This window comes from Castanea sativa, chromosome 1 (assembly GCF_040712315.1).
Source record: "Castanea sativa cultivar Marrone di Chiusa Pesio chromosome 1, ASM4071231v1".
Lineage (NCBI taxonomy): Eukaryota > Viridiplantae > Streptophyta > Magnoliopsida > Fagales > Fagaceae > Castanea > Castanea sativa.
Window position 1 is genome coordinate 67372413 of NC_134013.1, and position 72089 is coordinate 67444501.

The 72089-nt window shown below is 34.2% G+C and overlaps 5 protein-coding genes, 2 non-coding genes and 2 pseudogenes across 8 annotated transcripts; 8 read left to right on the plus strand and 1 right to left on the minus strand.

Moving 5' to 3' along the window:
• Positions 1-5851: 5851 nt before the first annotated feature.
• LOC142622549 (MYB-like transcription factor EOBII) lies at positions 5852-9238 on the plus strand. Its single transcript, XM_075796040.1, has 3 exons — positions 5852-6011; positions 6135-6264; positions 8772-9238. Exons 1-3 carry the CDS (start codon positions 5870-5872, stop codon positions 9073-9075), a joined length of 576 nt encoding a protein of 191 aa, XP_075652155.1. The 5' UTR covers positions 5852-5869; the 3' UTR covers positions 9076-9238.
• Positions 9239-13637: 4399 nt separating this feature from the next.
• Positions 13638-17392, plus strand: LOC142632709 (protein FAR1-RELATED SEQUENCE 5-like; annotated as a pseudogene).
• A 10694-nt stretch (positions 17393-28086) lies between these two features.
• On the plus strand, positions 28087-33751 carry LOC142622681 (monodehydroascorbate reductase 4, peroxisomal). The gene is made up of 7 exons (XM_075796208.1): positions 28087-28516; positions 29933-29984; positions 31182-31262; positions 31414-31532; positions 31980-32199; positions 32390-32508; positions 32822-33751. Exons 1-7 carry the CDS (start codon positions 28397-28399, stop codon positions 33545-33547), a joined length of 1437 nt encoding a protein of 478 aa, XP_075652323.1. The 5' UTR covers positions 28087-28396; the 3' UTR covers positions 33548-33751.
• Positions 33752-35696: 1945 nt separating this feature from the next.
• TRNAH-GUG (transfer RNA histidin (anticodon GUG)) lies at positions 35697-35768 on the plus strand. Its single transcript has one exon. It is a non-coding gene; the product is annotated as a tRNA-His (tRNA).
• A 100-nt stretch (positions 35769-35868) lies between these two features.
• Positions 35869-35940, plus strand: TRNAP-UGG (transfer RNA proline (anticodon UGG)). Its single transcript has one exon. It is a non-coding gene; the product is annotated as a tRNA-Pro (tRNA).
• A 94-nt stretch (positions 35941-36034) lies between these two features.
• Positions 36035-36859, plus strand: LOC142606385 (large ribosomal subunit protein bL12cz). Its single transcript, XM_075777748.1, has one exon. The coding sequence runs from the start codon at positions 36185-36187 to the stop codon at positions 36725-36727; it is 543 nt and encodes a 180-aa protein (XP_075633863.1). The 5' UTR covers positions 36035-36184; the 3' UTR covers positions 36728-36859.
• A 6674-nt stretch (positions 36860-43533) lies between these two features.
• Positions 43534-44075, plus strand: LOC142636076 (large ribosomal subunit protein bL12cz-like; annotated as a pseudogene).
• A 12736-nt stretch (positions 44076-56811) lies between these two features.
• On the plus strand, positions 56812-60758 carry LOC142606390 (PWWP domain-containing protein 6-like). Its single transcript, XM_075777753.1, has 2 exons — positions 56812-56989; positions 57339-60758. The coding sequence occupies exon 2, from the start codon at positions 57380-57382 to the stop codon at positions 60497-60499; it is 3120 nt and encodes a 1039-aa protein (XP_075633868.1). The 5' UTR covers positions 56812-56989; positions 57339-57379; the 3' UTR covers positions 60500-60758.
• Positions 60759-61846: 1088 nt separating this feature from the next.
• On the minus strand, positions 61847-64472 carry LOC142622202 (universal stress protein A-like protein). 2 transcript variants are annotated; one of them, XM_075795642.1, is made up of 4 exons: positions 64115-64472; positions 62590-62711; positions 62340-62458; positions 61847-62089 (listed from the first exon to the last, which is right to left on the minus strand). In XM_075795642.1, the coding sequence occupies exons 1-4, from the start codon at positions 64299-64301 to the stop codon at positions 61981-61983; spliced, it is 537 nt and encodes a 178-aa protein (XP_075651757.1). In that variant the 5' UTR covers positions 64302-64472; the 3' UTR covers positions 61847-61980. The 2 variants fall into 2 exon arrangements, with proteins under 2 accessions (XP_075651757.1, XP_075651758.1); XM_075795643.1 differs by having other exon boundaries at positions 62536-62711; positions 64115-64415.
• Positions 64473-72089: the final 7617 nt, after the last annotated feature.

Genomic DNA, 72089 nt, shown 5'->3' on the forward strand with positions numbered 1-72089 from the left:
GGTGAAAGCAATAAAAAAAAAAATGGTAAATTACAAATTACATCCCTAAAGGTTAGGGATGTTTGGATTTTATACCCTAAAATTTCAGAATTTGAATTTTACCACCTAAAATTTGGGAGTGTTTGAATTTTACACCCTAATATTTCAGAATGTAAATTTTACAATCCTAAATTTTAGGAGATTTTGGATTTTACTCCCTAAAATTTAGGGATGTTTAGATTATACATCCTAAAGTTTCAAAATTTAAGGGTGTAAAATCCAAACACTCTCAAATTTAAGGGGTAAAATCCAAATTCTAAAATATTAAGGTGTAAAATCCAAACACTACCAGCTTCAGGGGTAAATTCCAAAATTTGAAACTTCAAAGTGTAACATTCAAACACCCCAAACTTTAAGGGTGTAATTTGCAATACACCCATAAAATAATGATCATTTTACATTCTATTCAAATAATTTTGAACTAAAATTTAATATCCAAATTCTTTATTATCCATAAATACCTTTATGCAAACAAACCATTAAAAATCTGGTAAGTGGTTAAATCATGTATTTACAGTAAATTAGTATGCATTTGGCTACCTTATTGCTTAATTAAAGGTCAGATAAACAGTAAATTTAATAAGTAGTTTTGTGCGTTTAGCTAGCTTATTTGCTTAAAATTGGGAATTTTTTTCTCACCTTCAAGAAAATAAGTTATTAGAAATTTGTATGTGTTTGCCAATTACTTATTTTCTATAAATAAAAAAAATTGTTTCAGTTTTTTTTTTAAAAAATATTTAAATTTTAATTAAAAAATAAACTATTTTTTAGCTTTTTGTTTCATATTTAACATAAAAATTATCAAAAATTATATCTTTTGATAAATACTAAACAACTAAGTTACTAAAAAGAAACAATCCCTAAATTTCTTTTTGATTTTAAGAAATTGTTCACTCAGTACTTTTTGATTTTAAGAAATTGTTCACACAGTACATATAACTCTAGTCCATCCATATATGTTTTGGGAATAAATGAGGTTTACACATTTAAGTGCCAATAAACGACTAAGTACTAAGCTAGTCGGCCCTCGCAACACATTGTGAAAAATAATTGATGGAAAATGATCGATCATTTGTACTGGTTTCCTCTATTCTTTCTGTACTGCCTGCATTATAGTACTTATATGTCACAATAGACCTCTCTCTCTCTCTTCAAAAAGTGTGATAATATAAACAGTATTGGGCAATTATTTTATTTTATGTTTTGTTAAACAAAAAAATAGGGGTTAGCTAGGTTAAGCCTACTCCCGGGCAAAGCGCTTGGATTAAAGCTCATCTTTTTTAGATGCAATCAATCCTTATGGATGTCCACTAATGAACTCCTGTTAGCAGCAAGACTTAAATCTAAGTGGGTTAAACAAAGTGCTCGATTCTAACTAGCTAAGCCAAGCCTCCCATTGGCAATATTGGGCAATTATTGCTGCAACAAAAATTAAAGTGACTTTCTTTCATAATATCAACTCTGGTCCTCTTCAATCTACAAAGTTTTCTTGTTATCCCTTTTATTATAAAGTTTAGGGCAATTATCGTTGTCATGTTCAATGCTAGATTGCAAGTGTGTGAGCTTGATGATTGGTTTAGACATAAATCATCAACCCACCGGCCCCTGCAGTCTTATACCAAACTCCATGAGCTCAGCTAGATTGAGGATTAAAAATTTAAACTTATTAATTTTATTTTATTTCAAACATGAGTCGTGCTCAAGTTCATCACCAAATAAGATTACATATTTAAACTTTGTTCATTTTTTTGTCCAACAAGCTCGAGCTCGTTTACAAACTACTTAATTAACTTTTTTTTTCATATATAGGAAAATAATGACTAATTTTTTTACTCCTTCACAATTTATGAGTTTTTACTACAAATAAATTGTTTATATTATTAGTAAATTACAAATAATAATAATAATAATAATAGTCGAGCTTAAACTTGAGCTTGAGTTTGACTTGCTTACTAAACAAATGAACATAAATAAGCATTTTCCCGAATTCAGTTCGAGCATTCATAAACATCTTGGTTCATTTATAACCATAGTCGCCTCTTGGCATATTAGGATACAATAAAGTTTTTATACCAATTGACACCGAACAAAGAGTGTGAAAAGGTTAGATATCATTTTAGCTAGACACAAACCTTTAAATCCATAAAAAAGAAAAAAACTTCTTGAATCCATAAGGAAAAACTATAGAATTCACTGCAAAGAATAGAAAACATCTTTGAATATATTATTGATCAAATTATGAATTTAAATTTCATGTACATATTGTAGGCCAATCTAAAGGCTCTAGAAAACTTATTTTTCAAGAAAAATATTCTTATACATATCTTATAAATTGATACAATACTATAATATAACTCCGTTTTAACTAGTAAACCCCTTAAAACACCTAAAATTAAGGAAATAAAATCTCATCTCCTAAAATTACAAAATTGGACACAATCCGTGAATCCGACATAACATGAAATTAGCAGGTCATAAGTTGAAACTTAATGGATTTATGTCATATTTGGGTTGACACAACTAACCCATTTAATAAACGGGTTGATATAGTGTTCAACATATAGAACCCGTTTGACATGTTTAATTAAATGACATTTTACCAATACACAATATGGCAATTTGTGGTTTATTTTCTTTGACATATTGTGATTGATTATTTGTAATATTGAGATATACTTTAATTTTGAATGATTATTTATGGTATAGTTACTAGTTAGTTTTGAATTTTATATCAAAAATATTTATTTGCTTGTTTTTTTATAATTTTTTTTTCATTTTGATAAAATATGATAAATAGGTCAACATGATTGACCCGTTTAATAAATGAGTTGTGTTAGGATTAAGGAATCTTGACCCATTAGTAAACATGTCGGGTTAGTGTTGACCTATATAGTCAAAAACTCATGAGTTGCCACAATACAAACTCAACACGTGAATACAAATTGCCACCCCTACATTTTCAATTAGAAGAGCATCCTGTTGTTACAAAATTGAAGTTGCATGCCAAAAATTTTGACTTCTCAACAAAAGTGCATAGCCAAAGATGGTTGTGCTGTGCACGGTAGGGCAAAGGTATATAAAAAAAAATGTTGTGTTCACACTATTCAAAATATTTTAATATTTTCTTTCCTTTGTTCTCTGCCCCTCTGTGTCTCTCAATCTTCCTCTGCCATCTCATTTTTCCTCTTCCCTCTTCTTGTCAAAATTTTTTCTTCTTCTTCTCAAAATTTTTTTTTTCTTTTTCTTCTCAAATTTTTTTTTCTTTCTTCTCAAATTTTTCTCTGCTATGTGAGGGTCTCTTCTTTTGTGTTTGTGTTTATGTTTGTGTTGGTGGTGGTGGTGGTGTGAGTGCTTGAAGACAGTAAAGAACAGAGAAAAAATAATAAACAAATGAATTGTTTATTGTAGCAGATATAATATTTCATTGTGTTATTTATGTTATTTTATTGTGTTGAAACCTAAAATAAAACCACTAATATTGGATATTTTGTAAAATGAGAATGTAAAATAGATAAAGTAGTTTTTGATGAAGCCAAATAGTTAAAATTATGACTCTACCAATGTGGATACTCTTAGTAGCTCTTATGTATAGGTTAGTTAATACGTCAAACAACGTACTAATGGTACCACAATAGAACGTGCACATGCGACAATTTAAAGGTAACAGTGTAAATGCTTTAAAGATATAGATATTACCATAAAGTTTTAAACACTTTGAAGTTGATCAACTAAGAATTACGGATATGGGTATCAAAATGAACACAAGTTTGATATGGTAACATGAACAATTTCAAAAAAATTATAACATGAAATGGTTAACACGACACTAGTATAATACGAGTATAACACGAGCATAACACAGTTATGATACCTTAAATAAAGTGTCTATACTTCTTAGTTGATCAAATTATTGATAGTAGGTTACCTATAAATTAGATGGAAGAAATTGTATACACTGCCGAAAATATTTTATGTTTAGTGCTTTTTTCCCAATAATTTTTTTTTTCAGTGGCTTTCTCTTTCATGATGAATCTCTACACCTCACCATGCACGTGATTTTGTAATGCATCTGTTCTTTTTCCTACTTCCCCTTGGAAAAATATATGTGCACATTATGAGTACTACTGTACTACTACTAGTACCTGTTTTTCTTTTTCTTTTTCTTTTTTGTACACGGAGAGATTACCATACGAAGTTAAACGTGGCCATCCACGTACATAAAATTTAATAGATATTATTATATAAAAAAAAATAGATATTATGTTTTTGTTTTCTATTTTTTTTAAAAAGCTTTTATGTGGAATTAATATTAATTAGAAGTGTTATGTTTACAACATTGTCAATACAAATCTTAATTTTTAGGTTGTTACAAGTTTTTAATTTAAATTTACTACTAAAATTACTTTTTTACTCACCAGTAATAACCTACCATATAAAATTTATAGTGAAAATATTGTAAAAATATTGTAAAAATATTGTGTATATATCATTTATCTTAATTAATTGCTCAATTGCAGTCGCAAATTGTCTTTACAAGGTGCAGCCAGATGTAGACCAGGGAACCATGGCCGGATGGCCCCCAAAACTTTTTTAAAAATCTTTATTTCGCCTTATATCATTATGAGATTTACAATTAGCCCCTAGAAAAAAAATGCCATTTTCCCCCATCCACATATTTTAATATTTAAATTCTTGTTAGAATAAGCATATTTCTAGATAATACCTAAACAAATTAGTCATAATTCTCCCAAAATATAATTCATGTGACGATATATATATATATATATATGTTTCCAACTCAGGGGGTTGGCCAAGTTGGTTGGGATCTCGGTCTCAAGGTGCTTGTATTGGGCTCGACTGAGTGTGCTCCCTAGTTCGAGTCCTACTACCTGCACTTTGAAAAGAATTTTCGAGCTAGCGTTTTACCCCATCCGTGGGCCCAACCGGCACGAACAGTGATTAGTCTCTGATTGAAAATTTTGAAAAAACACCGTGGGAAACCAAAAAAGATATATATGTGTTTCCAAAAATTTAGCATTAATTAATTAATTTTTCATTGTGTGTAAACTGTAACACTATCTCTTCAATTGTTAATTTGTGATTGCTTTCTTATATTATATTATGTAATTTTTTGGCAAAATTGAGGTATAACTACTTAAGTGCAGTATGTTAGGCTCTCCAATTAAATTGAAAAAAAAATGTTACAACACAAAAAATATTATCTATCCCAAGGAAAACTAAATAAAATTTAATTATTTGTTTGAATTCATATGTGATAATGACGTTATAGGCTTACAAACAAACACCTAAATAAATCTATTTTTTCTACGTATAAATAATAATAATGCCATAGGTTTAAAATCCTACCGTATGTGTGTGTATATATATATATATATATATATATATTTTTTTTTTTTTGTAGCTGTCCTCCTTTTAAATATAGAGTGATTAGATATAATTTATAAAAGGGAAATGTTGACGAATATCTTTAAGTTATTAGTTAACAATCTATTAAAAAAAAGTTTTTATGAAAAAAGAAAGAAACAACAATTAATGTTTTAACAGTTTTTTTATTTTTCATAAAAGTGATGTCAAAAATTTCCTACAATGAATTATTAACCATTATCTTAAAGGCAATCATTAGCATGACTCTTTATAAAATATTATATAATTTATTATAAGATTACGGTTAATTGTGGACCCTCAAAGAGAATTTCTTGGTTCTGTGACTGGTCTTTGGGCTTTCTCTATAAAAACCCAAGCTACTCCCATATTATCTCATTAGCGTCCTCCACATCTCTCTCTACCCTCACACCCACCCCACAAAAAAATGGATAGGAATAAACTATGCAATTCATCGCAAGATGCTGAAGTGAGAAAAGGGCCATGGACCATGGAAGAAGATATGATTCTGATCAATTATATTGCAAACCATGGTGAAGGTGTATGGAATACCCTAGCCAAATCTGCCGGTAATATTCCCTTCAACTACCAATATCTTTGTAACAAACAAACAAAAATAAATCATTTTTATATAGTAGTAACCTTGGTGATGATTTATATAAACTTATTTTAACGTACAAGATTCTTGCTAGGTCTTAAACGAACCGGAAAGAGTTGCCGGCTCAGATGGCTGAACTATCTGCGACCTGACGTTCGAAGAGGTAATATTACAGCTGAGGAAGAGCTCTTGATCGTGGAATTGCATGCTAAGTGGGGAAACAGGTACAATAATTCATCACTTTAATTTATATTCTATAGGAATTATCAGTTTTATCTTAAAAGTTATATAACCTATATATACATCATCAAAATAGTAGTTTTGACTAAGAAAAAATACACTTCTGATAGAGAGAGAGAGAGAGAGAGAGAGAGAGAGTCATGATGACCAGCAAAAAGAATGCAACAAATATGGCCACCTTATCAAAGCCCTTCGCAAGATTGGTTCTTGAATTTCATGGCCTTCAAGCTGGTTTTGATCTCGTATATATGTTTATATCATCCACTATATAGATGTTTTCATCAATTAGAAGGATGATACTTTAAAAAGGTGCATGTTTTTTCTTTTTGGTTTCAGCAATTTTCCCTAATAGGTGTATATGATGGAGCTGGGGCACATGAAATCTTTTCCAGATCCTCCAAGCAGTACTAGTACAAATAGCATGTCCTTAGGTCCCTCATCTCGAGCTAGGCATCCAAAAACCTTTTGTTTTCTTCATTCTTTTGAATTTCCTTGAGTACTCCTTTTTATCAAGTTGATCATATTTCTAAATCCTTCATATCTAACCCAAGTCTGACCCTTCTATGAAATCTAAAAATGGTTTTGTAAAAGAGCAAGGCTTGTGCAGAATTATTTGATTTTTGTAGTGTGCCATAATCATTCGGTTGCGATAGTAACTGGGGGTAAGGAGCATAGAGGATGATCCATATCCCCACTCCATGGTACAAATTTAATTCGTACTTATTAATTATTTATAACTTCAAAAAGAAAATGTAAAACATAAAAGGGTTATAAAATAAATCTAAAATCCCTATATCATATGAGGGATATTCTTTACCAATAGGGTTTTTTTTTAAAATTCCAAATATCTTTTATGTGTAAATATATAGGGCACGTTGAGCAATACAATTTTCCATTTTAAGCTGAACTCATACCAATTGGTCACATGTAAACCCTACCTACCACTTAGGAGAAAGAGACATTTTCTGAAGTAGACAGAAAACACATAGCTTTGGCACTTCATAGATATGGCTTGGCCCCCATATAATTTAAGTCATGCATTCCTAAAAGGATGGCTGCGATGCTTTCATGAATCAGCATGTGGACAAAGAGTTATCATTATTTCATCGTTATTGCTAGGAAAATAATACAGTTTTGAAGCCTCTTTCTCAAATATTTTTCCTAACTTCCTTAAAACATTTTATGAAACAGTTCTATGAGATTATCTTTTTCTCTCACTATGTAGGATTCACATGTCTATGTTCATCAAAAAAATGATTCACATGTCTATGCGTCCCTCAAAATACAATTCTATGAGATTATCTTCTCATATTGTATAAAGCCCACATATCTCTACAAGTCTCGCATGCTATGTGAGAGTGGGTTTTTAGAACCATTCTATAAGATAATTTCTTTTCCCATCTCTAAAAAAAGAGAAGGTAAATAAGTATTATAAACTCTAACGTGTACTGTAGGATGGTTTAATTTAATTATAGGCCAACCAAATCAAATGAAAGCTACACACACACACACACAAAAAAAGAAGAAAAAAAAAAAGAAAGAAAACTTTTCCTCACTAAATACTAAAATAAAAAGAATAAGAGAAAGATATCTGAGGCATTCAGTACGTAACTTGATCAATGATTGATGAGCCCTACTTACCCTAAATAAATAAATAAATATTGATTAGCTCCAACCTCAAGCAAGGCATCCTCTCCATTCCAAAACCTTGATGATCTAACATCAAATTGTCCTTATATAAAGTCCAACATAAGGACGACTTCGATTTTGGACCATGGAACATGGCTTGGAGTAAGTCACTATAATGACCTAAATGTTATCTCTCTCTCTCTCTCTCTCTCTCTCTCTCTCGGCCCCACCATTTATTAGTTATGGTATATGGTAGGTTGCATTTTTAATTACGTTGCTATCTTTGACATTTAGTTCTAGAAAGTAGAAACAACATGCATTGGAAAGTAATTATATATATATATATATATATATATATATATATATATATATATCCTCTATATTATATTTAAAATTCTGTATATACTTATTTTGTCATTTACTACCGCCGTTGTCCAACAAAGAATGATGGTCTGTTAATAATGACAGCTCTGTATCTAGGCGGCTATATTGCTTTAATTTATAAATTTTGACTTATTTGTCAAATTAAAATGGAAAAAGTTACACAATGGACAATGTGAATAGCACTCATCTTATAAACTATCTTTATTGTTCAGCATATCCATCCACTACTTGTCTCATCAAATAGTCGACATCTTTTAAATGATACTTTGATCTTTGTTATACCTTTTGTTAGTTCAAGACTTAGCTGAGTTCTGGATAAAGCTCATGTTTTGTGAGAATTTGAAAAGAGAATTGCCAAGAGTCTGATATCTTTGGTGTTTCAAACGAAAATATCTAGAGTTTAAACCCTTCTATTATGTTATAATCGTCTAATTATCCAAAGAAATAATTTTCTTTTACAAATTATTTACAAAATCAGGTGGTCCAAAATTGCAAAGCATCTGCCTGGAAGAACTGACAATGAAATAAAGAATTACTGGAGGACTAGAATCCAAAAGCATATTAAGCAAGCAGAGAATTTACAGGGACAGACTTCTGAGGTCAATGACCAAGCAAGTTCAAGCCAAGCGTCTGGCATGGCTGAACCTATGGATGTCTACTCTCCACCATTATACCAAAGAACAATGGAGCCTATTCAAGTCCCTTTACCCACTCCTGAATCAAATGAAACCTATTGGAGCATGGAGGACATCTGGTCGATGCAACTATTTAATGGGGATTAAATACAAGGATATACATATAATATATGATGTCTAAAATTCTAAACGATATTATATATTAATTAATTAGGCTTGTCTATAGTTTGAACTTCAGTACTTAACGTATGCTAATATATAATTATGGCTTGTAATAGGATCTTATACTCCTCTCAATTTCTTACTACAGTAAAATGAGTAATTGGCTGGCTTATTATCTCTTTGATACAAGAATAGAACAAAATTGAAGGAACTCAAGCCAAGACTTGATTGTCAAATCTTGGTAGATATGATCAAATGTGATGTCCCTTTCTCAATCTTTAGTACCCTCGAAAGTCATTCATATGATATCTTTTCTGTTATTATCTATCAGTTGATGCTAACCCCTAAATCCTAATTATTAGTTTGCTTAGCTGACCTAGAATTTATGCGATTGCTTATTAATGGACTGAAATTGATTTATCAGCCTTGATAAGGCTCAATTGATAGGAAGGCTCTTTAAGAATAGAGACATGTAGTTTATGTAGTTCATCATTCTATTATAATATTATCATAATTGTCACATACACAAACACACACACATAAAAGTGCTCAGAAGTTTAGAGAGGAAAAAATTCGAGTTTTAGAATTCGTAGCATATTGTAATTATTTAATAAAAAAACACAAGCTAGCCTGCTTTTGAAGTTTGAACAAAATCTATATGAATTTCATGATTTAAAATTTTGCTTAATATAATTTCTAAAATATTGATTAAAATTTTCCTAAACGTTTGGTACATTTCAATTAATATCTGGTGGGATATTCCGGATTCCGGGGTTTACATATGTATAGATGCTCCATTTTAATTTCTAATTTGGGAGAGAGAGAATGGCTAAGATATCTTAGAGCTTAAAGCCGGTTTCCAATAAAGAGTGATATTCATGCATGCGTATGAAGTTGGGAGGCATGGACATGCATAAACACATCCTTATATATGCCCATATCCCTTGATACCAAACTGAAGCCATAGGGAATTTGACACGTACATATATAGAAATGCAAAATAGCTATAGATGTCATGTTCCATCTATGCTTTTCATGAATTAATAATCCATTTTTGTATATAGTCATGCAGAATGAAGCATGACGTTAGCCTAACTCTTGCAAGTACCAATAGCTGCAAGGGAAGTCTTCACGTAGGTGTCCTACTGGTACCATACATACTTTAGTAAAAGGCGAAAGAATAATTCCTCTGGCTCACCGCACAGCCCCGTCTGGTGTCATATATACTAATCATAACTTCAACACGCATGTTGCAATTTTTGTTTATCGCTTTTACATATATTTATAATTTAATTTTTAACATTTATAATTAGACACATCAGAGTTAAGGTGTAAAAATTGTGTTGGTAGACTTTCTCTTCTTATAACTAAATTCACACGTTCTCGGGAAATTTTAGTTATTAAGAAATGTCAAAAGCAATAAGCATAGCATTCTACAAATTACCTCACCAAATGCCATGAGTTTCATGTGCCTCAACCACAACGCTTGGTATTTTTTTTTTCCGTCATCATTCATGTAAAAAAGTTAGGCCCTTTGATGACATTGGACTAGCATTTACAGTGAATACTGTATAACTCTTACTACAAATGCTATTGAGTCATTCTCAAGCCCCATTTCCTCGGATTTTGCATTGTCTTTATTTGGGAAAAGGAAAAGAAAGATGACAATTGTTGTAGGCTTTCATTGTCAAATATATATATATACGGAGAGAGGATCTCCATCTTTGAGCCACTCAATTTTTTTACTTTGTTTTTTTCGATCACATGTTTCATGTGGAAAATTCACTTCAAAGAGATAGTCTTCATGTGCAAGATAAGGAAAATTCACATGACGGGTCGGCCACGCATGCGTACCAATATTAAAAGTTTAGGAAAATGATGAAAAACAAGTACCCACTAGGCTTCATCTATCATAATCACTTTCTGGTTTGCTTTGTTTAAAAGATTTCCACATTGAATTTGGCTTCCGTTCAATACTTTAGTGTATTGTTCAAAAATGATTACTTGAAACTTCTGTGTTCGCCTCTATTGTGCTAAAATATTAGAGAGAAGCTTTAGTCTTTTAATCTAATATATTGATAATAATGGAAAAGGTTACTAATGGTGACATCCATTTTGATGTTAATTGTTGCAACTTGATGATTGTTCATTGTAAGATTTGATTGTAGACAGGTCATGATAATGAGTAGTTAGTGCTCCAACAAGTAATTTTAACCATAGTGTGATCGATGACCCTTGATAAACACATAGGGGTGATGACTAAAGTATATGCAAGATGAAAGTACTTATTCCACAAGAAAGGTCACTCTTATTATTACTGTATAAATGAGATGTTTCAAGGAGTTTGGAAACGTTTCGTGTTGTATTAGTACTATTTCCGCATGCATGTGCATGTGCATGTGTGTAATGTGAAAGCTTGAAATTGAGAATTCTTTCCTTTAATTACCACATACGAGTCATAATCTTTGATTTTCCTTTTCGGAAAAAGTTTGTCTACAATTTGAATTGGAGGAAATCTCTCCAAACTGTGACGTGTCCATATCAGATAGTGACACATGTCCAACCCAACTAAAGCTCAAATTCAAGAGTCAACTCTCGTTAACTCAAACGTTAGCTGCTCTACCGTTAATGGACTGAGCTATATTTCCCTCTCTTTATCAAAAGAGCAATTATTTCCCACCATAACCAAAACGAAAATGCTCAGTCCGTAAACCACACTAGTCACTCACACTCTCTCCGTCCCCTTCCTTCAGCCCTATACAGCTCAAATCCCTTCTCCATCTCTCTCTTTCGTTCTTTTCCCTCTCTCTCTTCAATTGATCTCAGCCGCACTCAACCAATGCTCCCTCCGCCTGTCCCCCCCGATCTTTCCATTGTTTCCGATAGTCCCACCCATCCACCACTCTTCACCATTCCACCCATCCAATCCCTTCCCTCTCAATTGGCGCCACTCCATCCAAACCTCTCTCATTCTGCCGTTCCCACTCCCTTCCCCCTTCTCTCTCTCTGCCTTCCCCATCCCCCACCCAACTTGTCGCCGCCGAGAACCACCTCTCCATACCCTTCTTTTTGTGGCAATCTTAGTGATGAAGACGATTATTTTCGAGGTTATCATTGTGATGAAGACAAAGATGATTCTTTTGGTGGTAATTTTTGTGATGAACTCAAAGATGACTCCTTTCGCAATAATCTCTATGACGAAAAATAGAGACGACTGCTCCACCTTTTTCAAGGTTTGTTTTCCATTAGCAGATTTGAGATTTTTATGCATTGGTTTGTTATTTCTATTGTTGTCCATTGTTTGTGATTGATTTTCAAAGTTTGAATATTGGAGCTTGCCTGATCTTAGTTGAGTTTTGTAGCTTCAAATTCTGGTGGAATTGTGTGTAAAACTTATATGTAGTACTATCTCTATTTAATTATCCTATTAGTTTTTGTTGTTAGTGATTACTGGTGGTATTTGGGTTGTTGTAGTTAAACTTTGATCATGGTGAAAACTCTTTTTAAGTAAATTGTAACTGAAAATATAACCCAGCAAGTTTAAATGGGAAATTTTTTTGAGGTTTTGTTTGTTTGGATTGGAAATCTTTGTATTAGTGGAAGGAAAATTGAGGCTTTTTTTTGGGTTGAAAAAACTTAGCTACAGTTTTACTTAGGTTCATGTAAAAACTGAGAAATCTCAATAGAATTGAGAGGATTTCATTGATTGAGAAAGAATTACAAAAATTGGGAAAAGAATGAATGAAATCAATACATAAGGTAGTGCTCTGTTTTATACACGCACAAAAATATATCTAACTCTCTAAAGACGCAAAAAAAAAAAGTTATTTGAAACTTCTAGAAACTATACACGTGTCAATCTTTGAGTAACAACCTCCTTGATTCATGGAACTAACTCCTTCAATGCTCTTGGATGAAGAATTCATGATGTGACACTGTCTTAATCAGTTCCAAGACTTCTGTGCTAATCAAGTCATCTGATGCAAGATTCATGGTCTGAGCAATGCACTCCTCATCAGCAAATGTTGCATTGCTTACTGCCCTCGTGGCTTGACCAGTGCATCTAGCATTAGTAACTGCTGCATTGCCTGCTATTCTTGTGGCTTAGCTAGTGCATCTCTCATCAGCAGCTGCTGCACCACTTGCTACCTCTGTGGCTTGGGTTATGCAACTCTATTGTGGGACGTTGCTTGCACTTTTAACAGTTCACTAATTAAATTCAATTATTTAGGGACAAATACATAGTTAAATTTAATTGGAAAACATAAGGTACAACGTTGAACCAAGTGTACCTAAGTTTTTTTCTTTTTTGTAATTGGATATCTAGAAAACAAAAGTATATACTTACTAAAACAAGTACTAATTTTAGCTTAGATTTGAGGCTTTCTTTGTTATTTGGAGTTAAGTTAACTATATGAAAATGTTAGTTTCATATATTTGTTGAAGTATTTGTTTCCTTTACTTTATTTGCTAGGAAATTAAACTTTTTTAGGTCGGACATGATAATTTTTCCTAACCATCAATGTCAAATTCTGAGTAAAATTTATATGGGGTTGGTAGAAAAGAAAACCATATCAACAAATGAACTTTAATATTTAGCAGTCACACTATTTTGCAATTTTAATCATGTCATTGATCTGTTGTTGTGCATCAGTTCATTTAGTAAAGCTTTTGAACTTTTGTTGTGATTTTAGAAACCTAAACACTCTTGATGACCCTTTAATTCATGCAAAATGGATGAATGTAAAGAAAGCCATTTCCGAGGAAACAAAAGTTGTAAAGCAATTAGATGTGGAGGAAACAAAAGTTGTAGCTTTGGTTTGGTTTTCCTTTTAGTTTCTTGGTTTAGTTGGATAGTTTATGTGTTGGGTTTTGTGGAGCTTAGTTGGTTATGATTTGATACTCTTTTTTTCTTGTCATCTACTGGGCGTGCCTCTTTGGGCCTTATTGTGTATCTACAGCCTTTTCCTCTACTAAATTGGTTTGTGTTGGCTAAATGGATATGCTAGGTAGCTTGTGGCTTTTATCACAGTTGGTTTACATGTTTTTTTTTTTCATATGCAAATTTATTTTCCTAATCTGCTTACTTTTTTTTTATTATTCAAAATTAAGGAGGCTCAAGTAGTACCTACTCATGAAAGCCCAAAAAAATCAAGCACTGCAATAGACGCTCCAAAAATTGGCATGAAATTTGATTGTGATGATCGTGCATATGAATTTTACCAAGATTATGCCCACCAAATTAGCTTTAGTGTATGGAAACAATTTATGAAGAGAGGAAATATGGAACAAGTCATAAGGAGAACATTTTGTTGCTCAAAAGAGGGTGAACGCGGTGTTGACAAATGCCAAGAACAAGTACATTTTCATCGCCCAATCTCACAAGCAGGTTGTTTAGCACAAATGACATGTCAACTTCAAAAAGATGGTATGTTAGAAGTTGTTTCTTTTCATGAACAACATAATCATGAGTTTGCTCCTTCATTAATGAAACTTATGTTAAGATCAAAAAAAAAAATTGCACCTGCTCAAAAAGCTATTGCAAATGATGCAGAGAAGTCTGAAATATCAATTAAACAAACTATAAATTTATTGAGCATGCAAGTTGGTGGTCATGAAAATCTTGGTTTTTTGGATTATGACTATAAAAATCATGTACATTGTAAGAGGAGAAAGGCTTTGAAGAAAGGTGATGCTCGTGCTGTGATGGAATACTTTCATAATATGCAATTAGAAGATGCATCTTACTTTTATTAAGTACAAGTTGATGATGATGGTCTAATATTGATCATATTTTGGGTTGATGCTAGATCAATAGTTGATTATGGCCACTTTGGAGATGTTTTGTGTTTTGATACAACTTATAGGACAAATCAATATGATCGACCCTTTGCTCCATTCATCGGGTTTAATCATCACAAACAAACAATCATCATTGGTGCAGCTTTACTTTATGATGAAACCATAGAGTCATTTAAGTGGTTGTTTATAACTTTTTTGAGTGCAATGTAGGGAAGCAGCCACAAACTGTACTTACAGATCAGTCTACTGCAATGGCTAAGGCAATAGCAGAGGTATTTGTTGAATCGAATCATCGTTTGTGTATGGCATATGCTACTAAGAAACTAAGTCATGTATTTCATTCATCAAAGCAATTTGTAACTGATTTGAGCAATTGTATATATGATTATGAAGATGAAGATGAATGGCTAGTTGCATAGAATAATATGTTTGAGAAATATAATCTTACTAATAATAAATGGTTGTGTGGGATATTTGATTTAAAAGAAAAATGGGCCATGATATATGGTCGGCATATGTTTACTGTGTTAGGATGTGTACCCTTAAATCCTATTGTATGATGATATGTATGATATTATGTATGACTTAATGTTATGATTAATAAAGTTGTTTTATTATTATCTAAAATAATGGTAACATGAATATTTGGACATTATCATATAGTCCATGCGATGCATAGTATGTGATTTATGTGAAAAGTTACAGAAGATATAAATCACAAGTTCTTTGTAAACTCAGAATTATAGTTCGTAGTCGGTGATGAAATTGGGCATTTCATCTGCGAAGACTATAATATATCAACTAAGATAATTTGTCTTGATCATGGAAGTGGAGACTTCTAGTTGGTATGTTGATATGTTTTAAGAGTTAAGACTTATTAAACTGGACTGCTGTAAGATTTATTATTCTCTTAACAACTGTCAAATGAATAATAAATCTCACGACTTCTATTTGCATGAACTCTTAATCCTGAGAGAATAATGGACCTGATCATGAGGTGTAGGTTGTTTTGATATATCAGGAGTGAGATCTAAAGTCATGATCAAAACCTCAATATGTTGAGCAATCACATTTAGTATTGATGGAACATATATTCTCAAGATGGAATTCATAATCTCTTAATGGAGATATAAAATATTCCTTTGAGATAAGTATAATAGGTTTGGTTATTCAGAGTGTTAGGCCTAACCACTTTAATAAGGAGATACTAAAGTATATATTTATGAAATTGAATTTCATAAATATATGATAAATAACTTAAATGATTAAACCGGGTACTCAAGGATCAAGATGTAGTAATCTTCAAAGTGGCAGTCTACATTCATAACTTTGTATTACTACAAATATTTTATGAAGGGGTTGCATGTATAATAAAGTCTTGGGATATAATTTATTAATAAGGCCTAAAGTGCAATTATATTTATATAGTGGTATTAAATATAATTAATAGTAATTTTGGACTTGTCAAGAGTTGACAGAAAAACACAAGGCCCATTGTAGTTAGTGTCTTATTAGTCCCTTTTGGTCCCACTCTAAGCCACACACACTAAAGCCCAATTAGAAAGGCCCAATAGGCCAGCCCAATTAGATAATCAGTTAGTTATAAAGAGAAAAACATACATAATTTTTTATAAGAGAGACATCATTGTGAAATGGTGTGTATGTATGAGTGAAGCTACTCGATTATTCTCCCTTGGAAACTGATTGAGAGACCACACTTCTTGGGCGTAAAGTGGAATTGGAGTGAAGATTAAAAGTGTTCTCAAGTACTTCTAATCTTTTTTTTTTTTGAATTTTACCACACCAAGGTACGCTATCTTGTTCTTAAATTCTGAAATTTACATAGTGTATGTTGTCAATCATGAATAAAATAGATCTATGTTTGTTGCTTTCGCTGTGTGTTTTGTATGAGATACAAAACCAGATTTTCCAACATATTAGCTGATATGAAAACCATCCAACATAGTGAGTCAATGAATAATGTATTGAAGAAATACTTGAAATCGAAATATAATTTTTTGTCTTTTTTGGGATATTACTCTAGAGTCTTGGCTGATAGGATACGTCAAGAAGTACAAGCTGAGTTCAAAATGAGGCAGACAACACCAGTTTTACAACTTGATGTAGAGATGTTGAGACATGCTGTAAAGTTGTACACCCCAAAAATGTTCAAAATGTTTCAAGATGAATATATGAAGACGGGGGATTGTAAAATTTTCAAGGTTAGCAAATCTGATACTATCATTGAACCTTTAAAGCATGGACACAAAGAATGGACACAAGATGCAAAGGTTGGTTCTATCAAGAACTATCATGGTGTTGATATTAAAGGTAATGCTTACGAGTCATTAGGAAAACGTTACTCTCATTTATGTCACAATTTTCATGAAGTTTCCATACTTGCAGCAGAGTCTGAGAAAATGTATGATTATGCCAAAAGATGTTTTGACACATTATTGAAGGATTTGCAAGAAATGAGGAAAAAATGTTATCCCCTTAGCATGGAGGATCAAACAAGGGTCCATGATGAAGTTGTTCTTGGAGATGTTTTACAAGGTGAAAATGGATGCCAATCCCATGAGGACATAACTTTTCAAGATATACGTGGGATTAAAACAAAACCTACTATTGGACATTCAAAATCAAGGTTGAAAGGTGTGTTAGAACGACCAAGAAATCCTAAATCTCAAAGAAAAAAGGCATGTGAGTCAAGACAAGTTCAATCACTTGGATGCCTAAATAAAGTAAGATATGCTACATTGCACTATAATATATGAATCTATATGTCTATAAATTTATTTTAATTTTATGTGACAATTATTCTTTGCACATGCTATAGGCCAATTCCTCAATTGACATTAATTCTCTTTAAGAACATAGTAATGTTGAACAAGTTTCACAATTGGTGGATAATTTCACTCAGGTATGAATCTTTGGGTTTGAAATTTCAAGTTTCACAGTAAATGGAATTAGATTTATTTGAATTTTGAAATTGTTTGGGAGTCGCTTGTGTTTTGGATGGTGATTAAACAAGGCTTAGATAGAGCTGCTTATACTTAAGTCTAGATTTCATCTCCTAAAATCTATTATTCCTTTTATTATCTTTATCCTTTTTTTTTTCAACTTGTAACACTACTTAAATTCTAGTGCTATCTACATTTTCCTTTTAATGAAGTGCTATCAAAATGCCAACTTATGAAAAGCCCACTGCTCACTTGTAATTTTTTGCTTGTTGCATTTTTTTGTTTTTTTTGTTTGGCTGAGTGGTTGGAATATGTGATGAGCCACAAATCAGTAAATAGCAGTAGATGGGGTAGTTCTTTTGATCACCACAAGATTGGTTTGATAATCTTGATAGCTTTTATGGAATGCATGCTGATGGTAACAAAATGAAAACTAAGATTTCCAATGCCAATTTTCAAAACAATAATCCAACAACTTCTCTCATTTACAAAAGCACACTTCCCTGAGGTTGCTAGGGAACTCATCTTCTGATGATTCATTTTTCCTTTCCAAACAGAAAAGATCGAGGAATTTAAGTCCATTGGTCTCAAACAAGTTTCACATTAATTCTCTTGAAGAACTTAGCCATTTGATAGATAGTATTTTAAGAAGTTCCACAATTTCAGTAAGGTTTGGTTTTCTTTTTCATAGGAAATCTGATCACACTTTATCCATCTCTTGTGCTTGGGGGAAGCAATGAATGTGTGTTAGAATTGTACTTGGAATTTATAAGCTAATCTTGCATCTCTCCCCCCTTTTCCTTCCCATAACAAAGCCTAATTGACTATGTGGGAGAATTAGTTATAAGAATTAGTTTATATATATATATATGGAATGAACACCTCACTACTTGAAATAATAAGATAAATATGTCATTGATGTAAATTTGTTAACATGTAAAATGTAGGAATTTGTCTTTTGTAGTAATTTGGTTGGACAAGACTATGTTGTTGGACAAATTGTTGAGACAAATCAGGTATGTATATTCCTGGTGATTTTTGCTACAACTTGAACCTATATTTTTCCTAAGTTTTTTTTTTCATACATATACTTATATTTGGTGGCATATTTGCCAGTTTCAGTAGCTCCTGATGATAATTTATAATCCTTGAAGAGCACCATATTAGAGACTTTTTGAATTATATTTTTGCAAAGCATGTCTTACTTGGCAAGCTAGTCAATATTTTTGGACAATTTTTTGCACAACTAATGGACAATATATGGCACATACAAATGACAGCTAGTGGACAACAACATATTGGACAATTTTTTGGAAATAATATCTCACAATTTTTGTAACTAATGAAGCTACTCAAACATGTTAGGTTCTATATTTGCATGTTTGAGTAGCTTCTAGTTAGGTACTAAGATATATGTAAAATGACAAATATTTTTAAATGCAATGAAAATGTACATTTCTATATGTTAAGAATCTAGGGATAATTACACTTTGCCCACATGTGGTTTGCCTCTAATTCGATGTGCCTACCCATGGTTTAAAGTTTGACACTTTACCCACCTATGGTTCCCATCATTACTCTGCCGTAACCCACCTCTCCCTCAGCCGTTACTCTAACACTAAATATGTAAAAAAATCAAATCCCAAACAGATCAAAACAAACTCAATTAAGTCTTTATGGTAATGACAATTACTCAATTGACTATGCCTTCTTTGATGGAGTAAGCCAGCCCGTTGTTGAACGAAGAATGAAGAACAGAGTGCTCAAATATTCTCTTTTCCAACATTTCTAATACACACAAATTCAACTAAATACAAAAAATTTCATCACAAACATCTCCAAATCCAGTAAATCAAAACCTAACCAAATCAATAATAAAACATAAAATCATCCAAAATAACCAACAAAGCTATAAACTTCACAGGTTGAACACTGATTACACCACTGCTACCACCACCACCGGTCGAAAACCTAGATCTTTAAGGCTCTCTCAGTTCAAACTCTTGATGTCTGGTCCTCTCCTCTCTCTCTCTCTCTTTCCCTCTCTCTCTCTCTCTCTCTCTCTCTCTCTCTCTCTCTCTAACACATCATCTTTATCTCTCTCTTTAAACCTATGGTTGAAAACCCAGATCAGTAGTGATTATGTGGGAACGAAGTGAGCGGAGCGCAGAACTTGGAGGTCTTGCTGTTGTTCAGCACGTAGAGCGGCTCGATCAAGTGGTCGCGAAGGTCTCAGAGGCGAATGAACTCGGATGAAGTCACGGAGGTCCCAGTTGAGTTTGGCCTTGTGGGTCTTCTTTATTTGGATAAATTTCTTGTCTATTGATATGAATTCCCCAGATCCTTGTGGGTCTTCTACATGACTTGTTGATATAAATTTCTTGTTTGGATAAACCCAGATCCTTGTGGGTCTTTTACATGACTTGTGCTGTCAGATTGAGAGATGAGGGGAAGCAAACAGATGAAAATTGATATTCACCCAAAAAAGGAGAGAGGGATTAAGAAGATAAATTTAAGATTTAAAGCAACTACAAAGTAACTTTATTCATGTTGTACGTCTCACTCATGAGCTGAGTGTTAACAGTGAAAGGTGCAATATTCTTAGAAACTGGACAATCTGAATCATTAAGTCAGTGATCTTGTGTAGGTTGATCTGGGTTTTTTTTTGGGTATGTTCTTCGTGTTCAAGATTTGTGTGAATAGAGAGAGAGACAAATATCACTTTTTGATCTCTCTCTTGCATTTTTGTGCTATTTTTTGTTTTGGGAGGAGAGAGACATAAAGCTTGAGCAAAAATACCTATTTACCCTTAATTTTAACAGAGGTGGCTATGGCAGAGTAACGGTGAGAACCACAGGTGGGCAAAGTGTCAAACTTTAAACCACAGGTAGGCACATCGAATTAGAGGCAAACCACAGGTGGGCAAAGTGTAATTATCCCTAAGATCTATATGTGCATAATTCACTGTTGGTAGAGGTGAAAAATTGAGGCAAATATCTCCTACTTTTCAACAATGATATCTGCATTATGACTTAAGTTGTGCTCATCTCTAAGAATATCAGCTAAAGCACATTTCATATACAAAGTCCAATGGAATTTTTTTTTTTTTTTTGGGTTAAAAGATGATAACATTAAACTAAAAAGCTGCATCTAGTTCAATACAAAGTTTGTTAAAAATTACACCATTACAATCATCCTCCAAAGCCTTAGCTAAGTCCACAGGTGGACTTGTAAACAAAGTGAATCTAGTTCTTGGTCAGCACCTATTCTAGCCATCAAATCAGCACCTATTTTGATAAACTCCAATTTTGGTTGTAGATCTCCATAAGCAGATTTGGATTTGGATTTTTCCTGTTGAAGACGTATGAATTTTCACTCTTCCATATACTCCACACAGCAAAGTTGAAATAACTTTTGTCTTCTCCTTCATTTTCAGTTCTTGGTTTTCTTTTCATTTTCCTACTTACCCTTGCTTACATCCGTCCTCCCGTTCCATATATGTTGAAATAATCATGATAAAAAAAATAAACATCTTATAGATGCAAACATTACATGATATGACATATATGATAAAAAAAAGAATAAATATAATAAGGCCAATGGCGAATACAGTTTTCAAACATAACTTATTGAGGGATAAAAGCAACATGAGAGCTTCTAAACCATAGTATAGACACTTGTATTAGCTAGTCCCTTTCTACAAAAATACACTACTCAAACCACATGTACATGTCAAATAGCCCATGGTTTTTTTTTTTTTTTTGGATAATGGGAATTATATATAAATGAACCAATGGCACTCAAATTTGTAACATTACGAAGTCCATTTCAAAGTTTTGTGCAACATTTCACAAAGGAAAATCCAGCAATTCCATTTTATACATTATGGTTCTTGATTAGTGTTTTTCTCTGGTTTGATTTAGACTTTAATCGATCTATTCAAAGAAACTTATTTTAACATTTACGAAGCAAAAAATAAAGTTTGAACTTTATACCACCTTTAAGCCTTTATAGACATCTAGCATCAACAATTTTCAAAATCTCAATTATGACAATAGATTAGACAAAATAACATGACTTAGCACCTTTAAGCCTTTGACAATTGTGATCACAATACATTAAACAATGTTTTCTTAACAGCTTGTATCTCCCAGCTTGGTATTTGCTTTTCATAATAAAGGCTGCAAACCTAAGAGCTACTATTGAGAACAAGTGCCGCGACTTTGTCTTTCAAAATACAAAGTACAAGACTTCACAAATTGCTGGATAAAGGATTAGGAATTTCAACTAAGCCATCCAAACATAACATCCTATTGCATTTTGGTTCCCCATTCAATCATTGCATGAAAAGTGCTTAATGCATTTACATATAATACAAATATATATATATATATATATATATATATATATATATATATATATATATATTTTCAAACTACTAATTAACACATCACAATTTTAATGTCTACACAAACTATGAAAATCCGCAAAAGCATGAGTTTGAACTTTGAAACCATTCCCCTAAGTTTGCTCTAAATTATGCAGTAACAGGGAGTATTGGCTAATTGTTTCTACTTTAACACAAGTCTGTAATGGCCTTTCAATTTTCCTATCAATTTTTTATTTTCATTCTCATTATGTTCTTTGTAATCCTTCCTAAAACCCCACCCAGCAAGCAAGGAACTCCCTTATACAACAGTTGGCTGACAACCCAAACTCCACCATCAAATCCTCCCCCAAGAAACCTGCCACCCTCCTTCACAACTTTCTAGTATCCCACCCAATTACCACCAGTAATCAAAGTTTAGTTACACGCATTCACAATGCATAATTTTAAACAAAACAAATGTGAAGTATGAGCTTAAAACAAAGAAGGTTTTACAAGAGGGGGCAAAAAACCTTAGACTGGCCCATAAAGGATAAACAGGAGTAGCAAAGAAATCTAAAAACACACACATACACACCCACATTGCCAATAGATAAAAATGGGTACCTTTAATAAGGGAAATTTCATTGACATTAAGTTAATCATTGTCTTCGTCTCTTCTGCATCTGGTGCAAAATCCAAATACTCTCCATTTGCCAACAATAATTCTAAAACTTGTTGGAAATTAGGGGATTTTCCTTTGCCCACTTCCACAAGCATTCCTTCCTAAATATACCTGTTCCAGTTCCATAGAAACATAACGACATTACTTCCAAACAAAAAAACCATTCTGTCTCGTCCTTTACTTTCCTTTCATCAAAATAAAAATTCAGCAACTAAGAACAAAAGTTATAATTTAAAAATTCAACATTTCATCTTGAAAGACGATGGTCCAATGGCCCAACATCTGCATTGATTGAGATAAGATCCCTTTTACGCCGAACTTAGAAAGGAAAACAACTACCCCTAAATTTCTTTACTTTCTTGAGCAACCAATATGAAAGATAAAGAAATAATAACAATCAAGATGAAAAGGGTTGATGGAAACTCACAGCTGAGCAGGGTGAATCTGCGTATCAACTTGCGTCCTAACTGCTATTAACAACAACATCACAACTATAGGAAGTAATATCTACTAGAAAATTTCAACAAACAAATTCAAAAATTTTGTGTTTAATTGATCAAAAATTGGGTGGGACTAGTGGAGGTAGCATTGGTTGGGGCTGGAAACGATCGAATAAAGGGAGAAAGGGTCTGGAACAAAAGAGAGGGATGGGGAATCGATTTGCATTGAGAGAGAGAGAGAGAGAGAGAGAGAGAGAGAGAGAGAGAGAGAGAGAGAGGGAGGACTGAGCGTTTAGGTGATGGTGGTGAGAAATAATTAATTATTTTTTTAATAAAAAAAATATGGAAAAGTGGCTAACGTTTGAGTTAACAAGAGTTATCTCTTGAGTTTGAGTTTTAGTGAGGTTGGACAAGTGTCACTCTCTGATATGGACATGTCACAGTTTGGAGAGACTTCCTCCAATTCAGATTGCAGAGAAACTTTTTCCTTCCTTTTCATATTTCTTCACCTATTCCCTATATGTAATTGGAAAATTAGAACCTAATGAAAGAGATGCCACGAAATATAAGCTACTTTACCTCATTCATTCTTGATTACCTTCCAATATTTTGGAAGAAACATTGGGGAGTTTGGTATATATTGTCCACTAAAGAACCTTAACTTAGAATCCTCTAGAATTTTTAAATAACTTGCCAAAGAAAAGTACAAGTAGCTACATACAGGTACAGAACCAGGATTCAAACTTGGGGGTGCCAAAGTTCTTTGTTCAAGAATTTAAAAAATTTAGAATATTAATACTAAAGGTTGACAACAATGCATTATTAGCATTAATTTTTGTATTTTTTTCTTTTTTTGAATCAATAATAGATATTATAATAAAAAATAAATTAATGCTAATAATGCATCATTAAAGTAAATTTTTAAAAGATACCAATTGATCCAAGTGAGCAGTAGATATTTATAAAAATAAATTTTTTTCATGGATTGAGATAAAGACACCAACATATCCAAGTTGCTGGTGACACTAATTGGTGTGTGGCTGGATTGATTAGCAGCATAGAAATTGTCTATGTGACTATGGGGTGGAGTTACTTGAGAGGGATAAAAAACTCTCAAATGAGAGGTAGAAATTGAGTAGAGGTTATTAGATTTTTGTGATTTGTTTTGCTAGGATTTATAATTGATTTTTTTTTTTTTTTTAACTTAGACCGTGTCCAAAGAATTTTTTTTTATTATTATTAGAATATGTGAATTGTATTGTAGAATTTCTTTATTGTCTGGATTTGTAAATTGTCCAAATGTTTAGTTAAATGTTTTTCTTGATATTCGTAGGACAACTAGAGAATGGATTATTTGATAATTTTTTTCATTTTTGTTTTATAGGTCAACTTGTAAATTATTTGGGAGAGGGGGGCCAACTATATTAATTTTAGAGCCAAAAGTATATTTTTTAAACTAATATATGTACTAGGGAATTTTTTTTCAAAGGTTGGAGGGGGTCATGGCCCCCTCAACCCTAAGGTAGTTCCATCCCTAGCTATATAGACGTGTGGAGGGGAACAGGGTTTCATTTTTAATATCATTATTTTTTTTTTCTACATAAAAAATTTATAAAGTCATATTTCCCAAGGTGTTGAGTAAAAAGTTTTCATGTCTAAAAAAGAACTCAAATAATTATTAGTATTTTTTTTAAATTCTTATAATTTAATGAGTGCAGTTGACACTTTCTAATATTTGTAACACATACAAAGTTCAAATCACTTTTTCCACCCTTGTAATTATCGGATTATAAAAAATAAATAAATACAAAGCTTGGACTAACTTTGCTTTAACTAAAATAGTTGACTTGGAAAATATCTGAAATATGGCCAGCATCATCAAGTCCTCAACAAAACTCGGGAACAATTCTTAATTAAAATAAATAAATAGATAATTAAAATCTAGGAAATTAAAATCACATTATCACGAAAACAAAAATGTATTAAAAAACTCTAATTAATTTATGACTAGATGTCACCAGATCGCCTCCTCCATTAATTTCCCACCATCAGATTTCTAGAGAGAGAATCTTTTTTTTTTCTTCTAATAACCCTCCGATTAACAAATTTTGTTTATGCCTAGATTGCCCTAAGAATTTTCTTTAATCACATCAATATATTGGGGTTTTTGAGCATTGTACACATCTATAAGTTTACTTAAATAATTCAAATGATAGGAAAATATTTATCTAATCTCAATAATAAAATGTTAAAAAAAATATTTTTAGTCAGTATTGATCAATTTTCATATTTATTTTGTTTACTTCCAAACTAATTAATTATTAAATTGGTTATTACTTCATCCTAATTTAACCTTTGGTCTGACTTCAACACCTTGATCCCCATTCTCTTTCTAGTTTATTTAACGATTCAGCTTTTTAAACCATATATAGTATGAGGAGGATAGGAATAAAAAAGTATTTGGAAAACACTATAGTTTAAAGACATTAAACACTATAGTTTCAAAAGTAACAAACTCTAGATCTAATATTTCAAATAAGAAATTAAATTGTATAATTTTCAAAAGCAACCAATTAGATTTTAAGATTTGAAAAAATTATCAAATTAATTAAATTCGAACCCATTTAAATTTGAATTAAATTAAACATAATACCCAAAATTAGAGATCACAAATAAAGGCATACAGAAAATCAATTGGAGATGTGAGATTGTGGAAAGTACTCACTCAAAAGTCACAGCAGCTTTGGGCCTTTGGCTAAAGCTCCAATAAAAAGATTTCCGCATGATGAAATAATAAAAACTAAAAAAAAAAAAATCGCTTCCATCAAAACAAGATCATTAAAAACAAAATATAACACGTTATTTTATGGGGAATGTTCCCCCATTCAAAATCACTTATTCTCTTTAATTTTTAGTCAAATATTATGTGATTTAAATGGATTTTTTTAAGATCATTAGATTTTTTTTAAAATTACTTGTGTCACTTTTGCTTTAAAGTCAGAGAAAATTGAAAATTTTTAAATGGGAAATGTTTTTATCACGTGGCCTCTTATCTCCGTAATAGTTATACAACAAAACATTTCCAATCATGTACGAAAGACAATAAAACGTTCCGTTTGTATTGTGTTCCTGTCTCGTATTCATAAAATACAATTTATGCCAAATTTCAATCCGTATTTCGCAGTATATACAAAAACAATAAACACCTATACAATCTTATCTTTATTAGCATTTTCATTCAATTTTCAGCATGTCACTACTTTCTGTTGGCAGTTATAACAATAGGTTTATGTTATATGGTAGTTGATTCTATGCATTGGCAAGAATGATCAGTAATGCAAATTAAAGCAGTGCTAGATGATAGAATCTTATATATTAAGCTGAACTGTGCTGTGAAGCAAGTTAAGAATCAAGCTCTTAAACATGTCAAGTCTAAACGACATGTTGTGAAGAGTATAGCGCGCATCATGCATGTCATTTGTCTTAACAAGGTTAGGATAATTGGAAGCTGCAAGCTATATCAATTACTGGTTGTAATTGGTGGTTAGTTACTGTTCCACACTCTTTGGATGTTAAATATTTCATACAATATTCATACTTTTAAGTCATATATCTACATTTTACACATGATATAAAAGAGTATGAACATAATGCGAAAGAGTGTGAACGCTCTTAAATACAAAAGAATTAGTAAAACCTTTGCCTTTTGTTTTATATTTTACCCTGTGTTGCATTTAGAAATAATAATCTCTATTTCTTTGGCCAGCATCTAATTTCTTCTTTCATTCATATGTACATTAAGTCAATGACTCTATGTAGAAAAAAAAATAGTAAACCCATGTCAAATGCTAATTAAATAAACCAAATGTCATGGCCTTTTCTTGGATGGAACCCTAGAACCATTCCTTAAGGAGAGGAGATTAAGGTTTCTAGCTTTTAGGGTGGCTGGCAGCTAGGGAGGTTACGTTAGAGACTCTCATCCCATGCCTACATAAAAAAAAAAAAAAAATACTATATAAGTTCTATAATCTAAGATTCTATATAATCTACAGAATTTCTCCCTTAATGGACTGCCCACATTAGCACCATTTGGGTTTGGATGGGCCCAACTTATATGGCTCAATACTAGCATGAAAGCTTTCTAGTATTTTTGTCTGTTTGTTTTCTTTTTCCCCAAGAAGGCAAGAATTGGAGCGTGGATAAGTTCAACAAGAATGGGTGTGTGGTAAAGGTGTGAAGCCTCATCCACATTTTTTTTCTCCGGTAAAGGAAGCCTCATCCACAATTCAGTTACACAAGGCCTTAAATATATATATATCGAAAATGTTATATCTATTATATTTTCACAATACTTTTACAACAATTCATAAATGACAAATTATTATTAACGAGTTACCAATAGGCCAAAAAGTAATTTTATTAATATATTCAAATTATAACCAATAATAATTTATTATTTATAATTTGTAATGAAAATATTGCGTAGATATATTACTTGCATGTTCTATTCAAAACTCCCAATTTATCCATCACCTCCAACTCAAAGTTGATCCTCATATGTTCAATCACCATCATCATCGTTCCAATTCCCAACAAAATCAACCATCCATTATCCCATCGCTACAGCCAAACGTGTCACCACATGACTGGCTAGATCCACCTTCACTGGTCCCACAACCACATAATCACCCTTCTGAACCTCACTCACAAAAACACAACCATCGCAACCCCAAGTCCACAACAATGGAATTTCCAAATCGAAACCTGATAATCCATTAATGCTTCAAAACGTGTCCCCACCTTGATTGGTCAGCATTTTCATACACCATACATCTGGAAGCACAGAAGATAAAAGGGCAGTATGGTAAATTAGATATTGTCAACATCATAGAAATTTTGGATTAAATATTGGTTTTTTGTTTTCTTGGGGTTGTTTACATATATATGTGTGTCTTCAAAGCAAGCGCTACCCAAACATAAAAATTCAACACCCTCAAATACAAAACAATAAAGCAGAAGATACACAGTGAGTTTCAAAGAGAGAGAGAAAATGGGAAGGGCATTTACGTATGTGATTCTTGGAGGAGGAGTGGCAGCTGGGTATGCAGCTCTTGAATTCACAAAGAGGGGAGTCTCTCAAGGTGAACTCTGCATAATCTCTGAAGAACCAGTAAGCCAATTCTCTCTCTCTCTCTCTCTCTCTCTCTCTCTCTCTTGTTTATTTCATGACTTTGAAAGCTTCAATGCGAAAGTGCTATGGATTACAAGTATTTTTACAGGTTTCTTGTAAATCTTATTAGCCAAATTACCAACTTGGCTCCACCTCATGCAATCTTACAACTAAGTAATTAACTAACTTGACCATTCTTGATTATGAGGCTAACTTTGTGATTACAAGAATTACACCTATAGTTAATGTTTGGGCTCATTACATTTAATGGGTAATCATTATTTTGATTTAGTTGTGTGTGTTCTTATTGTGTTCCAATATTTGGTTTATAATATAATATAGTTTGTTTATATGGCTTTGTATGAAATATAAATGTGATTAAAGAATAAATTTTTATTATGAGTTTTAGAGGGGGCTTTTGTTGATTCTTTTTATCATATTGTTGAGTAATTTGAATAGCAACAGTCTCGCATTAGTTTATCATGTTCTACTTGCTAAATGCTATTAGCTGATTTGGGTATTTGGAATTGTGAACTTCCAAATCCAATATATGCTTTAATACATCCAGGGCACGTTTATTTCAAATTTAACCATAAATTGTCGCTTTGTTTGTTTCTTCAAGCAATAGTGCTAATATTTCGATTGAATTGCAAGTTGCTTAATAAGTATGCACAGTATAATTCACTCAAAAACAAAAAAGGGATGTCATTTTCAAATATTATGTAGCTGATAGCTTTCATGATACGGGTCTGCAAGGATAATCTGAATCTCATTAGTAAACTGTTATTCTTCTTTTCCATTCTAGAAGGCCTTTTCATTTTGGTTTAATTCACAATTTGGTATAAGTGATAAATTTATAGCTTTGTACAAGCTATAATTTAGTGAAAAGTGCTTGTGGCAAGACTGATGGTCCTGATTTATCTAAATTTTTAATGATCACTTGAACTTTGGGGTACTCTACTATATAATGTAGAAGAAGAGATATTACTATCTATTGGTGCATTTTCACAGTACCAGCAATTTTCAACAGGTCCTTTGATTGGACTGGATATCAGTATTTGTGAGAACTGTAGTTATGCCATATAAATTTGATAGATATTATGTGTATTGGTATTTGTGAGAACTGTATATATGTATTATTGAGAGTGCCATGTGAGTTGGATGGAGAGATTTGTGAGAACTGTAGTTATGCCATATACATTGGAAAGGATATTATGTGTTTTGGTGTTGCTAGGGACAGAGCAATACACAGAAACTAATAAGCCTCATTCGTTGCAGTAGATGATAGTTGTAAAATACAAGATATTGAATTCCTCATGTCTTGTATTTTGTTTGAGTTGTTTTTTGGATATGAGTTACGTTTGTAAAGAAAAATGTTGTCATTTTAAGTGTAATTTTCTGCCACATCTCTTTCAGGTTGCACCTTATGAGAGACCTGCATTAAGCAAAGGCTTTTTACTTCCTGAAGGTATGCATTCTCATTATAACACTTTGTGAACTCACTGTTTTCTTAAGTATTTTCTATCACTAATATTTTATGATTCTTACTAGCGAAGATGAAATCTGCATTTGTTAATAAATAATGTTTTTGGAACTTCGTCATTTGTTAATAAAATTTCAAGAGAAATTTTATTAATCAATCAAATTGTCCCCATAGGAGTTCAATCTTGTGCTTGTATATACTATGACTTAATGCTAGTTGACTTGGGAAAGCCCAATTATTGAATTACAAAATTACCATTGAGTATAGGAAATTAATAAAACAACCTAATTAACTGCTAAGACTTAAAATAACATACAATTGACTTCCAAAAATAAATAAAACTAACCTTTTCTAAATATTTATTTTCACTTCCTGCATCAAGGTCTCCTCATAAATTTTAGTCGGTCAGTCATGTATGACTGAAATGCTTTCAGTACCTTCATGTTAACTAGTTTGATTGGGTATTCTGTCATGGTTCAGATATCCTTGTGCCTGTGGCCTGTGATTTTTCATTTTTACCCTCAATTTCACCATAGTTAACCATGGAATTAAATCATTCTGTTGGGCAAGGACAAATTTCTGCGTAGCACAAACCACAAATCTAAGAAAAACCAGAAGCATCCATAATCTCTAAAATGTTCCTTTTCTGTGATTGCACACATACATTCTTGAAAAAGGCTTCAATAATATTTTTTTGTGAATTATGAATTATCCTTGTTTCCCTGCTTAGGGTATGACTGCATGATGTTTAGAACTTTCATAAATGCATATGGATAGCAAAGAATCTTATCTATTTTATGTTAAATTTTGGCTTCTTGTGCCTTATTAGGTACAGAATCTTGTAGCTAAATTTTTTGTGCATAAATTTTGGAATTTCTTCTGTAATTCTTAGTAAATTTTTTAAAATAAATTTTAATTTGTAATAGTTAAATTAACCTTAAGAATTGGTTGAACCCATCAAAATTTTGCTCTGTTGGTATCTGGACATCGCTTTGAATACCTCAAGGGTGAGGAATCTGAAGTTCTAGGGTAGCACTTTGGCTGGGGTGGGAATTAATTTGTTTCCTAATGTTCTCAATTGATAGGCAAATGCTGATTATTTCCTGCTTGATTTTCCCCTTTTCCTTTTGTCCTTCCTGCTAAAAATCTGAATTGGTTACTGAAGTAAGTTTAAAGATGCAGCTCGTGCACGGCTTCCATCATTTCATACATGTGTTGGTGATAATGAGGAAAGGTTAACTCCAAAGTGGTATAAGGAACATGGTAATCATTTTCTCATCCTATGCTCTTTTTAATCACAGATACTAATGAGAATTGTACCAAGTAGCATGACCTTTCTCTGCATATTTGTTACTTTTGGTGTATGTTTCTGCACAATATTTAGCATTTATTTGGAATTTGGCTCTTTCCATAGGAATTGAGTTAGTTCTTGGAACGCGTGTCAAGTCTGCTGATGTAAGGCGTAAGACACTATTAACAGCAACTGGGGAGACTATAAGTTACAGGATTCTTCTTGTTGCTACAGGTGCTCGGGTATTGGAACTATTCTAATACTTCTCTTGCTTTTAGCGCTCAGTTGTTCTTAATAATGTTAATAATGCTTAAAAGAAGTTTACATATAAAAAGGGGAATATTTTTGCTTGGGAAAGTGACAGATTTGATAATGACATTGTTTTCCTTTGTATTTGGTAACAGTTGTGACATCAATATCACTTCTCTAGGAAAAATATGAAATTGGATTATAAGATGTACTAGACCTAAACAAACACTGAGTTTTTTGGGGTGTTACTTTTTCACAATTTTGGTCCTTCTGTTATAAATAAGGCATTATGTCAAAAGAATTGATTATAATTTTATCAAAATAGTAAGAATGTGTGTAAAAGTGTTTGGCCTATCAAATTTTCAGAAGTCCTGAAGTTTATTGATATACTAATGGGAGTGGCTTTCTCACTTTTATTGATTAGTCTGAGTTGAATGTAGGCTTTGAAGCTTGAAGAATTTGGAGTGACTGGATCAGATGCTGAAAATGTGTGCTATCTACGAGATTTGGCTGATGCAAATAGAATTTTTGATGCAATGCAATCCTGTCCTGGTGGGAATGCTATTGTCATTGGTGGTGGCTACATTGGAATGGAGTGTGCTGCATCTTTGGTGATAAATAAAATAAATGTAACCATGGTTTTCCCAGAAGCACATTGCAGTAAGTGCTTCTGTTCTGATGTCTTTATATATATATATATATTGAATGAATCTGTCCATGGGATATTTAAAAATGTTGTCAAATATAATTTTATTCATTTTTTGTCATACCTATAAAAAAAATTTAAGACGACTGAATATTTATGAGATTTTCTGTTCTATTTTTTTGTCTTTTCTTTTCTTATGTGCAGTGGCTCGTTTATTTACCCCAAAGATTGCAAGTTATTATGAAGATTATTATAAGTCTAAAGGAGTAACTTTCATTAAAGGAACCGTCTTGTCATCATTTGATATCGACTCTGATGGGAAGGTAAATCTTATGCTGCTATAAGAGGACTTCTTTTGGGTTCATTGGTAGTACTGCAATATGGACAAGAAGTCCCCATGTTAGGAATGTGCAAAGATTAATACCATTAATGAATTTTTATAATTACCCAAATTAAGTAAACCGGCTTCAAGTTGCTATAATAGGATGTCTGTGGTCATTTCTTAAAAAATAATACCAATAAAGATTTTCCTTACTTTTTATTCAAAAGATAAGAAGTATTAGTATCCTACAAGCATATTGATATTAGCGGTGCATCAGTTTGATCTCCTAAGTGAACTGATCAACTCCTTTACAGGTCACTGCTGTCAATCTTAGAGATGGAAGTCTGCTACCTGCAGACATGGTTGTTGTGGGTATAGGAATCCGCCCAAACACAGGCTTGTTTGAAGGCCAACTAACTTTGGAGAAGGGTGGGATCAAAGTAAATGGAAAGTTGCAGTCAAGTAACAGCTCAATCTATGCAGTAGGTGATGTTGCAGCATTTCCAGTTAAACTATTTGGTGAATGCCGTAGACTTGAACACGTGGACTCTGCTCGAAGGTCTGCAAGACATGCTGTTGCTGCAATAATGGAACCGGAAAAAACGGGTGAATTTGACTACTTACCATTTTTTTACTCCAGAGTCTTCACAATGTCTTGGCAGTTTTATGGGGACAATGTGGGGGAAGTAGTCCACTATGGGGATTTCTCAGGAAGTACAATCGGCGCATATTGGGTAAGCAAGGGTTACCTTGTTGGATCTTTCCTGGAAGGTGGAACCAAAGAAGAGTATGAGGCTATAGCCAAGACCACCAGGCTCAAGCCAGCAATTGAAGATCTGGGTGAGTTGGAAAGGCAGGGTTTGGGCTTTGCATTGACAGTTAGTCAGAAGCCATTGCCATCACCACCTGTTGAAGTAAATGGTTCTGGTCTTGTTCTGGAGAGACCAATATATGCTTTGCATGCAACTGCTGGTGTCATTGTGGCTGCTTCAATAGCTGCATTTGCGTACTGGTATGGGAGGAGGCGCAGAAGGTGGTAAGAAACTGTTTTGGCGGTGGGGGTGGTAGTAGCTGAAGGCTATTGGTGTTGCTTATATGAACTTGTGTAATCATGTTGTAGCATTGATAGGGATAGGAGATTTTTGATTCTTAATCATAGGAGATGACTTTTATCTGAACTAAAGAATAGTTCCACGATATTATTCAATACAAAATCTATATATTAATAGAAAATTTGTAGAGAACTCTCATTTCAATGATATTTCTACCCTCTTAGGACCTGTTTAAATTGAGGGGGAGTAGAGGGTCCCTCTACTCCTCCCTCCCCCTTAATCCAAACAGACCATTAATGACCAGTCGTTTGCACTTTTTAGTGGTCGAGGGAAAGAGACAGTGTGACTAATTACAGTTTCATCAAGCAAAGGCATCCTACTTAACATAGTTATGAATGTGGCACATATGGAATTGCGTATTGACAAATTCCTTTTTTTTAAGTAACTATTCACAAGATATCTATCTTGTAAAATAATTCCAATTGACAGCAATCATGCATTACTTTTCTAGTTCATAAATTTGATCTTGGATATTGCTTGATGTATTTTATTTCTTTTCTAAGTGATTATTAAGTTGAAAGTTATTATAAAATTAAAATGTTGGATGAATTTGAGTGTTGCGTTTGTAATGAGCTCCTGAATTTGACGAGAGTCTGGATTTTTTTCCTATAAATCTTGGAAGTTAGGTACTTTCTTTGCTATTCCACCTCACTAATAGGATAGGACTTCAATCGGCTTTGGTTATCTATAAACTTGCAATAGGGTTACACGATTCATGTTTGCTTACACAATACTTGCTGAATTTTTATTTATTTACTTATTGTATATAATAATAATAATAATAAAAAAACTTTAAAATACAATTATGCATTGGTGTAGTAATTAACTTGGTATACAAATACAATTAAGGATTTTTTTCAAAATAACACTAAAACTCAAACAATTTCGTTAGTTAGCACGTTTTCAAAACAATTTAGCAAACTAACATCTCGAGGGTAAGGAATTCGATTTTGTAGCGCTAAATCGAGCATCATAGACTCAAGTTCTACGCGCGAAAATCGACCATTACGAACTCGAGTTCCATAAAGAGATCAAACGAAGCCACAATGAGAAAACCTACACGAAGAACCAGAAGGAAGAACCCAAAAACCCAGCCCAACAAAGAAGAAAAACAAACAAGAAACATGAAGATCCGAAGAAACCAAACAAGAAACACAAAGAAACAAAAAAAATTAGATCTCCCTAACCCAAACCATTCGGCTCAGACTGAACCTAGGCAACGACGACGAAGGTTCCAACGGCGATGACGAAGCTCCTTTTTCCTCTTATTCCTTATTGGGTCATTCATTCTTCTGTGTAATTCATTTTCTTCTCTGGAAAGGGGTTTGTTGATGTTCGGTTGGACATCTTAGGGAAATCGAGCCTTAAAGACTTGAGTTCCATGGAACTCGAGTTCCTCACACTCAATTTACCACAACAAAATCGACTTTGTTATGCTCGAGATATTAGTTTGCTAAATTTGTTTTGAAAATGTGCTGACTAACGAGATTGTTTGAGATTCAATGTTATTTTGAAAAACAAAATCCATACAATTAATGGTAGCATGCCATTTTAAATGGCTTTTTAAAAAAATTATAATAAAAAATAAAAACCCCGGAAGGTTAAACAATTCCATGTGCTAAAAGAGAAAGCATCTTTAATTCTTCACTTAATAATAACAAATAACAATCTTATCTTACAATTATATACACAACAATCCTCTTAACATATAGTACTCACATAGGTGGATATCATAATACTACTTTCATAATTGGGTAAACTTGGGTTGAATGTTAAGTTGTACTGCATCCATTAAAATAATGGCACATATCTACTTTTGGTCAAATGTCATCATCTCAATGAATCTAGTGCACTGGATCCAAGCCAAGTCTATAAAAGATTAACTTTTCTCCCCATTTCTTTTACTTTAGTATTAACTTTTCTCCCCATTTCTTTTCCTTTGTTTGTGTTTGTTTCTCAAGAGAGGAAAAAAAAAAAAAAAAAAAAAACATATTTCCTTTTTATTTAAAATAATAATTTAAAAGAAAACAATTTTACATACTTGGTTATCACAAAAATGAAAGAAAAACACAAACTTGTGGCTGTAGTTTAGTGGTAAGAATTCCACGTTGTGGCCGTGGAGACCTGGGCTCGAATCCCAGCAGCCACACAACACTCATTTTTTCTACCTTTTTTATTTATCAGACGAATCACAAACTAACAGATTAATAAGTATTACAATTACTTTACAGCAATACGTACCAACCAGAGGGCATTTGGTCTAGTGGTATGATTCTCGCTTTGGGTGCGAGAGGTCCCGAGTTCGATTCTCGGAATGCCCCTATCTTTCCCTCTAATATATTTTTTCCCCCAAGGGCAATCTCGTCAACCAAAAAAATTAATACAAAAACCCAAACCCAAACCCATAAACTCTTCTTCATCACTGATTACTCTCACGACCATATTTTTTATATCACTCCATTGATCCATTACCTTATCCTATCTTCTCTCTTCTTCAAAACTCTCTAACTCTCTCTCTCTCTCTCTCTCTCTCTCTCTCTTCACTTCAATTTTCAGTATTCACAAATGGCCGCAAACACTCTCTCCACAATCTCCCTCGCACTCCGTTCCCCCTCTTATCCTTCACCCGCACCAAGACCCACTTTCGTCCACTTCCCCACCGCTAAACCCACCCACCGTCTCACCCACTTCCGTCCCATCTCCGCCGTGTCCGCTCCAGAAAAGATCGAAGAGCTCGGCGCCCAAATCTCCTCCCTCACTCTCGAAGAAGCCAAGACCTTGGTCGACTACCTCCAAGAAAAGCTCGGCGTCTCCGCCGCCTCCTTCGCCCCAGTGGCCGTCGCCGGAGCCGCCGTTGCCGGATCTGACGCGGGACCCGCCGTCGTCGAGGAGAAGACCGAGTTCGACGTGGTTATCGAGGATGTTCCCAGCGCTTCGAGGATTTCGGTGATTAAGGCGGTGAGGGCGTTGACGAGCTTGGCTTTGAAGGAGGCTAAGGAGTTGATTGAAGGGTTGCCTAAGAAGTTTAAGGAAGGGGTTTCTAAAGATGAGGCTGAAGAGGCCAAGAAGCAGCTCGAGGAAGCTGGAGCTAAGATTGCTATTGTGTAATTTGAATTTGATTTTGATTTTGGGGTTACTAATGGTTAATTTGTGTTTTTGTGTTTAGTTTGTAGTTGGTTTTGGTGGTACAGTGAAATGTGATTGATGTTCATGAATGAATTTCGCAAATTTAGTGGTTTTTTTTTTTTGGTTGCACTCCTAATGTTTGTTGTAATGCCAAGAAGAATGTGAGAGACAGAGAGGAGCTTGTGAAATGATAGTGCATTTTATAGACTTGTGTTGTGGTTTTACACTTTTTTATGGTAGTGTTCATTGAATTGGATGAGACATAAAAAAAAAGATAGCAATTTTGCGATTAGTTGAGTTGGGAGGGATTTCATGAGTGAATTCCGTGACTTGGTTGTCCCTATTTTGAGGGGTAATGCTTGTTGTTACTTGTTTTAGTTGTTTTTAGTTGCACTTGTTTTGGTTGCACTCGTTGTGTTTTTTGTAATGCCACAAAGAATGTGAGAGACAGAGAGGAGCTTGTGAAATGAAAGTGCATTTTATAGACTTGTGTTGTGGAGGTTTTACACTTTTTATGTATGTATGCATGTGTTATGGTAGTGTTCATTGAATTGGATAAGACTTATAAAAAAGAAAAAGAAAAAAGAAAGATAGCAATTTGCGATTAGTTGAGTTGGGAGGGATTTCATGAGTGAATTTCGTGACTCGGTTGTCCCTATTTTGAGGGGTAATGTTAGTTGTTACTTGTTTTAGTTGTTTTTAGTTGCACTTGTTTTGTTTGTTTTATTGCAACAGAGGATGTTGAACAGGTGAGGTTTGTGGAATGAGCTGTGATGATGCCGATGAAATCACCAGTAAGCTACGAGCACTATTCAAACCGAAGCAACACCTACAAAAAGAGAATAGACGACCTAAACAGAGAGCACCGGTGTGGTGCCGGCCAAAAACCCTCCGAATGTCAAGTTAGAGTATTTTCAACAATCCTAGAGTGCTAGAGTTGAGATAATTATGCGTACCTTGGCTTATGAGAGTTTTGGAGTATATATAGTGGCATGGATCCGAAATAAGCACCTTGGTGAGGAAGTACTTTCCTTCTAGGAGAGTAATTTGTGGGTTTCGCGTATCATCTAGAGCCCTTTTCCTTATAGGAATCTTCCTGACTAAGGCCGAGCGTGTAGCGCAAGAACTTTCTTTATATGCACGTATGTAGAGGACAAAGCAAGTCAAGGATGAAGGTTGGGTTACTCCTTCAGCTTTTACCTACTAAGGTCGTCAACCTACGCACGTCTCCAGCAAGGTCGTCAGCCCACGTATGTCTCCAGCAAGGTCGTCAGCTTAGGACCTTTAGCCTTGACTCCGTCAGCTGATACTTCAGCCTAACACCGTCACGTATGGTGTGTGGCTTCGAGCGTCAAAAGGAGATGTCCTAGTGACTATGACTGACGGGTTTGATACTCCCGTCAGCCTTCTTAAAGCGTAAGTAACTTGTAAAATCACCACTATCAAGCTGCATTACTAGATTGGTAGTTTTATGTGTGCTTTAGTAGTGTTCATTGAATTGGACAATGAACAAAATCTAAGAAAAGTTGAATATGTAAGAAAATAGTTGAATATGCCTTATCCAATCTAACTCATGTATGAAAACAGCAGCATTTCTATACGGTGTGTTTTACATCCTCGTATACTTCTACACTTTAGAAATTAAGGTGTAAAAATGAGAGAGAGAGAGAGAGAGAGAGAGAGAGAGAGAGGGTATCATTTTTCTAGGAAATACTTTTGTGGGAAATGGAACTCAGATTGGAGTCTCATGGAGCCATGGACACCCATGACTTGGGTCCGAACCAACCCTTTTATCAAAGAGATAAAGATGTAACAAAAATAGCAAGTTTCTTTCTTCTAATGTTGCTCATCATTTATATGGCTGGAATTGTGGGTAATATATGTTAATTGAGGTTTCATCCGTTAGCAAATTTCTGATAATATTGTTAAAAAGTTATCTTGTTTTGAAACATTGTACTCTCATACTCTGTTAAAGAAGTTTTAAAATAATTTTAATAAAACAATATTGTCTCATAAGAAATAATCAACGCTACATAAATTGCAAGAAAAATAAATCATATCTAATATATATTTTTGTATAAATAAAATTCACGTGATAATTTTTACTTTTTAGCCATTTTTATGTAATGTAGATGACTAAAAAAACTCAATATGAAAAAAATAAATATACTAAATGATTAGTTAAAGTTTCTTGCTACTGTTTATCTTACATAACTTAGCTTGATTTAATAAGAAGAGGAAGAAGAAATAAACACACAAATAATAGATTTTTTTAATTAAAAAATTATAATCGAGCTCAAAGATTTAATGCAAATGTAGATTAACGGTTGCTAGGTGGCAATCACGGTGAATGGTTGGAAAAAAGTTAGGGTCCAAATCGTTTTGAAGGTATTGTCTTCCCACTCACCACGTGGCAATTAAATATATTATTTATGTGTAGTTTTAATCACAAAGCTTTTTTATTGAGTTATTTGATTTATTTAAATAATATACATTGATAATCTTATAAATCGTTACATAATAGATTAGAAAAGATAACTTCAAACTAGTTTAAAGCCAAATTTTATATGTAAATAGAGATCAACAACCCAGTCTTGATGGAAGGATTTAGACAAAATTTGGCTCTAAACATGCCTACAACATCCACTAAAAAAATTAACATGATTAAATATTTTAAAAATATATCTATTAGATTTAAGTGCATAGCCAAAAAAAAATTTTTAAAGGCCAAGTTATAACTCTAATATATTAGTCAAGACTCAAGACAACCTTCCCCTCCACCCCCCCCCCCCCTCGGTAGGGCCAAAATTGGCAATTAACACCAATCCCCAAACTATATATACTAAACTAGCATATTGAGTTTAAAAGACTCGATTTACCCCTAAGAACTTGAGCCTTAAAGGCTCGATTTCAGTGTTTTGATTTGGTTTTTTTCCACATGGAATCCACTTGGAACTTGATTCTTAGAGGCTCGAGTTCCATATCGACCCTTAAAGCCTCAATTTATGTATTCTGAGAATGACCTGGTTTATCCACGTGAAATCCACTTGGAAATTGACCCTTAGAGGCTCAATTTCATAAAGGCAAAATTCCCCTCTCTTTCTCTCATGCTATCATTCAATCACACTCACCCTTTCCACTCTCACTCGTCCACCGAGACACTCTCATTCTTCCTCTAACTCTCAATTCCTCATCTTCCATCAAATTCCTCGTCCACAGAGTCACCCTTAGTTCTTCTCCCTCAGTTCTTCCCCCTAAATCAAACCCTAAATCCATGGACTCACCCAAACACTCCGGCCACCCTGCCTCATTGAAACCCACTACCTTTGTATCACTAAAACCCACAATCTATAGAAGCTCGTACAACACCGGGTGTACCATTTTGTTAAATGGTTTTTTTGTTTTGTGGGTTTGATTTTTCATTTTTACACTTTTTTCTGTTCGTGGATTGAACTATTGATATATGCTTAAATCATTGAATAGTATATCAGGCAAATCAAATTTCTATCAAATTTTAAATGCATTGTTCTGTGATATGCAATGTGAGTTAGATGGATCTTCTATGAAATTTCTATGCATTGTTCAGTGATATGCATTTCATTTCAGCAATAGCTTGTAAGAGTTAGATTTGATTCGGTATATAGTGTTCCTTTTGCCATTATCTGTTATAAAGAAACACTAATTGCACTATTTAGCAACAAAAAAAAAAAAACGAATTTAATGTTTAATTTTGAAATGATATCGTCTCATCAGTAATGAATGAAAGGACTAAAATGATTTCGTTGATATATGCCTAGCTCTATATTATTATTACTTCTGAAAAGAGATATTAACTGTGATGAAGTTTAAAATTACATAAAATCCATCACGCCTCCAATAACAGCCCAACATCTACCATTCTTTTGAATAAAAAAATTGCATTCTTGGACTGCTTAAACTGGTCCTTTCCCAAAACCAAAACTTACAACTAAGAGTAGAAGATTTCTATTCATGTAGATATATGAAACCCATGTAAATAAATGCAGGTTATACATTGAACGTCACTAACTATCTTGTCTTTTAACCTCAAATAACTCTGTTTCTCAAACACCATACAAGCATATAGATAAAGTGATCAAGACTTTCTTACATTACCTGCATTTGATGCGTTACCAACACCATTGTCTCACCCTCAACCACTCAATCATTTACTTAACATGGCCTATTCAACCCAAAAAAAAAAAAAAAGACACAATAAAACACGTAATTTATCCAAAGACAGAAGATAATAAGCCAATTCAAATCTCCATAACATAATACAAACTACCAAGTTCACAATTTTACGACACCACATCTCAATATTTTAATACAAGCAAGTTCTACAGAAGCAAAATTCACAACCATCCATCTAAATAATACTCAAAAACGAAAGAATACTGAAAACCACACATTGCCAAATGAAAACTATTTCAATGTCATTCAATTCCAATTCACCAATTTTACTAAAAAAAAAAAAAATCAAACTTACAATCAAAAAAGGATTTTATATACAAAATTGAATCAGGCTAAAGCTTCTGATCAGACCTAAAACACAAATGAACCAAGAAATACAGAGCAAGATGAAGAAAATGAGAAATAATGAAACCCACCCTTCTGTTTTTTAAGCCAAGGATCTATTTTGAGTCAAAGCCAGTTTGGCGCGATTCTAATTCCAAAGTATCCAAACCTAAGTCTGATAAGAACTTGGGTTTTCTCTTAGCTTTCAGAATTCACTTTGTAGATGCATTTGTCTTAATCCTGATAAACAAAATGCAATATGTAATAAGAAATTCTAATAAAAATAGTGCTATGAGTGAAATTTTTATTAATTAACAAACACTGTATGCAACAAGCACCCAATTGATGCAAAATGAACAAATAAATATTAAATACCGCAGGCAAAGGATCTCCGTTGTCTATTACAATGAGCTTTCATATAATCTGTGAAAATCTTTAGCACTCTCTTCCGTTTGAGAAAAAACAAGTTTCTTTCTTGGCTTCTCTCCATTAGAATCAAAATAATTTCAATTCATATAGATTCAATGCGAGTTTCTGGGGTGGTGAACTTGTTAAATTTCAATCTTTTTTTTAGGGGTGGCAATTCATGTTCGCGTGTCGGGTTCGTGTCGTGTCAACTCATACATATTCGACTATATAGGTCAACACTAACCCTACATGTTTATTAAACGGGTCAAGATTCCTCAACCCTAACACAACCCATTTATTAAACAGGTCAATCGTGTCGACCTGTTTATCTGATTTTATCAAAATGAAGAAAAACATTTATGGAAAAACAAGCAAATAAATATTTTAAATATAAAATTTAGAACTAATGAGTAATTATATCACAAATAATCATTCAAAATTAAAGCATATTTCAATATCATAAATAATCAATCAGAATACGTCAAAGAAAATAAACTACAACAACTAATAAGTTTATATGCCTATAGTTTGAATGGTATATTGGTAAAATTTCATTTAATTAAACGGGTCAGACGGGTCAAACGGGTTCTATAGGTTGAACCCTAACCCAACCCGTTTATCAAATGGGTTCGTCGTATCAACCCAAATATGACACGAACCCATTAAATCTCAACCCATAACCTGCGAATATCGTGTCGTGTCGTGTCGGGTTCGCAGGTCGTGTCTAATTTTGCCACCCCTACTTTTTTTGATGGGACTATTATAGCTACCAAGATATAATAGTCCAGCTTACTATTGATTTCTAGGTATCAAAATCCTCAATGTATTCATTCTCAGAAAAAAAAAAAAACAAAAACAAACAAACAAACAAAACAAAAACAAAAAATCCCCAATGTATTCAAGGAACTCAATTACCAATTTCATCCTTTTAGCTCTAGAGATTCTTGAACAACTGAAACGTTTTTATAGACTATAAAAGATTGAGACATAAGATCATCTAGAATCTCCTTGTCATAGATATGAGGTGAATCCCAACCAATCTCTAAGTCAAGAGATGGAAAAAAAATTTGAAAATACCTTTTTGTCTTGATCCATTACTTACCCATGATAAAAACCTAAAAATACAAGTATATCTTAAATAATTTTTACTTAAAAAAAAGAGTCATGATCCATTACATACCCATGATAAAAACCTAACAATACAAATATATCTTAAATAATTTTTACTTTTTATTAAAACCTAGCAAATATATACATATAAAAACCTTGCAAATATATACACTAACAACTAGATACACTAACAACTATACACTATTGGTAGAAGTTCTAACGTGCAAATACCCTTACCTGACATGTGGATTTATGAGCTGTGAGTGATAGGATTGCATGAGAGTAAGAGAGAGAGTGACAGAGGGAGAGTACAAGAGTGAAGGGAGGTTTTCTTCACTATCTACTCGAGAGACCCACAACAGAGAGAACTAAAATCTAAATGAGGTTTATGAGGAAATAGGGACCCAAAGAAACCACGTGGATTAATATCCACCACAGTTTGCAAATCTAGCCTTTGAGGCTCAAGTTTGCTTTTAAGAAATCAAGGCTCTAAGGGTCCATTTCCAGGTGGATTCTATGTGGATAAAAACCAAATTAGAACACGAAAATCAAGCCTTTAAGGCTCAAGTTCTTAGGATAAATCAAGTCTTTTAAACTCGAGAGGCTAGTTTAGTATATAGTTTTGAAACGTTACCAATTAACTATATAGTATGGGGATTGGTGTGAATTGCCAATCTCCCCACCCCCTCCCCTCTCTCTCTCTCTCTCTTCACTTCAATTTTCAGTATTCACATATGGCCACAAACACTCTCTCCACAATCTCTCTCACATTTCGTTCCCCCTCTTATCCTTCACCCGCACCAAAACCCACTTTCCTCCACTTCCCATCTGCTAAACCCACCCACCGTCTTACCCACTTCCGTCCCATCTCCGCCGTGTTCGCCCCAAAAAAGATTGAAAAGCTCCACGCCCAAATCTCCTCCCTCACTCTCAAAGAAGCCATGAGCTTAGTCGACTACCTCCAAAAAAAACTCGACTTCTCCCCTACCTCCTACGCCCTAGTAGTGCCACCAAAGCCGCCGTCGCTAGAGCTGATGCGGGATCCGCTGTTGTCGAAGAGAAGACCGAGTTTGACATAATTATCGAGGATGTCCCCAGCAATTCAAGGATTTTGGTGATTAAGGCGGTGAGGGCGTTGACAAGCTTGGCTTTGAAGGAGGCTAAGGAGTTAATTGAAGGGTTGCCTACGAAGTTTAAGGAAGGGGTTTTTAAAGATGAGGCTGAAGAGGCCAAGAAGCAGCTTGAGCAAGCTAGGGCTAAGATTGCTATTGTGTAATTTTATTTGATTTGATTTTTGGGTTTCTAATGGTTAATTTGTGTTTTTGGGTTTAGTTTGTAGTTGGGTTTTGGGATTTTTTTTTTCCAAAATAGCACTAAAACTCAAACAATTTCGTTAGTTAGCACGTTTTCAAGACTATTTAGCAAACTAACATCTCGAGTCTAAGGGAGTCGATTTTGTTGTGCTAAATCAAGTATAATGAACTCGAGTTCTATGCGAGGAAATCGAGCATTACATACTCGAGTTCCATGAAGAGATCAGATGAAGCCAAAGAATCCCAAAGGGACGAAGAAACTACACGAAGAAGAAAAAACCCAAAGTGACAAAGAAACGACACGACGAAGGCAAAACCAAAGAAGAAAACCCAGAAACCCAAACTAAACAAAGAAGAAACACAAACCAGAGGTTCTAGGAGGCGACGACAACTGTGGCGACGAAGCTCCAGGCGAAGGTTTTCCTCTAATTCGTTGTTTTTCTTATTTGAGTCTTTGGATTTTTAATGATGATTCGTTGTTTTTCTTGTTCTTTGGTCTAATGATGATCGTTGGCTCTAAGGGAAATTGAGTCTCAGAGGCTCGAGTTCCATGGAAATCGAGCTCTTCACACTCGATTTAGCACAACAAAATCGAGACCTCTGCACTCGAGATGTTAGTTTGCTAAATTGTTTTGAAAACGTGTTAACTAATGAAATCGTTTGAGATTCAAGGTTATTTTGAAGAAAAAAAATCTGTTGGGTTTTGGTGGTATAGTGAAATGTGATGGTTGTTCATGAATGATTTTTGCCAATTTAGTGGTTTTTTTTTGTTGCACTCCTTGTGTTTGTTGTAATGCCACAAAGAATGTGAGAGACAGAGAGGAGCTTGTGAAATGAAAGTGCATTTTATAGACTTGTGTTCACTGGCGGCTCCACATGGAGTTCAGGGTGGTCACAGGACCACCCGACCTGGTAAAAAGTTAATTATTATATATAAAATTAAAAAATATTATGATTTATTATCCTTAAAAAATATTTGTGACCACCCTAAATATTTTTAAGGTCAACATAATTAATTTTTGGACAAAATTTGGCAACAAAGTTGATTGTAGACTAAGACTTGAATCTTATTTTAGATTGGTAGTTTTATGTGTGCTTTAGTAGTGTTCATTGAATTGGACAATGAACAAAATATAAGAAAAGTGCAATCTCTTTTTTATATGTAAGAAAATAGTTGAATATGCCTTATCCAATCTAATTCATGTATGAAAACAACAGCATTTCTATACGGTGTGTTTTACATCCTTGTATACTTCTACACTTTAGAAATTAAGGTGTAAAAATGAGAGAGAGGGAGGGTATCATTTTCCTATGAAATACTTTTATGGGAAATGGAACTCAGATTGGAGCCCTATGGAGTCAAGGACACCCATGACTTGGATCCGAACCAACCCTTTTATCAAAGAGATAAAAGATGTAACAAAAATAGCAAGTTGCTTTCCTTTATATATATATGTGTGTGTGTGTGTGTGTGTGTGTGTGTGTGTGTGTGTGTGTATGTATGTATGTATATACTACTCTAAATTAATTTAAGTATATATGTGTATGAAACTCACTCCAGAAGACTTGAATCCCAATCTTGCCTCTCACACCCTTGCCCTTTTTTTTTTTAAAGATAAAAATTTTACTCTAACTTAATCTAAGTATATATGTGTGTGTGTGTGTGTGTGTATGTGTGTGTGTGTGAAACTCCCTTTAAGAGATTTGAACCGCAACTCTTGCCTTCCACACTTCATAAGCACTTATACTTGAGAAGTGACCATTTCACCAAGAGTGTGTGGGGGTCAAATTGCTTTCTTTTAAGAGCATCCGCATCAGTGAATGCAAATTTTTTGTAAATTTGCACATTTAAAATCTACTTTTCTATTTTACACTCCCATTTTTACAAAGCACCCACATCAGTTTGTCTATTATACCCATCAATTTATTTAAATAATCATTTTTATTATTATTTTATTATATACCTCTTCATTAATGTCTCCCTCATCTCAAATCTTTGCCCCTCTCTCATCCCAAACCCCTTGCCCCTACACATGCACACGCGGCTCCAGTTGCATCAACAGCTCCGACGGCATCAGCAACCCCAGCGACATTAGCAACAGCTCCAGAGACAACGGCGACATCAGCAGCTACGGAGAATTTCTCTCTCTCTCTTTCTCTCTCTCTCTCAGTTTTATATGGGTTTGATTTTTAGTTGATTTTATTTTGGGTTGATTTTGAGTTGTGTTTGGGATGAGTTTTTCAATGGGGTTTGAGTTGATTTTAAATTTTTTTTTGTTGATTTTGATTTATTTTTGGTTTGATTTTGTTGATTTTGCGTTTGGATTATCAAATGTTGAAATGAGTTGTGGTGGTAGACTGGTGATAGTTGGGTGGTGCTGGGTTGATATGGTGGTGGTGGTCATCTAGGTTTTGGTTAATTTTGGCTTTAAAATGGGTTGAAATGGGTGGTGATCATTTGGCTTTGATAGTTGGGTGGTGCTTGGTTTTGATCATCTGGGTTGAAATGGGTTGTGGTGGTAGACCGGTGATAGTTGGGTGGTGCTGTATTTGTATTTGGGTGATACTTTCTTGACCGGTGTTGGTCTGTAACAGAGGAGCAAGAATATGAGGGAGAAGAGAAAAGACCGAGTTCATTTCAGAGGAAGAAGAAAGAGAAAAAATGGAGCCAAATTGGAAAATTATTAAAATATTAAATGCACATGCTACAGTAATCGTGCATATATGCACGGTTACTATAGCAATTGTGCATTTATGCACAATTTTACACCCATTGACGTGAGTTTTTTTGTGGGCTCAAAATGTGTAAAATCAGTTACTTTTTCCATTTTGCACAACTTTGCACATACTGATGGGGATGCTCTACTGTTGCTCATTGTTTATATGGCTGGAATTGTGGGTAATATGTGTTAATTAAGGTTTTATTCGTTAGCAAATTTCTGATAATACTTTTAAAAATGCACATGCTACAGTAATCGTGCATATATGCACGGTTACTGTAGCAATTGTGCATTTATGCACAATTTTACACCCATTGACGTGGGTTTTTTTGTGTGCTCAAAACGTGTAAAATCAGTGACTTTTTCCATTTTGTACAACTTTGCACATACTGATGGGGATGCTCTACTGTTGCTCATCGTTTATATGGCTGGAATTGTGGGTAATATGTGTTAATTAAGGTTTTATTCGTTAGCAAATTTCTGATAATACTTTTAAAAAGTTATCTTCTTTTGAAATATTGTACTCTCATACTCTGTTAAAGAAGTTTTAAAATAATTTTAATAAAACAATAATGTCTCATAAGAAATAATCAACGCTACATAAATTGCAAAAAAAAAAAAATCATATCTAATACATATTTTTGTATAAATAAAATTCACATAATAATTTTTACTTTTTAATTAACCATTTTTTATGTAATGTAGATGACTAAAAAAAACTCAATATTAAAAAAAAATTAAATGAGTAATTAAAGTTTCTTGCTACTGTTAAAGAGTTATCGTCAGGAGTGGATGTCATATGTTGAAACTCTCTCATAAAAAATTTTAAAAAAAAATTGAGCTTGATTTCATATGAAGAGGAAGAAGAAATAAACACACAAATAATTAAAATATTATAATCGAGCTCAAAGATTCAATGCAAATCTATATATCTATATATATAATAATAGGTAAAACTGAGAGAAAATCCAATTAGATTTCTGTAAGTGCACAATTGCGCCTGGACCCAAAAACACACGTGAGCTCAGGCCCAATGAGCCTTAAATAATAAAATTTGTAGAGTGTGGGTTCGCAATCTAGTTTAGTGGTGTTCAAAGCTTGATGAACATGTCAGAATGTTACAGTATTTGCAAACAATGGATAAATAGGGCAAATGAACCTCCTCGGACGTAAGTCGAGGACGAATTATTTATATTATTTCTCTTTTTTTTCTTTCAAAGGTTACAGATCTTAGTCTTTTTTTTAGTCACCTCCTTTTTTCTTTACTCTCTTCTCCCCTTAAATACTTCTTCTTTTTCCCTCTTTATCCACGAGTAACGCAAATTACCCCATTAGACACCTGTCCCATCCACCACCCTCTGGAAGTCTTCAAATGATATCAAGAAGGCTGACTTCTACTATTCAGGGGTCATTTCTCCATTACTGCGGCTAGGGAGGTAGGTGCAAGGTCTTTAATGTGGAGGTAGCAGCCTTTTTCTAAGATATCTCTTTCACTCCGTGGTGTCTAGAGGGTATTTAGATCCCCCTCTTAACCAACAGTTCGCCCATAACACTGCCTTGATCTTTTTGGTGAATCCTAGGGTCTTCGTGGGTCTGTCCGAGGAGAGATTCGTCCTCGAATGAATCCTTGGACTCTCGACCTATGGGCCGACCTGCAACTCTAGAGGCTTTTAGTCTAAAACGAACTAGCGCCCATCAATAAAGCCCAAGGCCCAAATACTTACTTAGGTCCTTTTATTCCCCACAATTTCTGTAAGGTCACAATTTGTACCTAAACCCAATAATAGGAAGGGTATAGGCGAAGGAAAAAAATGGTTTTGTATCTCATACAAACACATAGCGGAAGCAACAAATAAGGATCTATTTCATTCATGATTGATAACATGCACTATGTAAATTTCAGAATTTAAGAACAAGATAGCATACCTTGGTGTGGTGAAATTCAAAACCACAGATTGAAGTACTCGGGAATACTTTTAATCTTCACTCCAATTCCACTTTATGTCCAAGATGTGTGGTCTCTCAATCAGTTTTCAAAGGGAGAATGAAAATGTGTCTCTCTCTCACGTACACACCATTTCTTATATCACTAATAAAAATTATGTATGTTTCTCCCTTTATAACTAATTGATTATCTAATTGAGCCAGCCTATTGGGCCTTTTCAATTGGGCTTTAGTTTGGGGCTTTAGTGTGTGGCTTGGAGTGGAACCAAAAAGGACCAATAAGACACTAGCTCCAATGGGTCTTGGGTTTTTTCCGTCAACTCTTAACAAGTCCAAAGTTACCATTAATTATATTTAATACCACTATATAAATATAATTGCACTCTAGGCCTTATTAATAAATTATATCCCAAGACTTTATTATACATGCAACCCCTTAATAAAATACTCGTAGTAACACAAAGTCATGAATGTAGACTGCCACTTTGTAAATTACAATATCTTATCCTTGAGTACCCAGTTTAATCCTTTAAGATTATTCATTATATATTTATGAAATTCAATTTCATAAATATATACTTTAGTAACTTCTTACTAAAGTGGTTATGTCTAACACTCTGAATAACCAAACCTATTAAACTTATCTCAAGGAATATTTTATATCTCCGTTAAGAGATTATGAATTCCATTTTGAGAATATATGTTCCATCAACACTAAATGTGGTTGCCCAACATACTGAGGCTTTGACCGTTACTTTAGATCTCACTCCTGATATATCAAAGCAACCTACACTTCATGATCAGATCCATTATTCTCTCAGGATTAAGATTTCATGCAAATAGAAGTCGTGAGATTTATTATTCATTTGATAGTCGTTAGGGGAATAATAAATCTCACAGCGGTCCAGCTCAATATGTCTTAACTCTTAAAACATATCAACATATCAACTAGAAGTCTCCACTTCCATGATCAAGACAAATCATCTTAGTTGATACGTTATACTCTTCGCAAATTAAATGCCCAATTTCACCACCGACTACGAACTAAAATTCTGAGTTTACAAAGAAATTGTGATTTATATTTTCTGTGACTTTTCACATAAATCACATACTATGCATCTCATGAACTATATGATAATGTCTAAATATTCATGCTACCATTATTTTAGATAATAATAAAACAAATTTATTAAACACAACATTAAGTCATACATAATGTTATACATAGCATCATACAATAGGATTTAAGGGCACACATCCTAACAATAGGCTTAAAGAGCCTAATACAATAAATTTGTAGAGAGTGGGTTTGAAATCTAGTTTCTTATGAGCTTAGCTAACAAAGATAGTGGCCCAAGATCACAAAACGATAATAATAGACTAGTTTGTATGGTGAAAACTTGTCCTCAAACTCGAGCCGATGAGCTTGTTCTTATATTTTTCCTTTCTTAAAGACAGATTACAAATATTCAATTTACAGTGTTTTCCTTTCTCCTTTTTCCGATCCCCCACCTTGAATGTCTCTTCCTTCTTTTATATCATCCTTCTTCCTCTCTACATCCTCCCATATGGATCAGATTATTGGTTTGGATACTTGCCTCATCAGCCCTTCTCTGAAGTCTTTGGAAGTAGCTGTAAGGCTAAACTCTGATACTCAGGCATCACTTCCTCATTAAAGACATATTACAATTATTCAATTTATAATTTTTTCCTCTCTCATTTTTCCAATCCCCCTCCTTGAATGTCTCTTCCTTCTTTTATATCATCCTTCTTCCTCTCTACATCCTCCACATATGGATCAGATTATTGGTTTGGATACTTGTCCCATCAACCCTTCACTAAAGTTTTTGGAAGTAGCTGTAAGGTTGAACTTTGATGCTCAGACATCACTTCCTCATTAATGCAGCCAGAGGGTTAGCTGCAGAGCATTTAATACGGTGGAAGTAGCTTTATTTTAGACATTTCATAGCCCTTTCATTGTCCTATGCATCCACGATGTATACCTTTACTTACAAGATCTCCTAGAACATTACTTCTGGATGGCGGGCCACACCTTTCTACCTCGGCTTTATTTTGCCGAGGAAGGATTCCTCCTCGGACCACCTTTTTGAATGATCTTGATTAGACTTTACCTCTTTACTCACCAATATGGCCTCTTAGGTAGATATTTCCCCATTCTCGAACTATTTAATATCCTCGGATTGGGCCTCTAGCCCAATAGGCACATATACATATATAACACTAGATTTATCGTCCCTACAATTTCAAATTGAAATTCAATTAGAGTCTACTTTTGCGCCACTTGTCCACCTAATCTAAGTTTTTAAATTTTTGTGCTAACTAAATTAATTCAATGTAAAAATTGAATTTCAATCAGAATTTAATTTTGCGACATGTGTCCCATCTAATCTAAGTTTTTAAATTTATGTACCAAATGAGTTAATTTAGTGTAAAAAATGAGGAGTCTAATATAAGTAAACCATAAAAAATAATAATAATAATTTTTGAATGATTTTATATTTATGAGTCTTTTTTTTTTTTTTTTGTAGAACTAAAAACAGTTCAAGTTTATAAGTCATATATATATATATATATATATATATATATATATATATATATATATATATATATATATATATAAAAGTAAATATGAGAGAAAGTCATATTAGATTTTAAATTGAAATTCAATTAGAGTCTAATTTTACGCCATATGTTTAATTGAATCAAAAATTTTAAAATTTTGAACCAAGTTAGTTAGTTTAGTGTGAAAATTGGATTTCAATTAGATTTTAATTTCTGTCTAAAAAAAAAAAGAATTTAATTTTACAGCATGTGTTCCATCTAATCGAAGTTTTTTTAATTTTTGTACCAAATGAGTTAATTTAGAGTAGAAAATGATGAGTCCAATATAAATAAATTATAGAAAAACATAATCATATATCTAACACTATATATAAAATTAGAGAAAGAGAGAGTTTGAATTATTTTATATTTATGAGCCTTTTTTTATAACTAAAAACAATTCATTTGGCACAAAAATTATGTATATATATATATATACACACACAAATAGGTAAAGTTTAGAGAAAACTCAATTAGATTTTACAATTAAAGTCCAATTTTGCGCCATGTGTCCTAAATTATTTATTTTTAAAGAGAGTTTTATTTCTTAATTTTGGAATCAAATGTGGGATCATATCATAAATATCCATTCAAGTGAGTTATTGTATAGAAAAACCAAAGAGTCTAGAATTAATTAATATAAAAATATTTTTAAAATGGAAAATTTACAATTTCTACCTAATAATATTCTTACAAGACTTTTTAAAGAGTTAAAAAATATATATAAGAATGACTATCAATAATATTTAAATTATATATGTAAGATTATTATACTATTCATCTTAATGTATATCTTTTAAATATATCTATGCATATGCATGGGGTTACAAGCTAGTGTAGATTAACGGTTGCTAGGTGGCAATCACAGTGAATGGTTGGAAAAAAAATAGGGTCCAAATCGTTTTGAAGTTACTGTCTTTCCACTCACTATGTGGCAATTAAATATATTATTTATGTGTAATTTTTAATCACAAAGCTTTTTTAATAAGTTATTTGATTTGCTTATATAATATACATTGATAATCTTATAAATTGTCACATAATAGATTAGAAAAGATAGCTCCAAATCAATTTAGAGTCAAACTTTATATACATATAGAGATCACAAACCCAATGTTGATGGAAGGATTTGGACGAAATTTGGCTCTAAACATGCCTATAACACCTACTAAAAAAATTAACATGATTACATATTTTAAAAATATAACTATTAGATTTAAGGGCATAGTCATAAATTTTTGTATGGGAGGCCAAGTTACGACACTAATATATTAGTCAAGACAACCTCCCCCCCCCCCCCCCACACACACACACACATCTATACTAACTATAAGAGGATTCCCCTCTTTGGATTGGACTTTTATGTGGTTTGAAATACTCCTAGATCCTACATTTAATAGGGACAAAACTTGAGGATAACCTAGTAAAAATATATCTCCAACTTCACATAAAATGCCTACAAAATAGGACACTCTCCTACTAATCCATGTATTCAAAACAAATTTATCCAAAAGTTAAAATTAAAAAAAAAAAAAAAAAAAAAACTCAATCCACTTTGATATTTCCCTAAAGAACATGTTCCAATTTTTTATTTTTTTTTAAACTTTATCAAGACTTACCAGTTTCTTTTATTTATTTATTTATGAATTTCCGGTTTCCTTAATTCCTTATCTCACATACACTTGACCAAAAAAAAAAAAAGAGTTTCATCGCATGCACTTGTGATGAGGCTAGTGTGTGTCTACACACACACACATTTTTATTTGAAAAGTTATATATGTTACACACACCCCAAAAAGAAAAAAAGAGCTTAGCATTTTATATCAAAATTATGTTTCATGATGATCTCTCATAAATTGAAATTTATCCTTTTCCATTTTCATAGTGAAATTCTAAGGAATTTCATTTTTAATACAAATTATCAATTGTACATCAAAATGAGGAAAAAATAGGCGTAAATGTATTTTTAGTCCCTACATTTTGACCCGATTTCTATTTTGGTCCATACATTTTATTTTTACCACTTTTAGTCCCTAAACCAATTAACGCGTGACATTTAAGTCCTTACCGTCACCCAACTAACAGAAAATGCTGACGTGACAAACAAAGTTTACTGTTGGCCTGACATGGTCAATATAATAATATTTAAAAATGCCACGTCAGCATAAAATAATAATTAAAAAAGACATGTCAGCATCCACTAATCTTTTGATTTTTTTAAAATTATTTTATCAATTTAAAAAAAATGATAAATGAAAAAAAAATTTAGAACCCAAAATTAGTCGTAAACGCATCTAATTTTTTTTAAAAATTAATCAATCAAATTCAATAAATTAAAAAAGAAAACAATAGAATTAAAATTCAATACATAAATTTAGATCTGGGATGATCTTCAACAAGAACACAATGAACATAAACCCAGATTTAGATATAAGAATCACACACCCAAATCTGAACCAAACCTCATGAACCAGCCTCACCACCGTCCTCGTCTTGAAATCCGGCATTGCGAAAACCTTACAAGTCTCCGCCCAATACCAACCTCAACGGCGATCGCTCGTCGCCTTTACCATTATCGGCGATAGTTGCTCTCAGTCTCCGCCTACTACCAACCTCATCGGCCATCGCGGTCGGCCATCGCTCGTTGCTCTCATCTTCGCCTAACACCAATCACATCCGCGATCGTTCGTCACTCTCAGTCTCCACCAGATCTACCGATTTTGTGGCTGGTATTTCAACTCTCTCTCTCTCTCTCTCTCTCTCTCTCTCTCTCTCTCTCTCTCTCTCTCTCTCTCTCTCTCTCTCTCTCTTTGTTTTGGACTGTGATAGTGCTTTTGAAATATGTGTTTGTGAATTGTTGTTCGTTGAGTGCGGCCAAATTAAAGACTAGAATTGTTTAGTATTGGGCGGAGATTGAGAGCAACGAATGATTTTTTTTTTCTTTTTTCATTTTTTTAATTGATAAATTAATTTTTAAAAAATCAAATGTTAGTGGATGCTGATCTGTCTTCTTTAATTATTATTTTATGTTGATGTGGCATTTTTAAATATTATTTTATTGGCCATGTCAGCCCAACAGTAAACTTTGTTTGCCACGTCAGCATTTTCTGTTAGTTGGGTGACGGTAAAGACTTAAATGTCACGCGTTAATTAGTTTAGGGACTAGAAGTGGTAAAAATAAAATGTAGGGACCAAAATAGAAATCGGGTCAAAATGTAGGGACAAAAAGTGCATTTATGCCTAAAAAATATTTCAATTGAACTAATAAAATTTTCAAAAACATGAATGATTCAAAACTTGAAGGAACAAGTTTGGTTCTAAACATATTTGGAGCTATCTTGCTCTAACCCATTATGTGACAGCTAAATAAACATTTCATGTGTAATTTTAGTCAGAAGATTTTTTTAATGATTGAGGGCCCATTTGTTTTCCCATCTCAAACTTATATTTTTACATTTTAAACAACATTACACATATTTCCACACCCTTTTTCACCCACGCATATTTCAAAAAACTATTAAAAAAAAACTACAAAAATCTCATCTCAAACTACTCTATCAAACACCTCCTAAATGACTTTTTTAATCGCTACATAATATGTTGCAAAGATACATTTAAACTTTATAAAAAATTTAACACATATAAGAGCACATTTGTCAATAAAAAATGAAATTGAGAAAAGTAAAGTATTATCTCTATAACTATTAGATCAATTTTTTTTAAGAGCATCATTTGACTAACTCAAATATTTGGGGGAGCCAACTCCTATTTTTGTAGATTAAAATTTCAAAATTTTAAAATAAATAAATATATACACACACACATACACACATATACTAAGTAAGAAAATTTCAAAATTTTGGGGGGACCATGGCACCCCACCCATGTTTGTAGCTCCGCCACTGGTACTTGGATTATATGTTCTTAACATACATATCAAATTTTGTGCCAAATAGTTTTTTTATTTGATAAACAAATAGTTGTTATTTACCATTCAAATCCATAAACTTATTTTTTAGGCATAATCTTATATTACAAAAAAAAAACTTTAAATTTAAACATTTGTCAATAACATAATTATTGGTTTTTTATTTTTTTGAAAATTTTGCAAGAATAAATGATATAAGAAGAAAATATAATCTAACAATAAATTTGTCAAAATTCACATTTAATAAAAAGATATTAAGTGGTGTTAAAACTGTGTTCGAAAGATTTTAACCCTTTCAACACTAAAAAGAAAGAAAAACATTTAGAGAAGTGAAGAGAAGAATCTACAAAAGTGAGAATCAAGCCTAGAAAGATATGAGTCTAAAATTGTGAAACAAACAAAATTAACAAGATGTAATTTAGATGCAATAGCTTACATTAAGTACTTTGGGTTTCTCGATCAAATATATTAAAGTATTCTTGAATGACAAATAAAAAAATGTTATGTTCGTAATATTTTTCATAATAAATCATAGGTTGTTAATCGTTATTGGTTGAACTATTTTTGCCCCACTAATACACAACTTGTAACAATTTATCATTTATGATTTGTTACGAAAGTATTGTTGAACATAATATTTCTCTCAATTAAAATACACTTATATGTTTGTATTTAATGTATTGCACCAAAAAAATTGTACAAAAGTTTAATCCATTAATAACAAATCCAAAGCCATATGAGAAAAGAGTATTAAAAAAAAATGCTATGTCCACAATATTTTCTCAACAAATCTTATATGGCAGGTTGTTACAAGTTGTTATTGTTAAGGTAAAAAAGTAATTTCAGTGATAAGTTCAAATTTAAACCAATAACAACTAATCATTTATAATTTGTGGTAAAAATATTGTTGATGTAGCCTATGTCTTAAAAAAATAGGAGTGTTAATAATAATTGACCCTTTTAAACCATAGAAAACTGACCCAACTCGTTGTTTTAACCAATCATCATTCGAGCTGACCCCGTTTTTCAAGGGTTCAAATTGTTTTCACCCATATTCATGTTTATCGCTGAATTTAAAATGGATAAGCGGAATTCGAATTCAGTTTTATCAAATCTTAAAATAAAATTCTTTAAAAAATAATACTCTATATGTAACGTTTCCTAAATAAACTTCAAAAACTTAAATAAATAAACCTGTTTTTAAGTACAAAATAAATCAACTTTCTTCCATTAAAAAAATTAAACTGTTAAAAAAATTTCTTGCAAAAAAATTATAAAAATAAATGAACTCTTTTTTTTTTTTTTTTTAGAATCACATAGATAAATAAACTCTTTTTTTTGAGAAACTAAATAAATAAATAAACCTAAACACTCGCTAAAAACCTAGGCGTGGAAATGGACCGTTCGATAGTGACGGCCCAAAAAGAAAAAAGCGCCTAGTCACCACCGCTTGAAAATGAAACCAGCCTCTCTTTTTACCACGATATTTTCATTTCCCAGGCCCGAGATTTTCCTCTCTCTCTCTCTCTCTCTCTCTGTAAAACCATTTTATATTCCTTTCTCTCTCTAGAATTGGATTCCATTCCACTATCCTCTGGAAAAAAAAAAAAATGGCCTTGAGAATCGCTTCCAAAGGTTAAAGCTTTGCAAAACCCTAGCCCTGGTATATATCTTTCTTTTCTCTGCTTATGTTTATTTTGCTTTTCTATAAATATATTATCTTTTTTTTTTTTTTGGTTTAAGGTGTTTTTTTTTTTAAAAATCAAATATTAGTGTTCAGCTTTTTGTTCAAGAAACCCCAAATTCAATTATAGAATGTTCTGATTTACAAGTGGATTCTGTTTGTTTTTCATTTGGCCTTTTGTTTTTTTCAAGTTGGTGGAGTTTGGTTTTCCCAAGAAATCTATTTTCCTGGAAATATTGAAGTTCAGCTTTTTCGTCAAAAAAAAAAAAAATCCCCAAAACCCCAAATAATGTTCTGAGTTACATGTGGGTTTTTTTTGATTTTTCAGTTGGTGGAGTTTAGTTTTCCTGAGAATTTTTTTTCCCGGAAATGGGAACGGTTGAGACCAAGTCTAAAACCCTATTAGCTGAACCAGCTAAACCTCAAGTCCCTAAAGAGAAAGACTTTGAATTGGGTATTGATGGTTCGGCCGGTTCTGTGGCCGGTTCAGAGGGGGCACAAGAAAATGGGAATAGGGTTTCTGTAAATGGAAAGGAGGGTTTGGATGGTGATTTGGGAGCTGGGTTTGTTGAGGGAGTTAAGAATCCGGTAGTTGGGATCGAGAATTCGGTAGAGGAGGGTTTGGGAGGCCGAGATTTTGATGTTTTGGGTGGAGGGGAGAAAGGTGGGCTTGAGGATTGTGAGATGAAGGGAGTAACTTCTTTGTTGAAAATGAGAGAAAGTGTGAAGGTAGTTGAGGTTCAAGATGGTGGTGAGAGTGAGAGTGAGAGTGTGAGTTTCAAAAAGTTGGAAACTTTAGGTGTTGAGGGAATGGCCAGCGGTGGTGATGGGGTGTCCTGTGTCGTAGATATTGGTGGGGGAGTGTCGAATAAAGGTGTGGAAGAGAGGGGGCATTTGGGAGAGGAATTTGGGGTTAAGGATAATGGTGGTGGTTTGAGCGAAAATGGGCAAGTCCCAGATGGGGAAATTGGGATTGTTGAGGTTCCAATTGAGGATATGGTCGTGAACAATGAGATGGAAGAAGAGGAGGGTGTGGTTGATGAAGGGCATGAGTTTTCTGTGGGTGATTTTGTGTGGGGCAAGATTAGGAGTCACCCTTGGTGGCCAGGCCAGGTATATGATCCTTCAGATGCTTCAGATTATGCAGCGAAGCTGAAGGTGAAAGACCGGTTGCTTGTGGCATACTTTGGAGATGGCACGTTTGCTTGGTGCCAACCCTCTCAGTTGAAGCCTTTTGAGGAGAATTTTGAAGAGATGTCACGGCAGAGTAACTCAAGGACCTTTGTTTATGCTGTGCATAAGGCTGTAGATGAGATTAGTAGGCTTTTAGAGCTAGAGATGACTTGTTCTTGTGTAACAAAAGAGGACGGAGATGGACTTGATAGACCATTGGCAGTGAATGCTGGAATCAAGGATGGAGTTCATGTGCCAGAAGGTAGAATTGGGAAGCTTTCAAACATTATGACGGAACCAGTGGACCTTCTTGGTGAAGTGAAACAAATTGCGCAGACTATTTCCTTTCCCAGCACACTTGGGCTTTGGGTGTTAAAGAGCCGGCTGGCAGCTTTTTATCGTGCAAAGGGGGGTTATCCCTTGCCTTTGTTTCATGAACTGCAACCAATTCCCGGCCTTGAAGATGATTTGAATTATGGGGCAGCAGGCATAAGTAATACAGTGGAAGTCCCAATCCAAGGGCCATTTGCTGAAGAGTGGCTTTCTTCACCACTAAGTCCTAAATTTGGACAAACTGGTCAAACCACGTTGCAGAGGTGCCTAGGGAATTCAGATGATAGACTGCATCAAAGAAGGAAGCAAAAAAGTATTGCTGAAATTATGGAAGGGAACAACGATGTTACTGCAAAAGGCAAGGATGGAGATGTGGCTGAAGAAGAGACAACCTCAGGCAAATTGGCAACATCATCTGCGAGGAAGAAAAGGAAAGGCATTGATGAAACTGAAGCTCATCTAGGCAATGAGGCAACTTCTGTAACAAGGACTAAGAGAAAGGCAAGGATGTTGGGGTCTCCATTAAGTACTAATAGCAAAGTTTCTAGTGTAAAAAATGATGGCATTGGTGGCAAGGAAGAAACGAAGAAGAGCTCTTCGTCTAGAAGAAGCAAGAAGAATGTAGATGTCAGCATTGAAAATGATGGTGTTGGGGCCAAAGATCTATCTGATGATGAACCTGTATCAACAAAAAGGAAGCTGAACAGTGGTAAAGTTCAAACAACTGATGGTGAGGCCAAAGGAAAAATTGAGAAGGGCTCTTTGTCAAGGGAAAGGAAGAAGAGTAAGTACTTGTCCCCTCCCTTCACAAGTCTCATTGGGGTGCAAAAGAAGAAAGACATAGAAGCAGAGTCCCTTTCTAATGAAGCTCAATTAGGGGAGCAGATTACCACTGCTGCTGGCCACCTTGCTGCGTCCCCTCCAATTCTGAAGCGTAGCCGTGACAAATTGCAGAAGAAAATCTCCCCAGAACTTGGGCTGGGGCATGAGCCATCTAATATCTCAAGTCCTCAAACACCAAAACAAGATTCAATCCCAGTCATTGATCCGATGAAAGTTAAGGCACCCGCTAATCAAGTGCTTACTCAAGTTCGCTATGCTGCTCTTAATCCTACAATGGACAAAAAATCCCTTGAAATGATGGGCAACTTTATGTCCATACTCAGAAGTTCAGTCTATCGTGATGGATCAAATTACAAAGCGTACAACAAGCGTCAAACTGGTAGAAAGAGAAAGAATATAGACACTGAGCCTGGGTCATTGGGTAAAGACCAAAATCATACTGACCACAAATCACCTGGACATGGATTCAAGCGGAGGAAGATCAATAAGAACAAGGAACTGGAGTCAAATCAGGCTAAACCAAAGAAATCTGCTGAAATACCAGACGCAAAGCTTAAAAAGCCTAAGTCAAAGCAAGCTGCTGGAAAATCCAATATGAAGACCAGTGTTAAGGAGAATGAGGGGGAAGCTTCTGCTGTAGCAGCGCTTTTTGCGACATTTGGACCAGGATCATGTTTGCCCACTAAAGCTGATCTCCTCAAAATTTATGGTAAGTTTGGCTCGCTAAATGAAGCGGAAACAGATATGTTTTACAACAGTTTCTGTGCTCGGATTGCCTTTATTAGGAGCTCTGATGCAGAAGAAGCCTTAAATCAGTCACTACAAAGTAACCCTTTTAAATCTGCATATGTCACTTTCCGACTCCTATATCCCAAACCTGGATCAAAGACTCGTGAAATAAGAGAGATCCCACCTCCGAACGCTGTTTCTGTACCCAGTGTCCAAGGCAAGACGCAAGAGAAGTCTTCTGATTCACAGCCATTACATCTTGACTACCTGAAGCAGAAACTTGAGATGATGAACTCAATGCTGGAAAACTCCGGTGGTAAGGTGTCGCCCGATACGAAAGGCAAATTGGAGAGTGAAATTAAAGGCCTATTGGAGAAGTTAAGCACTGAGCCAGGATCTTCCTCATCTTAGATCAGAGAAAATGAGAAACTGAGCAATTTGGTTCCACACACAGACAGTTTTACAGCATATAGCTATGATCCAAGTCTAGGTTTAGAAATGTATTATGTTACTTTCTTTTGCGGATGCTTGCAGAGGATGTAAGAGTTAATTCTCTCACTGTTGTTTCTGTGAGTAGGAATTAACTTGATATAGGTGGGTTGGTCTTATTAGCATTTAAGTAAACTAGTTGCATATGCTCATCAGTATAGAGATTATCACCTTTTAGTCCTTTTTCTATCTTAGTTTATAATTGATCTTCAGAATTAATGGCAACAGCTAGCTACATGGTTTCAAGATTTAAAAAATACGTGATCTTGAGCTTATTCAAATCTGAAAATTTCCGAGTTAAAAATTATGGCCAGAAGCTATTCCAGCAATCTTTCTTAATAGCAGTGTGGTGATTTTTGTTCCAAGTGCCAATCCATGTATATTCTAATCTTTGTGGATTTAGAGAAATGGCCTAATTAGGAGAACGTAAAATTTGTAAAGTTGGGCTACTTGTTTTGCCCAAAGATTGAATTCAGTCTCTTTCCAGTTAGTATGACAAGTTTTTTTTTTATAGTTAGTTTCATAAGTCTTTTTGTTTTTGTTTTGTTTTGTTTTTTGTTTTTTCAATTATTGTAACTCAGGGAATTTTGTAGGGGCTCAAGTGGCTAATTTCTTATAACGTATCAGTTTAGGCTTTCATCAGAGCCAAGTGGAAACTAAAGGAAATGTTTTTTTTTTTTTTAAAGTACTAAGGGTTCAACTATAAGCACCTTTAGAAGTAATACTTGATCTTGAAATGCATGTTTTCACCTACAAAAATGAAAAAGAAAACACAAATGCATCTTTCAGCTTTTTTTTGGAAGTCATTGACAGAAGCATCTTTGGATATCTTACGTCAATGATGCAGTGTCCTTGTAGTTGTCCTGGCCCCTAAATGTCAAATTATAACTAGTTCCGGTCACTGATAACTGGTTTGTTGAGACAACTAAGAATCTGATCTGGTTCATTAGGCAACATAACTTCCTTATTTTTTTGGGACAAATTTAAGTAACACACCTGATCATTCCGGATTGTTGACATATAATCCAACTTACATAAAATATGACACTCAATTGACATCTGGAAGGCCTACATAAATCCACAACCTTTTGACCTTATACCAAACGGAAGGTGTAATTTAAAATAATTATCTATCCACATCACAAAGAACACATCACATAATCCATAAAAGCTGAAATCACAGAAATCAAGGTTAAGAGAGCTCCAAAAAGGAGTCTGCAAATGAAGGGGAAGACCATATAGAAAAACAAACCAAACAAAGACCATACAGAAAAAACAAAGTTTCTCTATGTATGCAAAATCTCCACAATGTGCAGTTCTCACAAGTGTTTACCATAGTTAATTATTCAGCTGTTAGAAGCCTATTAACAGAATGAAAAAATGAAAGCACATTTCAGGGAGAATCAGTCATCAACAGGGTCCTGAGGAGCTTCATCAGCACTGCGTTTGATTGTGATGACAGGGCATTCAGCATGCTTCACACAGAATTCACTTACAGTTCCTACAAAAACCCTGCAGAGGAGCACATAAAAGGAATGGTCTTAGTTTTTGAAATGTTCTTTAGTATGTCAAGGTATAGCAGAATATCTCAACAAGCATATCTAGGAATTATTAAAGCATGGATTATAGATTTATGTTTAAAGAAATGGGAAAAGAGAACTTGAGTTTTATATTCCTTGTGTTAGTAGACATGTCTGCATATAAGAATATCAATCAGTGTGGAAACCAGATATGTCCATAAACAAAAGCACCAAAATCATACCTCTGAAAAGGGCCAAGACCCCGACTTCCCACAACCAGAAGATCGGGTTGGACTCTCTTCACCTCATGGCAGATTACTTCTTTGGGATCACCTCTCTTGATCCATGCCTCACAAGAAACCTACATTGTGGTTAAATATTACTTGATCTGATATAAATGTAGAACACTAACATGAACACACTCATAACTGCAATTACTTCCAAGTTTCCCTCTGTGAGAGAGAGAAATTCAAAACAAATGTACATTTGTACCCCAATTTCATGACATCTAGTAACAAAATACGCAAGCAGGTGAAGCCCTTTTGCCCGATCCCTGTCCGTCAAGCTTTTAAAATCTTCAGGTGACGCATAAATACTATCCATGTCATCAAAACCTAGCAGGAGAAAGTTATAGCACACTGTCATTAGCGAGTGGTTTTCTTCACATATACAGAACACAATTGCAAATTCATATCAACATATGGGATAAAATAAGTAGCCTTACATACCATGCATGAAGTTAATTTTACTATTGAAGAATCAAATTTGTTTTACACAAAGACAAAAGGATTTTTTTTTTCCTTACTTAGGCATTCAATGGAGAAATAAAGAGAAATCAGTAAAGATCTTTATTTGATTTTTATGGTCCCTTTTTTTCCCAAAAAAAATCATTTGAGTTTTAATGACTTGAATAAAGGATATGACAAGATACAAAGAATCCTGGAAAAGAAAGGAGTTCCTCCACAGTAAATGAATGTGATTGCAGATATATATATATATAATGGAGCTATCACTAGCTTATATTGGAAGTATCACAAGTGAGTTTCCTGTAACAATATGTTTTTATTAAGAATGAACATTAAGTCCTTATTTCTTTGCATTGGTTATGGACAGCTTACTAGATTGATTGAGGATGGCATCCTTTGGTGTATGCTTTATTGTGGATGATATCATGTTATTCAATGAATCTTAAAGCCAGAGTTAACTCCAAGTTGGAAGTTTCAAAGGATACTTCAGTATCATGTTGATACTTTTGGTATTTTGGAACAAAAACATTCATAAGAAAGGGGAATGAGGAGAGTGTGGCTCATAGAATTAATGCAGGGTGGATGAAGCAAATAGGTGCATCAGGACTATTTCATGACCATAGAATATCTGTAAGGAAGATAAGATAATGAATTAAGTCATTTGTTCGAAGGCTTAATCATGCCTCACGTGAACGAAAGCCGGTTAATTTTAAGAGTGATTTAGTTCAAGTTGACTAAGTGAAGAGAGTTAGAGGAAGTCCTAAACAAAAATAGGTATAGATGCAATGAAGGTGGATGTGTTAAATGGGGAGGCAACATATTTTAGATGAACAGAATGACAGAAAAGGATTCATGTGCCCAACCCACAACGATCATCCCTATGATAGTCCATTGAAACCAATTCAACACCACCTAATTAGTTTTTGGTTTGAGCATCTCCTATCAATGTAACACAGAAATTGAACTGAAAATAACAAACATGACCTACACCTACCTTTTTAGAAGACAACCTATGCATGATCATGTACTTGGTAACAAAAAAATGGAAAACCCCACATAAAAAAAAGTCACAATTTACAACATTTGAATCTCTATCTTGAAATATTAGAAAAACTAAACAGGTAAAGTTGTTCTTAATTCAATGAAAACAATATATATCGAAATCAATTTTTTGACATTCAAAAACTAATTCCCTTAAAATTGATATAGTAAACTCCAAAAAAAAAAACAACAAAAGGGTCAAAAGGGTGGGTTTGAATTGGTAAAGTTACCATCTTCATCGGGGACTTGGACATGAAGGAAGAGAAGCTTGAAAGCAGAGGTGTTGTAGCGAACGATCTTCTGGATCGTCCAATCAAAAGCTCCTCTGCTGCTTATGGAAGCGTGTGGGTACCCTTTGATTGTCGACTCGCTCACTCCCATCAATATCCGAGTCACGGAACCGTCCTCTATCTCCATGTCCAACTCGCTCTCGAAATCAATCAGAATTTGCTGTCTCTCTGTTTTTGGCTTTGTGTAGATATTTGAGGCTGAGAGGGAGGGATAGGTTGCGCGTTGTGCACTGCGGCGTAATTTAGTGCAACTACCTCTAAGATTGCTAAAGTGGACCGCGTAGTGACACACCACGAAAGCTACAGTATTTTAAAATGAGGTGTCAGTCCCTTCACTCGTGCAATTTGGTAGAAGAACCTAGAAGAAGTGGCGGGGTGTCACCGTGTCACTTGTACTTTTTACATTTGTTTGTTGTCCGATTGATACATGTTTTTAGGGTTAGGTTAACAAATCTGTTTTTGAAAAAAATTTAATTAGAACATTTTTGTGTCCAAGAAGGGGTGTGAGATTAAATTTTCCTTTTTAGTCATATTAATTAGTATTTTTTTTTAATAAAAAAAGAGCATATTTTTCAATAATATTCTTGATATTTTGTTCATACAATATTTCTAGAATAATTTTTTTTTACTAAACTACATTTATAGTCCTTAAAGTACATTTTTAATAATATTCTTAATATTTTAAAACTTTCATTTTAATCTTTTGTATTTGATTTCTTTTTCATTTATTCCGTATTATCTTTGTGTTTTTTTTTTTTTTTTAAAATTCCTCATTAGTAGGTGCTAACACTATCACAAACTCTAACCTTGTTTTTATATCTCTCTCCTATTAAAAGATAAAAAACTAAAAAATCAAGGAAAAAGAAGATCTAAAAGCTAAGGGCCTATTTGGTAATTTTTTTCTAGTAACGTTGTTTGTATTTTTTGGAAATACGTGTGGGTGAAAAAGTGTATGAAAATACGTATAATGTTATTTAAATACTGAAAACTGTTGCTCAAAATACCTTACCAAACGGGTCGTTTTGTAAAAATTAAAGCCTAACTTTTACTCTTTTTTTTTTAACTTTTACATTTTTTTTTTCTTTTCATGTATCAACTTTTAGAATTTCTATTTTAAAACCTTCCCTTCTTTCTATAGAACAGGCACATAAACAAAGCCATCAGCAACTTTGTCTTAATCCTAGAATGAGTAAAGATCAGATGAACCAAACATAGAGACAACATCAACCATGAGTCTAGAAAGACATAACAGACCAAAACTTTGACACATGTTTGAGAAAAATAGAGAAAAAAGTGAAGGACCTTCAACAAATCAAACATAACCTCTATGTGAATTAACATTTGCTTCATCCATTACCAATGTGTTGCATGGTGAGCACCTTATCCGCACCTTGTCAAAAAACCAATTGGATAGGTAGAATAATGGCATCCTGTACACAATTTCTTACTATACCTTAATTAAACCAGTTGTCTATCAAAGCTTCTGTGGTGAGAAAAAAAAAAATCCTTGGTTGGAATGGACAATAATGATAGACAAATTAAATTAGCATATTTTTGTATAGGGAAATGACCAATGCAATATATTTTCATCCACAAATAGAAGTTTGGCGCTATATGCTAAGCCAGAGTATTTAATTTGTCACATTTCATACTCTCATTTGACAACTGGAAATATCATACTGCCTTTTCAAATCCTCTCTCATCAGCACCTTATAGGCCTTATGCAGCATTAGAGTGTACTCATGACCTTATTTAAAGTATGCAGTCACAAAGAATATTGTGATCTTAGAGCATCCGTAGCAAATGTTTCAAATGTGCCAAATGCCAAATATTTGACACATTTGGCACACCAAACACAAAAACGAAGCTTTATCAGATATTCTAAATCTAAAAAATTATGACACATTGCTACAGTACCGTCTCAAATATGAGACAGTACGGACAACAATTGCAAAATGGGATATTATTATTTTATTACGTTTTTCTGTCTCCTCTTCCACTGATATCTCTCTCTCCATCGACTCTATCTCATTTCTTCTCTCTCTGTCGCTCTCTATCTCTCCCCTCTCCTCCCTGCTCAAGAAAGTTGCTCAAGATCACTCTCAAGAAAGTTGCCGCCGATCTCTTCGCCTCACTTTCTAGTCCTTGTCGCCAATCTCGCCAGTCCTCGCCGTTGATCTCGCCGCCTCATTCTCCACAGCTCACCACCGATCTCGCCGCCTCATGCTCCAGCTCTCGCCACCGACATCCACAGCCCTCATCGTCGACCTTCAAATCTCTCTTAATCGAGTTGTGGGTGTGAGATTTGGGATGAGTTTCGACGTGGGTTTTAGGTCGGCATTTTGGATCGACGTTGTGTGGGTTGTGGGTCGGTTGGGCTGGGGTTTTAGGCCGATCATTGGTTGAGTTTGGTTGGTTGGTTAAGTTTGGGTCGGCGTTTTTTCATCTCTGGTTTGTTGGTTGGTTGAGTTTTTTTTTCCCCTCTTTTTTTTTTGAGGTTTTTGGATTTGGAATTTGCTAGTGTTGTTGGTGTTGTTGCTATTGATGTTGTTGGTTTGTTGCTGTTGTTGATCGGTGTTGATGTTGTTGCTATTGCTGTTGCTGTTGCTGATGATAATATGGAGGAGATAATATATTATTGGCGTAAATACACTTTTAGTCCCTACATTTTGGCCCTATTTCTATTTTGGTCCCTACATTTTTATTTTACCACTTTTAGTCCCTAATCCAATTAACGCGTGTTATTTTAGTCCCTACCGTCACCCAACTAACAGAAATTGCTGATGTGGCTAATGGAGGGATTAAAATATTAATTAAAATTCACCGTGGCTCCTGTCACCCATGCCACATGGGTTTCCCACCCCATTTATGTCACACGTGACCCCTATGTGACCACCACTACAACCACCTGTGGCGCGTGTGAACCCCCAAATCAGTCCACCTTCTCTTTCTGTGAATCCCCAAGCCAAATCAGTCCACCTCTCTCTCGATCTGAGATAGCCATCAAACCACCATAGCAGACAAACAAACCACCATCACAGACAAACAAACCATCATCCATCATCGTAGACAAACAAACCCAGAAATATATATACCTAAACCCATTTTTCTTGGAATAGCAGAGAAGAGAAAAGTAGTGAGATCTCTATCTCTGTGAAACCAAACACACAGGTATTAGCTTTCTCTTTATGTATGTCTTTATATATAGCTAGCTTTATATTATGTGTAGGGGCCACAATGTCCAATTTGTATATTCGTTGTTGGGTTTTGACTTTATTATGTTTGTTTAGTAACTTTTGACTGTTTGTTGGTCCTTGTCTGAGCATGTGTTTCTTTGTGGCTTCCAATGTGGTCCCTGTTTTCCTCTGTTGAAGATAATGACTGATTCTGTGTGTGATGTATACTGAATTAGTGGGCCAAAATGCTGAGTCATTATTAAAGTAATTTTATGATATATAATGTTAACATGTGTTTGTTTGTGGATTACTATGCATGTGTCTATTTTTTATGACATTGTTGTTTACTATGTTTCTGTTTGTGCTTTCCAAACAATGTTGGAGATAATGTGCATTACCATATTATATATAATTCGAAACAGCTGAGGTGGATTGTGGAATGATGAGTACTGATTTGGCAAATAATTAATGTGTGATATTTTGTTAACGAATGAGTGCTCTTTTGGAATGTAGTCAATAGTATTTAAATGGTTTATATGTGTTTTGCATGCAGCATGTGTGAGCTATTTAGCTTGTCTGTGCATCATGGCGGGTATTTCACTGATAACCCTAGAAAATATGTGGGAGGTATAGTGGATATAGTGGATAATTGTGACCCTGATAGGTGGTCGAAGACAGAGATTGAAGGTATATGCAGGGAATTTGGATACACCTCTGTGAGTTGGTTTTGGTATAAAATGCCTGGTAATGAGATGGACTTGGTTTGTGGGGTTCCTTATTTTGAGAGGCTGTATGTACATATGCCTAGAGGGTTGCAAGAGAGGGTTTATGGCTGGATGCAGGCCAATAATTGGTTTGGATGCCTGCCACTTAAAGACTAAGTCAGGTGGGCAATTAATCACAGCAGTTGCTAGAGACCCTAATGAAGAGTACTTCCCACTTGCATATGCTGTAGTGGAGGCTGAAACTAAAGACTCCTGGACTTGGTTCATAAATTTGCTACTTGCAGACATTGGTCAGAACAGAAGGTGGACATTTATATCAGACCAGTAGAAGGTATGTATCTTTATTACCATATCTATATGCATTACCATATTGGATGTATAGAGTTACTAACACCATAATTGTTGTTGTTGTACTGGCAGGGGTTAGTGCAGACCTTCATTGATAATTGGCCACAATATGAGCATAGAATCTGCTGCAGACACTTCTACAATAATCTCAGGAAGATAGATGAACTGAAGGGAATTGATGAGGATGCACACAATTGGTTGCTAGATCATTCAACCACCATATGGGCCAGACACATGTTTAGTCAGCATGGGTTGAGTGATATAGTACTGAACAGCATGTGTGAGAATTTTAACAGTAGAATTTTGAAGTTTAGATCCAAGCCTATAATTACTATGGTATGAATCTAAGCCTTTGAGTAACAGTTAGTCAGATACATTGTTTGATTAACAGTTTGTGTGTGCTTGCAGTTGGAGTCCATCAGGTTATATCTTATGACCAGGTTTCAAGAGAATAGACAAAAGATCATGAGAGTGGAATCAGAGATATGCCCTAAAGTGCTTAAGAGGTTGCATAGAGAAAAGACTGCAAGCAGCAAGTGGCTTGCTTGTTGGGCAGGTGATACACAGTTTGAGGTTAAAAATGGACTGCAAAGCTTCACTGTGGACTTGGCCAAAGGACATTGTAGTTGCAGGAAATGGGATACAATCAGTTTCTAGCATATTCTTCAATAGGCAAGATGCTGAGCAGTATGTGCACAGTTGTTTTCATGTATCCACATATAAGGCCTGTTATGAGCTAGTAATTGCACCTATCAATGGGTAGAACATGTGGAGGCCCAATGGTGTCCAACCTGTTCAGCCTCCTATCAAAAGAAGGCCACCTGGCAGGCCCAAGAAGAAGAGAGCAAGGAGCCTAAGTGAACCACAAGTAGGAGAGCCGGTATCTCCAAACAAAGGTAGGGCCCGTGGTAAAATAGGACACAATAAAAGAAGTTGCAAGGGCGAGATCAAGGAAACTCTTCCCTACCAGTGCACCACAAACAATCCGAAGGCACCTAATAAGGTAACATTCTACCATATCCGTCAAGAAAATGTGTGAGAGTTTTTACATATTTAATGTGGATTTTTTGTTTGCAGCACTGCCAGAATGTTAAACTCTTCCAACATCAATCAGCCAACAGGACAAGCTCAAGCTCAACCAAGCTTAGCCACCCCATTTACACCACCTCAGCCATTTGTATCATCCCAATCCAGCATGCACAACTTCACTCCTGGTGCAGTGACTTAGCCATGGACAAGCTCTCCCAGTCCATTTCCATCATTCCAGTCCAACATGCACAGCTTCACTCCTTGTGCATTTCCTTAGTCCAGGCCAAATGCACCATACCAAACTAGCATGCACTTCTCATCCAGCCCAAGTGCAGCATACCAATACACCATGCACAGCACTGCCACACCTTTTCCACCACCCCAATCCAGTCCAAGTGCACACCAGACCAGCATGCACTTCTCATCCACCCCAAGTGCACCATTCCAGACCAGCATGCACTTCTCATCCAGCCCAAGTGCAGCATACCAATACACCATGCACAACTCTGCCACACCTTTTCCACCACCCCAGTCTAGTCCAAGTGCACACCAGACCCCCACAAGATCATCCAATCCAGTTTAGGCCAACTCCAATCCAATTGCACCACCCAATTTAGGCAGCAGACCAACTCCAGGACTGAGGAGGAAAAGGATGGTTACATCAGAGACCCTAAATGCTTCCAAGAATGCATCTAGATACATGGGGGCTATCAAGAATGCTGGGAGTCAGTCATCAAGGCATGCTCCAAAGAAAAAATGAATAGGATATTGTGTTTTATATCTTTTGATGAATGGCTTGTGTTTTGTATAATTATAGCCAAGCCTTTATTTTGTATAATTGGTATTAGTTAAACAATGCCCTGCTGTTTGGGTTAAGATTGGCAGTTGAACAATGCCCTTTTGTTTTGTAAACATACTTTTGCTTTTTTTAATGATAACTATGAAGATGTTTGGGCTAAGTTTGGCAGTATGTTGGAATATGTTATCTGTTAATACCAGTTTTATTTGTTGCATGCACTTGGCAGTATATTAAGTAGTGCTTTATTGGAATATGTTATCTATCAACAGACTATGTTACACACCAATACCAATCCTTCTATTTCCAATCCACACATCCACACATTGAATGAGAAAGGTATTCATTTATTTCTCAACAGAAAGAGTACAAAATAAGCAGCAGGTGTGTCATTGCTAATAACTAATCCTACCAAAACAGAGCACACTGCCAACCCTCTACACATAAACACTACAGCCCTACATGCACTACCAACCACAGCAACCCTACCTAAGCAAACATAGAACTACAAATATCATCATTAACAATGTCACAACTACAACTAAAAACTTCTCTCTCTTCTTGCAGTGTGCAAGCTCAGCCTCAAGTTGGATGATCCTTTGCCTTTGTTGTGGGATAAGCACCTTACCACGTTCACATATCTCATCATCACGCCATTGGAAAAACCTACACTTTCGCCCCACCTGAAACACAAATAATGCTCAGAAAAATGAAAATCCATAAAACCATTGTAGTAACAAATTGAAACAACATACTGAAATTAACTAAAACCCACTCAAACAATTTACTGAAATTGACATACCCAGTAGTTTGGACAACCATAGAACCTTCTGCCAGGGTTGTCTGCTGTCCACGCCACAACTAGGACAGGTTTTTTATTACAGTAGCACATCATTTGCGCTCTCCTCCTCATGCTGGAACTTGTCGAAGAGCATGCTTCCATTGGGCTTCAAAGATTGTTTGTTTTGATCGTGGTTTGGGGAGATAAGGCTTACCTGTGTGGGTGGAGGTCCAAGCTCGATTTTTGATTTGGGAGTTTAGGGTTTCTAGTACTGATTTGGGGAATTTTGGGTTTTTGGTACTGATGTTGTTGTAGTGAGGGTCACGTGGGGGTCACGTGTGACATAAATGGGGCGGGAAACCCATGTGGCATGGGTGACAGGAGCCACGGTGGATTTTAATTAATATTTTAATCCCTCTGTTAGCCACGTCAGTAATTTCTGTTAGTTGGGTGACGATAGGGACTAAAATAACACGCGTTAATTGGATTAGGGACTAAAAGTGGTAAAATGAAAATGTAGGGACCAAAATAGAAATAGGCCCAAAATGTAGGGACTAAAAGTGCATTTACGCCTATATTATTTTAATGTGTAATAAAATATTATTTTAATGTATGAAATTGAATGATAAAATATCTGATAAATGAGATATTGTAAAATGATGTGGTAAAATAATAAAGTAGGTTTTTGGTGTGTCAAAATGACATTTTTTATAGAACATTTGCTATGGATGCTCTAATAATTTGATGGACCAAGTAGAGGGTTTGAAAAGAGATAATTATTCTGTCAACGGAAAATGGGTACGGTTCTATCTACAGATAGTCTAACTAGAGAATGAGAAAAGAAGTTGAAAGGAAATGACCTATTGGCCATGGTTTTGAAACCCGGACCGTTCATTGAACCATAAAAGAGAGAGGTTCAAGGTTTTTGAGGTCGAACTGAGGTTAAACCGGGGTCGAACTGTGATGATGTCATAATTAATTTAATAATTAATTAAAGCCTAAAGATATTAAATTTATAAAACTAGCAAAATTGACTAATATATCTATATATGTGAGGGAA

Bases quoted from the DNA above. Each gene is read 5' to 3' on its own strand.
- LOC142622202 (XM_075795643.1), bottom strand. From the start codon at position 64,301: ATGGAGATAGAGGACGGTTCCGTGACTCGGATATTGATGGGAGTGAGC. The intron at 62,712-64,114 runs GTAACTTTACCA...TTCTCCTGCTAG, and splicing joins CCAAGTCCCCGATGAAGATG to GTTTTGATGACATGGATAGT. The intron at 62,090-62,339 runs GTATGATTTTGG...GCTCCTCTGCAG, and splicing joins GGTCTTGGCCCTTTTCAGAG to GGTTTTTGTAGGAACTGTAA.
- LOC142606385 (XM_075777748.1), top strand. From the start codon at position 36,185: ATGGCCGCAAACACTCTCTCCACAATCTCCCTCGCACTCCGTTCCCCC.
- LOC142622681 (XM_075796208.1), top strand. From the start codon at position 28,397: ATGGGAAGGGCATTTACGTATGTGATTCTTGGAGGAGGAGTGGCAGCT. The intron at 31,263-31,413 runs GTAATCATTTTC...CTCTTTCCATAG, and splicing joins AAAGTGGTATAAGGAACATG to GAATTGAGTTAGTTCTTGGA. The intron at 32,509-32,821 runs GTAAATCTTATG...ACTCCTTTACAG, and splicing joins ATATCGACTCTGATGGGAAG to GTCACTGCTGTCAATCTTAG.
- LOC142622549 (XM_075796040.1), top strand. From the start codon at position 5,870: ATGGATAGGAATAAACTATGCAATTCATCGCAAGATGCTGAAGTGAGA. The intron at 6,012-6,134 runs GTAATATTCCCT...GATTCTTGCTAG, and splicing joins TACCCTAGCCAAATCTGCCG to GTCTTAAACGAACCGGAAAG. The intron at 6,265-8,771 runs GTACAATAATTC...TTACAAAATCAG, and splicing joins CATGCTAAGTGGGGAAACAG to GTGGTCCAAAATTGCAAAGC.
- LOC142606390 (XM_075777753.1), top strand. From the start codon at position 57,380: ATGGGAACGGTTGAGACCAAGTCTAAAACCCTATTAGCTGAACCAGCT.